At 30.7% G+C, this 71,801-nt stretch overlaps 8 protein-coding genes across 11 annotated transcripts in view; 4 read left to right on the top strand and 4 right to left on the bottom strand.

Annotated features, from left to right (window-relative positions):
* The window catches only part of LOC113868742 (tubby-like F-box protein 5), a 3,073-nt gene extending 2,017 nt beyond the window's left edge, over nt 1-1,056 (top strand). The window contains exon 5 of the mRNA XM_027504590.1: nt 95-1,056. Coding sequence (XP_027360391.1) covers nt 95-767 — 673 coding nt within the window. The 3' untranslated portion in view covers nt 768-1,056. The remainder of the gene's footprint in view (nt 1-94) is intronic.
* Nucleotides 1,057-2,790: 1,734 nt separating this feature from the next.
* Nucleotides 2,791-9,755, bottom strand: LOC113868405 (U-box domain-containing protein 5-like). Of its 3 annotated transcripts, XR_003505366.1 has the most exons (8): nt 9,152-9,643; nt 7,655-7,727; nt 7,393-7,578; nt 7,055-7,162; nt 5,593-6,761; nt 3,984-4,872; nt 3,229-3,324; nt 2,791-2,996 (listed from the first exon to the last, which is right to left on the bottom strand). XR_003505366.1 is itself a non-coding variant. In XM_027503947.1 (7 exons), the coding sequence occupies exons 3-7, from the start codon at nt 7,709-7,711 to the stop codon at nt 4,122-4,124; spliced, it is 2,271 nt and encodes a 756-aa protein (XP_027359748.1). In that variant the 5' UTR covers nt 7,712-7,727; nt 9,152-9,453; nt 9,618-9,755; the 3' UTR covers nt 3,576-4,121. The 3 variants fall into 3 exon arrangements, 2 of the variants coding, with proteins under 2 accessions (XP_027359748.1, XP_027359749.1); XM_027503947.1 differs by lacking the exons at nt 2,791-2,996; nt 3,229-3,324 and having other exon boundaries at nt 3,576-4,872; nt 9,152-9,453; nt 9,618-9,755; XM_027503948.1 differs by lacking the exons at nt 2,791-2,996; nt 3,229-3,324 and having other exon boundaries at nt 3,659-4,872; nt 7,124-7,162; nt 9,152-9,701.
* A 20,255-nt stretch (nt 9,756-30,010) lies between these two features.
* Nucleotides 30,011-35,805, top strand: LOC113868916 (ATPase family AAA domain-containing protein 3C). The gene is made up of 8 exons (XM_027504913.1): nt 30,011-30,429; nt 30,523-30,618; nt 31,180-31,290; nt 31,790-32,099; nt 32,640-32,730; nt 33,602-33,944; nt 34,265-34,413; nt 34,842-35,805. The coding sequence occupies exons 1-8, from the start codon at nt 30,151-30,153 to the stop codon at nt 35,362-35,364; spliced, it is 1,902 nt and encodes a 633-aa protein (XP_027360714.1). The 5' UTR covers nt 30,011-30,150; the 3' UTR covers nt 35,365-35,805.
* Nucleotides 35,806-36,860: 1,055 nt separating this feature from the next.
* Nucleotides 36,861-39,028, top strand: LOC113869866. Its single transcript, XM_027506368.1, has 6 exons — nt 36,861-37,057; nt 37,446-37,546; nt 37,647-37,708; nt 37,757-37,888; nt 38,489-38,755; nt 38,807-39,028. Exons 1-6 carry the CDS (start codon nt 36,861-36,863, stop codon nt 39,026-39,028), a joined length of 981 nt encoding a protein of 326 aa, XP_027362169.1.
* A 2,478-nt stretch (nt 39,029-41,506) lies between these two features.
* On the bottom strand, nt 41,507-44,760 carry LOC113868803 (zinc-finger homeodomain protein 6-like). 2 transcript variants are annotated; one of them, XR_003505425.1, is made up of 3 exons: nt 42,753-44,687; nt 41,845-41,934; nt 41,527-41,765 (listed from the first exon to the last, which is right to left on the bottom strand). XR_003505425.1 is itself a non-coding variant. In XM_027504708.1 (2 exons), the coding sequence occupies exon 1, from the start codon at nt 43,715-43,717 to the stop codon at nt 42,749-42,751; it is 969 nt and encodes a 322-aa protein (XP_027360509.1). In that variant the 5' UTR covers nt 43,718-44,760; the 3' UTR covers nt 41,507-41,934; nt 42,748. The 2 variants fall into 2 exon arrangements, 1 of the variants encoding a protein (XP_027360509.1); XM_027504708.1 differs by having other exon boundaries at nt 41,507-41,934; nt 42,748-44,760.
* Nucleotides 44,761-57,523: 12,763 nt separating this feature from the next.
* Nucleotides 57,524-58,204, bottom strand: LOC113870292 (DNA-3-methyladenine glycosylase 1; the record flags this gene model as incomplete). Its single annotated transcript, XM_027506882.1, has 1 exon — nt 57,524-58,204. A coding segment is annotated over one exon (681 nt), but the record flags the coding sequence as incomplete, so codon positions are not given.
* Nucleotides 58,205-61,264: 3,060 nt separating this feature from the next.
* On the top strand, nt 61,265-66,864 carry LOC113869818 (sugar transporter ERD6-like 6). The gene is made up of 19 exons (XM_027506310.1): nt 61,265-61,450; nt 61,558-61,620; nt 61,702-61,779; nt 62,935-62,994; nt 63,095-63,160; nt 63,256-63,321; nt 63,433-63,508; nt 63,686-63,733; nt 64,559-64,575; nt 64,719-64,811; nt 64,954-65,034; nt 65,160-65,244; nt 65,666-65,712; nt 65,803-65,865; nt 65,977-66,036; nt 66,117-66,182; nt 66,270-66,329; nt 66,553-66,667; nt 66,752-66,864. The coding sequence occupies exons 1-19, from the start codon at nt 61,265-61,267 to the stop codon at nt 66,862-66,864; spliced, it is 1,443 nt and encodes a 480-aa protein (XP_027362111.1).
* A 3,029-nt stretch (nt 66,865-69,893) lies between these two features.
* LOC113870291 (GATA transcription factor 19-like) lies at nt 69,894-70,745 on the bottom strand. The gene is made up of 2 exons (XM_027506881.1): nt 70,329-70,745; nt 69,894-70,193 (listed from the first exon to the last, which is right to left on the bottom strand). Exons 1-2 carry the CDS (start codon nt 70,743-70,745, stop codon nt 69,894-69,896), a joined length of 717 nt encoding a protein of 238 aa, XP_027362682.1.
* Between the last annotated feature and the right edge of the window lie 1,056 nt (nt 70,746-71,801).

Raw genomic sequence — 71,801 nt, 5'->3', positions numbered from 1 at the left:
GCAAGTTTTGGTGGACAGAAACTTTACTTGCTTTCTTTTCAAATTTTCACCTTGCTCCTTACCATATCTGTAACTTGATGACAAACTTTTACAGGTCTAATTTTTTGGGTACCAAGTTCACTATTTATGACAGCCAACCTCCACATGATGCTGGAATTCAACCAAATAGTCGGTCTAGTAGGAGATTTCATTCCAAACAGGTATCTCCTAGAGTTCCAGCATGTAACTATGTTGTTAGCACCATTGCCTATGAGTTGAATGTTCTCCGCACGAGAGGGCCAAGGAGAATGCACTGCACCATGAACTCCATACCTGTCTCAGCCATTCAGGAAGGGGGCAATGCTCCAACTCCTTCTTCTTTTCCTCAAATAATTGATGAGCAATTTTCACCCTCACCAGCTCTGAAAGGAAAAGGCCCAATTAGAGATTTAAGCAATGCAAACCTACCGGAGCTACCAGCACCGAGCCAAGGTTCAGCTGAGCCTCTGGTACTCAAAAACAAGGCTCCTAGGTGGCATGAGCAGCTGCAATGCTGGTGCCTAAACTTCAAGGGTCGTGTGACAGTGGCTTCTGTTAAAAACTTTCAACTTGTTGCTGCTGTTGATCCATCTCATAATGTTTCTGCTGCAGAGCAAGAAAAGGTAATCTTGCAGTTTGGAAAGATTGGAAAAGACATATTTACTATGGATTACCGGTATCCGCTCTCTGCCTTCCAAGCTTTTGCCATATGTTTGAGCAGCTTTGATACCAAACCAGCCTGTGAATGAGACCTGCGTCACTGGATCAGCATCTGCGGGTTTGTCTCATATATATATATATACCGTGCTACCCAAAGTTCATCAAGCATGGTGGGCATGCAGCTGCTGACAATCTTCGCTATGCAGTCATTAGTATTTTCCCCTTATGCTAGTTGTTGATTCTGGAATTTAACTTTATGCTGTTTCATAGCCCTGCAACTAAAAGTAAGGTTTAGTGAATCTTCAATTTTATATAAAGTCGCTTGCTATTCCTCGCCAATAATTCTTCTTTTCTTTCTTAATATTGAATTTTTAGTTGTATATATTATTTTCTTATTATTGTTGTTCTTCCTTCGATGATCATTGGTTGTCATCCAATCATGCTGGTGACTTTATATACACGCGTTTTGCAAGAGCTCAATAACAATTTTTATTAATTTTTCAATCGGTATTTCCCTGTTAGACATCACTAATCAATTGAATCCTGGGATGGTTTTTGGTCCTGCCTCTGTATTTTGTGTTTTTGTTACGAGCATATCTCGGACGGTATGTCCATGGGCTTATAAACGATAATCAAGATGAAGGGCAACTGAATAAAAACATTTTCCCAGAGTGGAGGAAGTAAATGGTAATGCCCGTTTCATCCATTGAAACATGAGTCTTTACTTCGGTATTAAAAGAAATGTTTTTAGTTATATTAGTGCAAAATTTATAAATTTACCCAGTTGACATTTACCCAACAGCTGCTGCTAATCGGTTCCTCGCTAAATTTTTATTTTTGTTTTAAAAATTATGTGACTCATTTTAATTTTTGACTTCATAAAATTTTCACTTAATTTTAATTTAGTAAAATTTCTGTTATTCATTTTTTTTTTTTGTGTATTAAAAGACAGTAAAATTTAAAAACACAAAAATCATTGTAAAATTAAAGATTAAAGTAATAATTTTATAAAATCATTTGTCTAGAATGAAACACAATTTTAATTCGTCTAAGATTTGATGTTGATCACAATAATTCTTGAAAGATAAAATCACTATTTTCAAATAAGATAGATGAAATATTGATCAATCAAATTTTTTATATTAAATTGATAAAAAAAAAGATTAAATTAATCACTTTTTCTTTTCTTTTTTGAGACAAAATCACGATTTTCAACTTGTAAGAATTAATATGACCAATTTTCAGGATCAACATGACGTTTTCTTCTATGTAATACTTTGTGCTAGAGTTCGCTCCTAAAAGTATTTCAGGAAATCTTAGGAAGTGAATCTTCTTTTTGCACTCTTAACTTAGAGAGTTAATTTTCGTATTCTTATAGTATTTATTTCACAATGGTTATCTCTTTTAGTTTGTCAGTTTTTTATTTAAAAAATTAAATTTAAAGAAAAATAATTTTGCATATCAATCAATTCTACTGCGGTGATAGTTGCCACATTGGAGGGATTTCACCACCAGAGCGAAAATCAGGGATGCTACTTAGATCTTCACTTGGTTCATGCAGATAATTTTTACTTAAATACTCGATTTTTATGGGATTAGATAGTCAAATTTTGTCTCATTCATTTCATTAGATAGTTTTAAATACTGACATCGTTTTAACATTAATTTTGAGGCTCCATTTTGTTTTTTAAGTTCCAATTGGATTTCCTACATTTACCGATTCGGTATCCACTCACAGGCATCATTTGCGAGCAAGGAATCAGCACAGCACGCCCGTGGTTTTAACAACAGATTAACAAAACCACTTGATATGACCAATCAAAAACAATTTATTCCCTAAATTTGCAAAAGCATGATTAGATTTACCAAATTTATCCAAGATCATAAGTCAACGAGGTTTTTTAAAAAATTATTTTTTTTCTAAAGTTAGAAATTATAAGATTGACATACAATAATATTTTAATACAAAATCTTCTACTAAATAGATTTGTTGAATTTTTTAAAGAATATTAGGTAAGAAGCTTTATAATGCTGAATTTTTTTTAGAGTATTAAGTAGAAAATCTTATAATAAACAGAACATCATAATACAACTCTAAAACTTTAAAATAATAAATATACGTTTCCATCTCTTTATAAATTCTTAATTTACTCATATACCATTTGACGTGTGGCTCACTTTACACTTTATTCCAATGATTAACCATTCAACTTCAATATAACAAATATAAATTCATAACTATTCACTGTACAAATAAGTCATGAAAGACATCTGGGGGCACGGAGACAGACCTTGCATGGTGTTAACTCTCATCAAGCCTGAAATCCACATGAAAATAATCAACAGTAACAAAGCTAAAAATAAATTCACCAAGTCAGTATATTAACGCACGTAGCAAGTTGAGTTTTTTTTTTTTTTTTGGAATGTCCACACTTGAAGCTTATAAACTTCTAAAATTAATGGTAACAAAATGAGGTTGAGCTCCTTGAGTTCTGAAATCAATGGCAGTGACTGAGTCAATGGATGAGAGAAAGAAGGAATGGAACTTACTGCCAATAGGTTCCATTGTCAGTCATGCAAAAGCTGAGGAATTGGGTTCGCCCTATGAGACCCCTCTTCAACGTCTCATGATTCTGACACTAGTCTCTGATTGGCATAAGCAGTAAGCAGAGATGGTATTACACTCACAATAGCTATATGCTTAATTTCACTGCTACTAACATCAATTTTTCTCAACTTTTGATGACAAATAGCAGACATGTACCCAAAAAGAAAAACAAATCCCCGGCTTTATACATGGATTTTCATTGAACAATTTTTTAAGGTATTCACAGCACAAGCACATATAATAAAAATTTATAAATAATTTTAATTAAAAAATAATATTTAATATTATTAATGTATTGTATTTTATAAACAAATCTATACGATTGCGCAATCATTAAATATGTAATAGTACTCACAAATTTTTTTAAAAAAAAGTTTAAAATATTGTCAAGCACCTTCGTTACACTGATATCTATCTATATTACATTCAGTACTCAAAATATTGAAGTGTTAAATATACATTTACAATAGGAATAAACAAAAAATGTGTAATTGCTAACTGGTCTCTAGTATGTATAGGGAAAAGAGAAATAAAAAACTATTAACTATCAAATGTCAAAATAAAAAGTCCTAAGCACAACTATATACATCATCACACAGCCTGCTGTTACAGTGCAAAATTAAGCAGCAGATGCATTGTGAATGAATATTTAAAGCTAAAAATGCCGCAATTAAGTGCTGGAAAAGGCAAGACCCACATATGACATAACCACAAAGATTAAGGCTCCATCTACAGAACTTTCCTGCTATCCAGCAATTCAAAATGGCTCTTATCAGGCACGTGATCAATTGTCCCCGTAATAAGATCACAAGGATAATGTGGGCTTAAATCATTTTCATCTTTTGGTAGTGGACTTTGAGAAAGGTGATAATTTCTTCAGAAATGATGACATCTTTGATGATTTATTTTCTTCATGGTGACTATTAGAATCTTGAGAAGTGTTGTTGATACTTGGTTCAGGGGAACCTTGATTCTCAACATACTTAGCATCTCTCAAAAGATTGAGCAGTTCCAATGCACTTTCCTTTGCTTTATCATTACCATTCTGGGAGATATAGAAAAGAGGAGTGATGATAACCTCATCCATTACCAACTTACAATGATCCACACGTTGAGAGCATAAAGAGACTAGAACATCTAGTGCATGTTCTTGTTCCTCATTATTGCCTGTTTCAAGTATTTCAGCAACAGTAGATATGCATCCCTTTGTTTCAGTAACAGAATTCCTACCCTCTTCAGTTTCACAAAGATTTTTCAATATATATATACAGTATCTCAAAAGGGTCCTATCTTGAAAAAATGGCAACAATTTTTGGATGCACTTGAGAGATATCAAGCGGGGACAAACTTCAACACTGAAGGACAAATTGAACATTATTCTAATAGCTTGTTGTTGGAAACCTTTGTTATCGGAATCAAGTATATTTAAAACAGAAATGAGAGCACTGGATGCTGCAATTTTAGCTTTACTAAACCCATATCCAGAGAGTTCTTCCATTATGGTTAGAGTTTCTCCTATCACATCTGAATCAAGAAAACTTGCTAACATAATGAACGTATCTTCATTCAAATTAGTCTTGCCATTTCTGCAAGAAAATCACCAGAAAAAAAAATTAATAACAGAAGCAGATGATCAAACAAACAATTATAAGGTAGGAAGGAAAAAAGAAAAAGGTTGAAGGATACAGAGTCACTAAATATGATCCAGATATCTATAGTCCGGTGAAAATAAGCAGGGTTAAGCTAAAAATTGAAATCTTAGGTCAACTACAAATATAATTACAGTAGAGCTTATAAATGATTAGGTGCTTCTCATTTTATGAATTAACTTTTAAGATCGCATAAGGCCTAAACCAAAACTCAAGACTAAGTTTTGCGATCGGAGCTTAACCTTTTTCTCGTATCTAAAGTCTAAGTATAGCCTGTTTATCTTATATAGGCCTTTTTTCGAAGTCTGGCATTACCTTTTTAAAAACTTGTCACGATCTAAAAACTTATTTTAAAATCTATAAATAAAAAGCTTTTTAAGTAGGTTAAAAATCTATCTCTAAATATAATAATGGATCTGTAGCCCCAGTGATGTGACCTAAAAAGTATAACAATATATTGGATAGAGAACCAAAAAGAGTTTTGTTTTGAACATGAAAAAGACTACACAAGTGAAATTGTTTTGAAAGGATAGATCATAGATGTCAAATAATTTAGACGAAACTCGCCAGAAAAAAGACATAGAAAAAACGTTAGCAAACCAAAACAACAAGCAATATACAAAGAATGAAATTGAGAAAGGGGAAAAGAAATCATGCCTGCAGTTGTTCACAAATTCCAACAGAAGCTGAGTTCCAGCTATTAGCGCTTTAACATCATGCACATGATATGCATTGCTCAGAAATTTGACCAGTGGTTCAATGAAATTTTCAGGAGACACAGAAACAACAGCTTGGCAATTGCTTTTCAAATGATCTTTAAGATCTTCAATGACCTTGCATTGAGAATCCCATTGAAGATCATGGAGTTTAGGCAAGAGCATCAAATCTGTATCATGTATCTCTGTATGAGCTCGATTTTTGTGAGACTTGTCACTGCTCTTCATCAACTCCAAATTTGAGCCACGATTGGTCCTACCATGTGAGGCATCTGAATCATAACTAGCATCCAGTGATCCAAGTGACATGTTACTTAGATCCACTGGCACATTAAAATCATTGAAGTAACTTCCTAAACTCTTAATGGAAGTGTTAGAAGTTTCCCATGAACGTAAATCTTGTGCTTGTCTACTTGGGTCAGGTATGGAGACCCCATTATTGCTGCACCACTTTGATATTAAATCCTTCATTGCAATGTTTGGAGTTAGTGCCATATGGGGTAGTTTCTTTCTGGTTTTTGGGCATATAACATTACCCTCTTGAAACCACTTTTTAATCCACATCCTTTCATATGTTACTCCCGAAGCAATGATAACAGGATCATACATCAACCTTGATGATATTGGGCACTTATATTCCTCAAGGGGTGCAAGTGTAACTCCACCCAACTCATTGGTGTGAATTCCATTCTGACCATAGTTCAAGCATAGGTCTGACTCAGCATTATGGCTTCTTAGAGAATCGTGACTAGAGTTCTCAGTTGCAACTTTTTCTTCAGAGCGAGAATAGTCATTCTCCACCCGTTCTCCCACCATGAGCTTTCCATGCTTTTTCAGTAGATGCAGAAGATATCTCAGTATCTTTTTTTTTTTCAGGTCATTTGGTCCAATTTTATCTAGTAACTTCTTAATAGATCGTTGCTCTGTTACGATGGCCTTTTGGGTTGTTATATTCAGTCGTGATGCCGCAAATTGAAGGGCTTGAACTTCAGAATCATTGACTGAATCTGAGGTTGAAGTAAGCACCTCTGTCACAACCCTCCCAGCCTCTTCTTCATCAGGGTCCAAAACAAATGTTGCACACTCCAGATCATCAATTATTCTAGAAACCTGCAAGTGACATTTCAGTGCCAACTGGATTATTAAAATGACTTCCATTTGGATATATTACACTGTCTGTTTCAGTGTTTAAGTATATTGCTAGTTATTTTAATAAACAAGCCACCATTTTATTTAACAGCTTGATGATATGCTCCAGTTAAAAAAATCAAATAACTCAATAGCAGCACCAAGAGGACTTCTGATCTTTGAAAAGCACTTGATTCGGGGTGTTGTAATAAACAAATAAATTTAGGCAGGGTATCGAAGAAGGGAAATTGAATAGAGAATATAATTTCACTAACCTCTACAGCCAACATAACTGGAACCATATCCTGCATCTGAATTAAGCTTTTCTCTAATGATCTTGTTACCTTTTGGCATCTAGAGAGTATAGATTCCGCTGTCACAGCCTGAAAATCATATTAAAACCAACCAAACCATCTTCAGTATCATGCATCCTCCTAGTACAATCATATTAAGATCATTTGTATTTTTAGTCCTCCATTTTTTTCCTTATAGTAATAATAAGGTTGATGAACGATAATGGAGCTCCTTTTTCCCTGAATTGTTTTAGACATTATTGATGTACATTACAGAAAGCTATATAATTCGATTGTTTGATAACAAAAGGAATACACACCAGGTAGAGTTTACTGCATTCGGAGCAATGTTGCAGAAGTAGTTTGGCTTTACCAATTGCATTATTCAGCAAACACAGGGACTCGATTCCTGATGAGCATCGTGGCCGTGCTGCCTCTATTTCTGGAAATATCTTTGAGATTCTATCCATTAATTTCATGAGTTCTATGCACATTTTACTATGTACCTGTTAACATGAAAGTATAAGCTCTTAAAAACATCCTCATCGAACCTAATAGTGAAATTCAATGATATTTATGTACCTGAAAGGAGCGGGGATTTGGTAACGTCTCCCTTTCTTCACCAATACCTGTTCTCATTTGGAGTGTTCTAGAGCTACAAATTGGACAGGGAAAGAACATTAATTAATCTAGCAAATACAAAATTGTTCATACTATTCAAAAGAATAAGTGATAGTGTGAAACATCAAGCTCATGCTAATTCATGCTTCGCTCATAATAACTTGAGAACAAATGACTGGCCAAAACTACTCACTGCAAAGCTTATGTCTAACATTACAGTAAAATATATCCAAAGAGAATAGTACAACAGGTAAATGATTTGTATCACTGTATATTGCTAATTTAACGTGTATCTATTTGTGTGAAAATGGATCCTCTCCATTTCCTACAAGAAATGGATATAATTTTGGTCATTGAAAGTTTTGAAAGTATTAATAATTTTAAAACAAAAATTCTATTATAATAATGTTAATGGTTGAATAAAAAAATTGACAAAGAAATGGAGAGAGAAAAATGGAAAGAATATGAACTCTATGCATGTAGTCACATGTCATCTTTATACAATTTAATATATTTCATGAAGCTAAATAGTGGTAGAAAAGATATTTTAAAATTTATGAAGATAAAAATTAAGACAAATAAAAGAACAGAATTAAAGAAAATTATATCTATAATTAATAAAAATTTATATCTAAAATAAGAGAGTAATGTTCATCATCTAAATTGAATGTTAGAAGCGGTGGACTTCCAATAACATTCAAAATACATCGTTGAATAAACCTGCGATATAGCTTGCTCTATTTCTGCCCACTGTTTGGGTCCACCTTGTCCTAAAGCATCGCTATTGTTTAATTTTCCACATGTAAATACAATTCAAAAGGTTCCCAACAAAACTAGAAAGGCTACAAGAAAATTACAAGAGGAAAAAGAGCTTTTAAATAAACACAAAAATCTTCTTGACTCTCATTTCTCAGTAATTATTAAAATTCTAATGAACTTGAGTTAGGAGGTGCCCTGTTTACGACATCAAGAGAGCAACAATTTAATCGACTCTAAGAAATGGAAATTGATCTGATCTTGTTAAATTTTTACATCACGTGAAGATTTTATATTTATGCCCTTTGATAGATATTAAACAAGTCATGTCGAAATCAATAAAATTTATAAATCCATGAAAATTTTAAATTAGTCATGTCAAAATCTGCAAAATTTTATCCACAGAAAAATAAATATAAAATTGTAATGTGAAAAATTAACCCTGGAGACGGTGGTTCCATTCCCGTCCAACACCTATACGGTATACGGTTCGTAGGATATTGAGAACAGAGTTTGAACATATACACTTGCTGATATACATCCAGAGATAAAACGAGGAGACGCAAACATAAAATATATGATACATAATATAATATACTAGAAATAAAATTGTACATGAATATTATTATTGAATTATGAAATATAAGGTTTAAAGTAATTCCAACCACGCCATAACAAAAGCTATATAGGGGAATAAATTACCTCGAATTACGATGATAATTAAGAACCAAATCCTCCTCTGCCAATTCCTTTCCTTTTCCCTTTAGCCAAATCAGATTACTACGGAATCATCAAACATACTAGGTATTGAAAACACATAGGATTATCTTCCGAACCACTACCGAGTGCTAATGAACACCCAGTTCATCAACCAAAGTGAACAAAAAGCAACGGGTAAATGGAATCTTTGTTGTGATAAAAAAAAGTAGCTTGTGTCTTTCCCAGCTCATAATCACTATTATGCAGAATTGACCATCACGAACGGTGTCCCATACCCACAAAAACTAGCACAAGAGAACAACAAAACTGAGACTTGAGAAGAACAAAAGAAAAACTCACGAACCAATAAAAAGGAAAAGATAATCTTTAGTGAACGCAAAGGAAGCATGCCCATGAAAAGGATAATCAATTGTAGTAACACTCATGAAAACAACAACAGAAGTCTTACAACGAAGGAGAGAGAAAGAGAGACCCGTCAACGTTAAATTCCTCGCAGAGAGTTATAAGCATTTGGGTGTTGCATTTTCAATGACCAAGTCGACCATACAGGAAATCTAACAAGCCTACCATTTATGTGGCACAGAAATTAATATGTTTTGGCTTCTTTCACTTTATATCAAATTTTATTTTAGAAAATTAACAGACAAGAGTACAGTAAATAAATAACAAAGAAGCCTAAGACTAAAGAATTTTAAAAAATTAAAAATATCATAAACATAATTTTAATAAAAAATATTTTAAGGAAACTCGTTACAAGACTCAAATAATGCTACTAATACTGTACCCAAAAAATAATAATAATAATAGTAATACAAGCAATACATGTATAATAAATTATATAATTGATGTAATGTATAAACAAATTATCTAGTTGTTTTTAATATTATTTGAATATAAGTCAGTATGTGGAAAAGTGTTTATTGGATGACATGGCTGTGAGGGCTGTGATGTTTATTGGCCATCCATTGTGAAAAACGAGGTGGGTCCCAGTAGGGGTCTAGCAGCGATCAAGGTGGCTGTGACTAAGTTGGGTTAGTCGTTGACTGGGCAAAACGCTGACGTTTGAACCCGCAGACTCCGTTGAATGCCGCAACAGGCATTGCATACGAGTCAGTAATACATATTTGAAGTCAAAAGGCAAATCGTGTATCGTGGAAAAGCACGTTCGTACCAAATAATTTTCGCACTATTTTTTTAGCAGCCTATAACCTATACCTATTCATTTATAATATATACATACATATATATATATATATATATATATATATACAACATTGTATTTTTATTCGCTTAAAATTATGTATAAATATATTTATTTAACAATAGTGTAAATTGATTATTGAAGGAGTCAAGCATGACTTACAAAGAATAAATGACAAACAATCATTTACTCTACAATTCAAATTATGTATAAATATATGTTGGTTATTTTTTTCAATTACTAACATATCAAATGTCATTATCACGGTTAAAAGTTGATATTAATTTTAGAGATAAAATTTTAATTAAAAAATCAATAAAATTATTTAAACTACTATATATAAAATTTATTCTCAAATAATCTCTTTAAAAAATATTAGGAATATAATACTATCATATTTTTTACCAAACTCTTAAATATTAACTTCTCATACTAATTTTTATAACAACATTATTTTAGAAATACATTATTTAAAGTTAATAAATTACTTTTCATGAACTTATTTTAACATGTTTTGATGTAAAGTTTTATTTTGATTTTTTACATAATATATATATATATATATATAGAGAGAGAGAGATAGGATCTTCTTACACTGGTGTAAGTTTAAAAACTTTTACATTCAATCTGAATTTTTTATTTAACTTATATCTAACGGTCAGTGAAATAATAAATTATAATCTGTTAGATGTAAGTTAAATGAAAAATTTAAATTGTGTGTAAAAATTTTCAAACTTACACCAGTGTAAGAAGATCCTTCCCCTTTTATATATATAATGCATTCTTTTTTTTATGTTGATCCTTGTAATATAATTTTAGTTCACATAAAAACTAGAATAAAAAATATATAATGTATAAGGATTGTAATAAAAATGTGTTAGGTATAAAGAAGAAAATAAAGAATATTTAAATATGCAATAAAATTTTTATACGAATATTAATAGCATAAATTATTTTAAAAAAAATATTTAAGAATTTGTTTATAAACTTTTTTTGTTTAGTGACTAAATAAATAAAAAAACTAATATGAGGATCAAAATAGTATTTAAACATTGTCAAATATTTTTTTGCAGTTTTCACTTTTATTTAACTTTTTAATCTTGAACTATGATTGGTTTTAAACTAAAAAAAATGTTTTAAAATTTGTAAAAATTTAACTACAAAATAGAATTATTTTTGTTGAATTGAGATGTTGACGTAGATTAAGACATTATTCTAATTACTTCTTATGAAATATCAAGTGGGCGGGGTTGCATATGTTAATTTTTCCACAAGTTGGCATGCTGATATGTGGCTTTGCGTATGTTTATTTTAAAATATGATTTTTTTGCAAATACCATTTGCATAAAATGAAATTAGCTTTTTGTTAGTTTTATAATTTGCTAACAAATTTTATTTTAATGCAAGAAGTGGTTGAAAAGTATTAAAAATAATAATTTTTAATTAATTAAGCCCAAGCTTTGCATTCTTACGGATTAAGCATGTTACATCATTTTGAATAATTAGGTGTAAATTTTGTTTTATTTGATTTAATCTGATTTTGATTGGGCCACACACTTGAAAGGCTAAAAGTATAACTGAAGATTTTTTATATACACAATAACTTAAACTCAAAAATTTACTTAACAATGCTGAGTCGTTTACCATTCATATCAGAAGTTAGTAATAATTTTTTTTTTAACTTATTAGAACATAAAATATCAAATAAAAGTTAAAGTACTGTATAAAATAAATTCAAACATTAATAATCTTCAATATTCTTAAAAGTGACAGGATTTTTCATGTCTAATAATCAAATTTAAAAGATTTTCTCAAAAATAAAAGATTGCTCAAAATATTAATTTATAAATAAATAAAAACAAAACCTCCTCACTTTCATCAATTAAATGACGGTAAGTATATTATTTTCAGGAAAGTTAAATAATAATGAAACATTTATAAACTCTTTTAAGAATCTTATTATTGAGAATTTCATGCTGAAAAAAGTGGTTCAGTTGAAATGTAAAAAATTGGCAAATTTATTATAATATTGTAAATTAAAAAATAATTTATTATTTTATAGTAAATTTGAAACAATTTCTTAATCTGGGGTTTTTTTGCCATGTGAATCAAATTTTTGCCAAACGACTAGAGAAAGTATTAATTTTTAAATTTTTTAATATTTATTTCGCCACAAAAAATACGAAATATGACTTCTTAGAGCGGTTAAATTAAAACCGCTCTCATAAGTCTATTTTAGAGTGGAACCGCTCTCATTACTCCATTTAAGAGAGCGGTTCCTCTTGAACCGCTTTTAGAAGTACATATTAGAGAGCGATCCTGCGAAAACCGCTCTCTTATGTATAATTCTTTTTAAATATACTAACATATATTCTATACATATTATAACTAAAGATATATAAATTTTTAATTATTCTAAATACAAATCTACATAAATTTTACATACAAATTTTATATAAATACAAAACTCTAATTACTAGCATAAAATTAAATTACATTTTAATTTTTTCATATTTCTAATTTAAATATACATAAATTACATTTAATTTATAATTATATAAATACTATTACATTTTTTAAAGTAAAAAATATTATTATTTACATACAAATTTTATTTAAATACAAAACTCTACTTACTGCCTAAAATTAAATTATATTTTTATTTTTTTATATTTCTAATTTAAATCTACATAAATTTTATATAAATACAATTTTAAAATTTTACTTCAATATAAGTGTAAAAATTATTTATTACAATCAAACTAAGTATAAATTATTATATTTAGTTTTATATAATTATTTTATTTAACTCAATTTTTATTATTCTGTATTTTAATAAATATCTATAATAATTCCTGTAAACAAATTTTATAAATCTTAATTTAACCTATCTTCTTAACAATTAATTATAATTTTATATTTTAATTAACTATATCACATTTCATTTTTTCTAAAAACATATTAATCTATATATAAATAAATAAAAAACTATTTAAATTTTAAATTTTTTTTTACTAATTACCAAATCACTTACATACGGTAGAGACGGAGAAAAGCAAAATGGAAACGAAGGAGGACCGTCACGGAAGAGGAAGAAGGACGTCAGTCAAACACGGTTTCGCTAACTGCAGGGCGAAATAAACTTTTACCAGTAGCAGCACGAATCATCTCAGATGTTGCTACGTGTATCAAAATCTCTCCAGCCGTTCATTTTAAATCTAAGAGAGCGGTTCCTGCAGAACTACTCTCTAAAATTGAGTTAGGAGAGCGGTTCAAAAGGAACTGCTCTCTAAAATAGACTTATGAGAACAGTTTTAATTTAACCGCTCTAAGAAGTCATATTTCGTATTTTTTGTGGCGAAATAGATATTAAAAAATTCAAAAATTCGCCAGTCGTTTGATGAAAATTTGATCCACGTGGCAAAAAAATCCCAGATTGAAAAATTGTTTCAAATTTACTATAAAATAATAAATTGTTTTTTAATTTACAATATTATAATAAATTTGCCTAAAAAATTCCATACCAAACAACACCTAATAGTGGAAAAAATTAGATATTATTTTTCTTTGTTTAATTAAAAAGATTAGCAATAATAATAAAGGAATGGTAACAGGAATTATCCAGTAGCATTGGGGGTAATGTTTTGTTTTATGATGTGAGGCCAGAAATGATCAAAGTTAATAATTGGAGAAGAAGCTAAGAAAATGAGAGGAAAGACTGCGATTAATTGAGTGGAGTTATTTGTAATTGTTGAAGCATTAGGGTTCCCACTTTTGTTGGTATTATTAAAATCATTCTCAGTTGGTTTCTTGGCTGACGCATTGAAAAGAACATCAAAGACCTTCGAAAGAAAATATAAAAATTGAAGTGACTGGTGACTGGTGACTGGTGACTGGTGAGGTCCCCCTCTTACGTTATATTTAATTCCTCATTTCCATATGCTATGCAATAAACATTATGAGAACCTTTTTTATTGCCAAAACCCTCCCTCAAAGTATTTCCCGTTAAAAACATACTATCATATGTCGTTTATTTCTTCGAGGCTTTTAAAAAAAAATTATTTTATTAAAATATAATTTTTTAAAACAATTCTAGAATATCTTTTGCTATCTCGACTCATGTTTTGTCAATGTAACTTACGAAGTTTATTATTATTATTATTATTATTATTTTAAATTGTCATTAATAGTATCACGTCCAAAGAGTTTTGCCAGAATTGTCAGAATTTGAGGCGAAATTGAAAAAATAAATCCATTGGAATTGTCACGTGTTACAATTCGGAGGAAAAAAAATGTTTATAATAATTCAAACATCATTATCTATAATATTTGTGATTTAGATAAAAAATAAAATCTTATTTAGACTAAAATTAATTTAAACTAAATACGTTAAATCTTATTTAGATTTACGTCAACCTAAATATTATTTTACAATGAACCGCACGTAAATATCCCTGATCATAAAGTGTGTTATTAACAAGTTATCATTGCTATGTAATTATATTGTGTTAAGTTAACTCACAAAGATCTCAACTAGTCTGCCCGGGAAAACAAATAAATATAGAAAATATAATTTTTTATTGTTTGATTACTTTATTTTGATTTTAAAAAAATTGTAAAATATTGATGAGAAAGAGAAAAATGATGAAATCATTGACATTTGAAAGTAAGAAAGCACCATATTTGATGTAAGTTTTATTAATTTTGTATTATAAATTTAAGATTTTTTAAATATAAAAAGATCTTTATTATTATTTTTTATAACATATAACTTTATTGTTATTTAACATTTTTAACAAATTAAATCTACGATAGTTTGATAATTGAATGGATTTGGTACGCTTTCTTATATGTAAATTAATATTATCATTAATTTTATGTTATGTTAATAGATAGTGGATTTAATAATTTAATTAAAAAAAATTAATACTTTCTAATCTTTAAAACATTAGATGAATCATAATCTTTGATATAGAAAATGTATAGAATACATTCTCAGTAGCAAACACCTTTTAACAATTACTAAATTTTTTAATTTATTATTTTTCTAAAATATTTTTTTATGTTAAAATTTCTTTTTATATTAGTTTTTTTTGTGTGTATTAAGATTTCAAATATCAAATGATAGTTTTAATTATTTTTTAATTTTTTTACTTAAGAATTTTCTTTTTCATCTCAAATGTTAATTAGTTTTATTTTAAAATTAAATCTTATCATGTTCTACTCAAATTAAAAGAAAACAAGCAAAAAAATCACAGTAATGCACAGGACAAATACAAGCACAGGTTGCAGGCGAAGATTATATACAAATTTATGAAGAAAATTTCTCTGTGGAATTACCTTGCCTGACACGGAATGAAATACAAAACTATGCATTCTCTTTTAGAACAGGTAGGTTGTAACTATCTTAGGGTTTCATAATCAGTGGCTAATAAGTATCTGCCAATTTTTTTGGGTCAAGATAAGTATCTGCCCCTGAACGTGGTTGAGAATGCACCAAATCAAGTGTTGATGCTACGACCCTAAAGTCCAAATGAAATAGCACGTATTTGAAAAATTAGCAATGCAAGAACCATTGCTGAAACTTCCTTATTCCGTCTTGTTGTATCGAAGGGAAGAAACTCGATTACGAAGAAGATATGTCAAAGACTTTAAACCCGGCACGGGGCAATGCACATTAAATCATAACACTGTTTTTCACTTCTTGTCAGCGAAATATAAGGCCTCACAAATCAACGCGGATTCTGCACCCCAAGCTAGGTCCAAAAATAAACCACAAACAGTGGCTAAAACTTTCTATATATGCAGCAACTAAAACAAAATATAGATATGCAGCCACCATTGTTATATGAACTTAAATACAAATAGTCCTTGTGAGAGTTTTGGCCTCTGTCCTAAATTTATAAACTAGTTAAACTAGTCGTGCAAACCATTAAAAAGTTTAATTTTAAAAATTAAAGATATCATTATAATATTGATAGCATGCACAACGTACATATATGAATTTAATTGTAATATATTGTTGATATTAAAACTTAGACACTATTAATTAATTAAATACATTGTAAATATGATTTTTAAATTAAATATTACTAATGTCAATTATGTTTGTAGATATATGATAGATATCACATTTAAATTAAACATTACAATTTTTTATTATTGTTTTGGTCGGTTACTACAAAAAGGATTGTTTAGTTCCTAAGGTAATACACTGCTAATTAAAACGTTGGATCTGTAATCATTCAACTGTTCTAATAATTAGTGAAATAACAGGGTTCAATATGTAATATTGTACTCATATTGTATAGATACATAATCTAGTTTAAATGAAACGAACTATGTTTGTTGGTTAGAATTTGTGGCCTTTCTAAATTCAGATGGTATTAGTAGAGAAAATTTTAAGAACGTGTTTGTAGTTTTTAACTAGCTAGAGAAGGTTGACAATAATGATTAGAACTTGTTAATAACCATGATTAATTTATTTAGTAGTTAAAAATTTTATCTTTACATCAATGATCAATTCTAAGAATCAAAACTAAAATATCTTGACACAAATTTATCTCTATAAAATTTTATCAATTTTGCATTCTTAAAAGTTTTGCCCTTTCTTTCTTTTATTTATTATGACTTTACAAAACTAATTAATACAACGTTAATGTTAATATAAATAACACAAAGATACAAACCTAAATACATCATTTTTATCCATCCTCCGTCATAGAGAAGATAGATGTGCCGCAGCATTTCTCATCCACGGCTAGAATATATTGTTTGTAGGCCTTTTAGAACCATCACATGAATCTGATTACCAGTTTTATCCATAAACAAAATCTATCAAATGAAATGGACATGATTTGATATCGTTGAAACCCAAGATAAGCCTTAGCTATAAGGATCAATGATTTTCTTAGAGTCTGTTAATTTATAATTGACTCCTAATCTGGACAATTTTTTCTACACCTTAGCCCACCGTTCTTTCCTTCACAACAAGGTAACAAAAATATCACCCACAAGAAAAAAAATATATGCAAGACGATTTCTCCAGATAAAACAATAAGTATTTTTTTTATTCTATAATATAATATATTAATCTTATCCCGGATGGAAAAACTATTAAACTTTAAATTTGAATAACTTATTTATCTCAAACTATCTTAGATAATTCGGACTTAAAATTATTTTATTTATATACTTTGTAATTAATTGTTAATTAATGTAAAACTTTTTATTATCTAACGCCTTTTTAAATTCAACTTACTTTGACTTAATTATGACTTGTATTTTAGGGTTTAGGTTTTATGACTTAATTATGACTTAAATTTGAATCTCTGCCTCATGTTTATTATTCTATTTATTTCTACGATGCTACCAAGGTTCTAAAATTGCAATCCCAACCAAGTTGCAGATTTGGCAGCATGTAGATACTAATTTATTTAACAAAGTTTTATATATATATATATATATATATATATATATATATATATAAATAACTACTTATATATTTAACTAAAAGGTTATAATAGTTCTTGTTCAAAGAATTTGCAGACACTTCTTTTCTCAATTTCAATTTTTCAAAAATTCCTTTAAACTTTTTTGTTCCCTTTCTATCAAAATTACCTTCCCCTTATTCCTTTTTAATTTTCTTCCCATCCTCCTGTCCTAAAACATTTTTCTTTACTATACAGAATTTATATTTCATCGTCCTCAAAATTTCCTACGCATAACTCAATGCAACATCCACTTCATTTATACTCGTAAATCTGAATTAAATTAAAAGAATAGTACAATGCAACATTTGATGGGTAGCATTAGCAAAGACAGAGAAATGACGAAAGTATAAAATGAGTGTAAAAAAATAATCAGTTTGTTTTCCCCTCAGTTTCTCCTCAAGGCCTCACCCACTAATTGTATAATTGTATCTCATTTCCCTGTCTCCTTCATGGAATCATCCTCACTGCGCCGCCGAGGAGACAAGTTTTACCACATATATATTATAACTTCGCTCCCTCAATTTCTTGGCTCCTTCTCTTTTTCTCACCTCTCTTGGTTTCCTCACAGTAACCAAATGACCACCTAACTCACTCACGGCCGCCACACCCACCACTCGCCAGTAGCACATGCACAACAGATGTTGACCCTGGATGTGAATTATGTGAGATTGTCAGTTCTAAGAGAATTAGAAAACGAAGTTGGTGGATCCGTTAATTTGTGGAGGTTGTTCCACGGTACATGCAACACCTTTGCATTGTTGCAGCACAACTCCATTCTATTGCACCCATGTTCTATGATTTCCATTCAGATCGTTATTGCAACTGGTTGCAGTTGTAGCGGCAGTCCCAACTATTTCGTAGCAACGACATCATTGATCAGTCATTGAAGATCATAATTGTTAGCCTTGGATGTTAAAAAAAATCTAATGACCTGATTTAATCAACTCCAAATATGATTGGGACTATTTGAATTCATGGCCATCGAAGATATATCTAATATGTTCCAACCAAATCCATTTTCATGCACTTAGTTTGGATTTGATTTCTCCTACAACTCGACCCTACCAGACCCTCAACCAACCTAGCCAAAATTTTATATCGCACCTTAGAACAGAAAAGGTATTGGAATGAATTTTTTAGTTGTTCTAAAATGAGAAGTGTAAACTGAGAAGGTAAATATATATTCATCATTAATTTGAATTTAAATATTTATTACATATAATTAATTTGTAGACTTTGAGGTTTCAAAAAAAAAAAAAAGGTTAGAGTGGTGGGACTTAAAACACTAAAAAGGGAAGAATCTTGGGGAAGACATACAAATTTTTAAATTTATTTCTTTTATTTTTAAAACCTCAAACAGAAAAAAGCTTCTTAGAAGCCTTTTCTCCTTAAATTGAACTTGCTTACGGACAAAGCTTTAAATTGAATAAAAATAAAGACGCACTTTTTTAATTTATACATTTTAACACTTTAGAGAAGTTAAGAATTTACTGTTATCATCTTTAATGCACAGATATGTTAATCTTTCGAACACACATAATTAGAATATATTAGGTGTGGGTACGCAAGGATACACACCGAATACATATTTATTTATTCGATTTTTTTTTCCCAATGGTAGTACGTAATAATATAATCATCCTTGCATCAGTTGCATGTTCTACTTGAAGGCTGTATTGCTCTTCTAATCAAAATTTCTGCCTGTGAGCTCTTGCTCTGTTTCTTTTAATGAGATCAAATCTATTATAATATAATTTGTATTTATTTCTTGAAAAAATTAATATATTAATATTTAATTTTTTATTATAAAATATTATATATATAACATATCTCGTTTCAGATACGGTACCGGGTCCTTACCCGTATCTGTGCGACAACGGTCATTACTTTCTTGGAAGTGGACGGAAAGGGATAAGAATTATTCCATGTCTGGACAGTATTATACAAGAACGTGGGCCACTAAATGCAGATTCCCCACACCACACCACTTCCGAATCTCTCTCACCTACGATATCTATCTCCACCGCCATTCCAACCTCATTATCTGACCCAGAATGCCTGTATGCAGAAACCCCACTTACAAAACCAAGTTGCACGAGTCCAATTACTTTCCCGGTATCTACCATCATAATATCCTTAAACTTTGGGATCCAATGACTAAATATTTCTTACAAGAAATTCAACCTCTAATTTTCCCTTTTTTTTCCTCCTGTTTTTTTTTTTAAAAAGGTCGTTAGTGGAGGAATCAAAAGCATACTGATATAAAGGCGGAGCAAGATTAACTAACGTATTGGTGCCATGATCCTGCAATATTTACCGGCAGCGAAAACCACGGCTACTAAAAGATGGTTCCGTTAGCATCTTAAGTAATCAACATATTAATATGTGAATGTTATACCCAAATTCATTGCTGCTTTTTGTTGAAATCACGAACTTTGTCTGTGGAGGGAATAGGTAAGGCCGAAATAGGATTTTATTAAAATAACGCATCTAGTTAAAAAAGAAAGAAAAAAGAATAATCAAGAACGCATACTTCGAGAATCAATTGTTGGTCTGTCGTGATATATACGGCGAAAAATGTTAACACTGTGGGGGTGGATGCGGATTTCTTATCCACACAGTCAGGAAAAGAAATTATTTAAGAAAATTCATATTCTAGAATTGACCTGTCAGGGCGATGGTTCTAGAAAATTGACATCATCGACTTTGTAATGCAATCTCTAATTTTACTCCGCATATTCCAGGCATCAATCAAGCATGCTTTTAACTTCAGCTGACCGAAACTCTCAGAAGACAATTGAAGTACAATAGATGTATGCTAAACAAATAACTTAAAAAGTTCAGTTTATTACGGAAATTTATAATTCAGAGACACGCTAGTTTTCTGGCAGCTCTGCTGATCAAGTTTTAAAATGTTATCAAAGATTTGGTTAGGAAATAAGAGCAGTTTCCGTATTTTATTTATTGGAAGCATAAAGTTCTGCAAACTCAGGATGCATTCATTTAGTGCACTCTATAGTCTATATCGATCCCACCGGTGTCCTTCCTAAAATCACATCACTAGATATTGGGCAAATAGAAAAGAAAATTCTTTTCTCACCTAAAAGCCAGTTGAGTAAAAAGCAAAAAGATATAAGAAAAAAAAAACCTTGCATAGATGCAAATGGATCTGCATAGCACATGTCTAATGTTTCTTTTGGATTAGCATAATTTTTTTTCAGAACAGGTAATGATCAAGACCTTACTAATTGAAAGAAATCAAACTTTATTCTATAAATAAACAAAACCAAACATAAAGTCAAGAACCTGAAGAAAATGATAATTTAACGAAGTAGTTCCGTGCAAAGATGCATATATGGCGTTTAGTCCAAGCCAAGAAAGTAATTTTTATTTTAGGGTTTAGACACGTCCTCCGACATGCGTTCTGAGCATGTCAAGGTAGTTTTACGGTCAAACACACGGAGGATAGAGAATAGGTGTAAAACAACTTGAAAATAGAGAATGAAACTACTTCCACTTACACAAAATAGCTATGACTTCACAGTTCACACGGTTAAATTATTTTCTTCTTTTGTACCATTCTTATTTCTTAGTGACAAGGGGTCACGCATTGAACATGGTCAAGTATCACATCCCTACAGAAAACAATAATGATGACGCCTTAGGCACTGGTAATGAAATAGACTGGGTATTGCACTTTGCACCACCTTTTTCTTGATACATTCCTTTTTGTACAAAATACGTAATCCATAGAAGCAGCAAGAAAAATGGAAATATATCCTTTCCCTTTTGAAAATGACTTGAATTTGTCCTATACTTGTTGGCCATATCCTGCGCATCTAACTGCTAATCCATGATGCCAATTCTATCCCTTTCCAATTAACTTGTGACTGTCCTATGGTTGCCAGAGTAAATAATTCCCATCTACTGGCGACACAGGAAATCTTAAGGATCAACTACAAAAATGTGAGCCCTTGGTGAGGCTATACCACCATTTCAAGGTCGAGCTCTCCTATAAAGCTGAAACTATTAAAGGCTTATGAATGGTTTTATTGCATCTCTAACAAATATCTAATAAGGATTCAATAATAGATTCTTCCGAAGCTTATATACTACTAGCATAATCATCTAATGTCTACTATTAATATCTGAAGCCTTTGATTTGACTGCATCTATTATTCAGTTCAGGACGCTCTAACCAATCTTCTGAAATTAGAAGTTCAAATATATCACTTGATTGCTAACTTTTATGTGACTGGCAGCCTCTGAATGAACCATAAATCAATCAACGTTGAGTACTAAACAGTTTATCTATAATTCGTTCCAATGCCTAACTTCCATGCGATTACTAGCCTGTTTTTTCTTCTTTCTTTAGCTTTACAATAGAATATTCATGATTTCATGTATTTTCATACTTAATATCCTACGTGAATATTAATTATTTTCCATATATTAATGAATAATTAATATTACTAGCTAGTTACTAATGATGAATTAATTTTGTAACAAAAATATTCGAAGAACTAATGCAGATTAAAGAGGCACCGTAATCGTTAGAGTATCAATTTTGGAGTGTTGACGAAAAACAGAGTCGGAAAATCAGAAAAAGAAAAGTGTATAGCAGCAAAGAGGGGACAAGGCTAGTGGAAGAGCAGTGAGTGATTATGAAGAAGATCGAAACAAAGAAATGACAAACAGAACAAGCATTGATGGCAATAATCAAAGCTTACGTAGCACGGAACACATTTTTCGTAGATTATGCGCATTAAGAAAATGGTGCGGGGAATTAAACGGTTACCTCAGTGATTCTTGATTCTGACGAAGCGTGCGACAAAACCATATGGCGCATCTGAAACCAAAGGCGAATGCTCTTTTAGCTTAAAGGCATTTGAATTTTGAAGGCAAGGAAGTGGTAAAGTTAGAGCAGCTTACATAGAACAAAGCAAATTCGTGGCGGGAAGTTTCAAGGGTGGCATTGAGTTCAAATTTTACGAGAGGAATACGCTATTTTGTACACGATTTTATTGGATCCTCTTACCACTAGGCGTACAGGGAATTTCAATCTTCTCTATCTGCTCTTTAATCGTGCATCGCATCTAATAGTCTAATATTTCTCTAACATAACCATAGATCCATTTGAGTAAAATTTAATTAAACATTGATTCATTAAGCTCTTATTGCATATGAGGTTACTATGAAATTTGTCAACATAAGTTAAATGAAGTTTATAATATTAGTAAGCTCTTTTCACTTTATTTTAATAATTCTTTTATATAACTCAATCAAAATAAACTGTTTGTAACTTATATAATAAATTTTATGATTAAATTTATAACAAGTTATTATTTAAAAAGAATATTTTGAATAACCACTTATTGAGTATATTTTATCAAATTTTCTATTAAATATTAATATACTTTGTTGTATTAATGTTAAGACTTGAGATAAACAAAAATTAAAACAATTAAAGTTTGAAGGAAAAATTAACCTTTTTTAAAAATTACAAAGATAAAAATAAGCACTAAACAATAATAAGGCATGCTATAATAAAGAGATAAACATGACAAAAAAAATGTCTTTGTTTTAAAAACAGAAAAATATATATACAAGAATTCATAATTTCTAACATCATATATACTTTAACACTTAAATCAATTTTGACACTGAGAAAATGATAGCATAAAATAGATTTTTGTATCTCACGAATGACATTAACCAGATATATATATATATAAGGTTAAGGTGCAAGTAATATATAAATATAAAATTACAGCGAGTTCACTTGATATGATCTAATAAATTATTTTTTTTGCCAATTCTAGATCTTTTAGAAGGGTACGTGCTTGAACAAAGGGGAAAATGATGCTCCCAGCAAAGAATATACCAATATCTAATCTCTCTATATGAAAAGAGCTGCACTGCCACAACAAAACGAAAGTCATTGGTGCATGACGATTGAGCATGTTGAAAGCATATTTGACACGAAATATAAGGTTTATTTCCGTTATATGCTGGCAATTATATTAATATTCATAGTATCGTCCATGCGTAGTGCTTTTTCTTTTTCATTGAGGATATCAAAACTTCTATTATTAAAAAGATTCCACCTGTAATAATATACATAGTATAAGCGAAAATTTTAAATATTAAACTATACATCTATCACTAAAACTAAAGATATTTAATTTTAATTAATTTATATAATTTTTGTATAAAAATTAATTTCAAATAAGTTATTCAAATAAATCATTATCACCATGGGTGAATTTGTCATCTTCATTGTCTAGTTTAAATGTTATTAAAGGAAGGTATGCGAATTTGTTAGTAAATATAGCATATAAAAAATTACGACTTAAATAAGAAAACAGTCACTTAATATATATATTATTTTAAAATTAATCTTATAATTTTTTTTTTTTTAAACTTAGTAGTTAACAAAACATTTTTAAATAATAACTAAGTAAAATAGTGCTTTCACAAAAGTTTAAATAAGCAATTACCTTTTAAAAAATATTTTTTTTTTGAAATTGGTCCTCGTTAAATGTTTATTTTAATTTTAATCCTCTAATATTTTAATTTCTCAAAAATAAATTCTATTGTTATTTTTTAAATCAATATATTTTATTTAGTTAACATTTTGTATCTTATTTTTCTCTTAAATTAATACTCAACGAGATAACATTATATGAGACCGTAAGATAATTTTTTTGAGGAAAATTATTGTTTTTATTATATTTTTCGAGTCAATTTTTTATTAATTAAAATAATATAAAAATTCTTCATTGTATGTAAAGTAAAAAACACTTACTCTAATCAAGTTTTATATTGGATAATAGAAATATAGACTTATTTCTTATAATAATAAAAGTAAAAGAATTTAAAAAACTTTAAAACGTTAGATGTTAATTGATTTTAATGTTAAACGTAATGATAGAATTTTTTTTTTAATTTTACTAAACTAAATAATAATCACATAAACTAATTCTAAAAAATGTGCATTTTTATATCACTAAAAAAAATTATCAAGAACTAATCCTAATATATATATATATATATATATATATATTTATTTATTTATTTATTTATATTTAAGAACTAATCACTTTTTAAATTTTATCATAAGCTAAATAATGTAAATTACTTCGTCATCACTTAATAGCTCTGGACTATTTTTAGAAAAAAAAAGGATAAAAAGATCATTATAAAAAAAGTGAACATCAAAAAGCCTTCATCCTACTACACGGCTTCAGCATCCATTTAACACTCTATACCCTTGATGATGGAGGAAACAGTTCTACCAGTAGTGCCATAGAATCACTGCAATCTTCTCTGGCTACTATTTATAACGTTTTTGAATAAGTACTATATAACTAAAAACAGAAATGTGAAATTTCAACTTGCAGTGACATAACGAAAGAGTATCTTTGCATAAAACGATTAAAGGGATTCTCTTCTTCCACTTGCTGTCCATTGTCTTGATCTGCTGTCTTTAGGCTCCAAAGGGTACAATATCTTTTGTCCTTTGAGAAGATATATTCGTCCAACACCCGCAACCCCACCAACACTTTTCTTCCTATTTATAAAGAGCAATCTTGCTTATCTCTTTCCCATACCATCATCCCTTGACTTAGAGTAATCTACCCTCTCTAAAGCACCCATCATTTTCTCTCATTTCCTTTTTGTTGTTCAAATCCACCTAATATTTCGTTTTTCTTGTAATTTTCTCCTAGCCCAAGACCCAAGTCAAGAGTGCTCCCAAATTCCAAGAGAAGTAAAGGTTTTATATTTTAGATGGCATCATCTTGGACTCCAAGGCAAAACAAACTATTTGAAGAGGCCCTTGCTATATATGATAGGGAAACCCCTGACAGGTGGCAGAATGTGGCAAAAGTAGTGGGAAAATCCGTTGAGGAGGTTAAAAGGCACTATGAGATCCTCAAAGAAGATGTCAAGCGCATTGAGCGTGGTCAGGTCCCATTCCCTTATACAGGTATGGCGCCGCCATTTCCAAACTTTGCTTCTTTTGACCCCTTTTATTCAACTAACAAAAAAAAAGAGGGATTCTTTTTTATAACTAATTTTACCCAATTTTTATTGTTTTCTGATTTGTCCCGTTCTACAAATACAATCTTGCAACCGCCATTTCAGAATACATATGCACGTAAAGGAATGTGTTTGCTATCTTTTATTTTAATTTAATAAATCACAAGTAGTTTTGCGCTGCCATTTTCTTGCAGTTTTAAGTTATCTAAACCTTCCAATACCAATCCAATCCGAGAGTTTTTGGTCCATAAAATAATGTGGGAAAAGTGTAAATTGACACCTCTCATCTCAAATGTCATTTTCATGTTACCAAGTGATTTCTTTGCTCAAATGTTATAGGAAAATGTCTTTTTTTTTAAAAAAAAAATCAATGGGTGTGTATGTGTTTTTGGAGATAAAGAGAGATAAGAAGAAAAAGCAACGGATATAATTAATAATGTACTAAAAAAGATCAAAAGAGGGATAACATCATAGATATCAAAGTTGAACGATAAAACTCACTACTGAATCATGTGATCATAACTCATAATTAATTCAATGAGAAACTATTAGATTAACTCTTGAACTTTTTTAAAACCTATTATGCTATTTTCAAAAATATAGTCTAACCTAAAATACTTGTTTAAAGCTCTAACATTTCATGATAAGACTTTATACAAACTATGTTTTGAATTCCATTTTAATCCTTCTATATTAATGAACGTATGATTTTAATCTCTCGATGTTTTTTGAATTGAATTTGGTTTATCAATTTGTTAATTGTTAACAATTATGTTAATCGCTTCTTCTTCTTCCTCTTTACATAACACATCACATTTTTATCTTTTTACTCAAATAATTAGAGTTTTAGAATATATTATTAATTTAAAAAATATTTTAAAAAGTTCATATGACTGAGTACATAATACCTTTTAATATATTGATTTTTGGTAGTACATACTAATTAAGCGAGAGTTTATAATTAGATCCTCTATGAAGGCGCTGCGCTTAGTTAAATTAAATAAAGTTAAAAAAGTGAACTGTATGATGAGAGGAAGACATTACATATTAACGTAGATTTCTCATTAATATCATAATGTTGGCGTTTACGTCTTGGTAGCGAGAGGTATAATGCAAAATAACTATATTATAGTATCATTAAAATTTTCAATTTACTTTTTCAATACAACAAATACTGTTATATTAATTTTTTGCAAAAAAAAATTGAAACAATTGTCGTAATTTTTTTTTTTTTGCATTTATAAAATTTACAATACTTTTAAAATTGATTTCAGCTCATTTATGATATAAATTTAATTATACATATGATTGTTTTTTATTGGTTTATATGAGAAATGTACCAACATCCTTTCAAAATCAAAGGTACTGAAACAATTACCAAAACTGAGTATCATTAACAAAATTTAAGAATTTCTAATATCATGTGAGAAGGAACTCCAATTCGGAGTTAGTCGATTACTAATAAAAAAACTTGTACCCAGGAAATAAAGATATGAAATCAGAATGATGTTTGCTTTTCGCTCTGATAAATAATGTTTGTACAAAAACTTTGCACACATGAATCTCAGCGATCAAACGTGAGTAGCTAGCTAGCTGGGGAGAAAAAGAGTAAAAGAAAAGAAAACTACTGTGATTGAAGTTATGTTGTCTGTGGACAAATCTGAATCGTCCTACTACAGATAAGTTAGAAAGCCGTGCAATGACCTGAAATTTTGTTTTTTCATGCTTGGCAGGTTCTTGATGATCCAGAATCAAATCTAATATCACCAAACTCAGTTGAGTAGCGTGTTCCTAATAAATAAATGTATCACCAGCAGCAGCAAGTCCTAAAGGACTTTGCTTTCTATGTAAAATATGTTTTTCTAGGTTGTATGGTCATATAAGCTTCTGTTTGTCAAGATATAAGGACTTTCCACCGTAAATTAGCACGCTTTTAAAACATATATTGTGAAAGAATTATATTTTAAAAATTAAAAAAATATTATTTTAATTAAACACCAGTAATTTAATATGCCATTCATAAAATTTTGAAAATATACATATATTTATATTTTAAAGTATTTTTACTTTATCATCAAAATAAAATAAACTTTTACAACACAGTTCTACAATATCTTTTAAATATAATTTTTTAAAATTAATTCTTTTAATATCAATTATTTCAAAATTGATCCATTCTATGATATTCAAAAATAATATAACTTAAACCTGCACGCAAGATAAAAATATCTATTTAGACATTTTTAAGATTGTAGTATTATTGAAGATGGGATTGATGATTCTTCAATATGTGTATATTTACACTCCATATTTTTTATTTTTCTAAAAAATATAACCTTATTTAATTATTTTTTAAACAAATGTCGTAAACATTTAAATTCTTTTGTTTATCTCCTAAAACAAATGTTGAAAAGCATGGTTATAGGTGTGGAATGGTTAAAAATGACTAATTGGAGTGTTAATAACTTCACACTGTTATGGAGATGGATTTTAGATATATTTTTATCCTAATATGAAATCTTTTAATTCATATGCAATTTATATATTTTTTAATCCTTAAAAATTATAAATTGTACTTACTTTCTATCTTTAAGACAAAATTACAATTATATTACTTTTTATTGGACGAAAAAATAAAAATAAACAACTTTAAAAAGAACTAAAACAAAACAAAAGATCATATTTTGAGGTGTTACGAATCTTAGATCAAATCATAACACAAACAATTAAGGTTTTAATTTTCTTTTATTAATTCACATTGTTTCCAATGAAAATGCTTGTAAAGATATTTTAATGCTTAAATAACAAATTTTTATATAAGAAAGTATAATTATTTTTTGGTAAAACGAGTAAAAATTACGAGCTTATAACTTTTTTATATGCGAAGTTAACTGCAAAGTTTTGATGGAAATTAATAACTCGATAAATATTTTATAAAATTAAAATTGTTCAACAAATTAATTGTGAAATTAGCTTATTTGTATTAAATGAATTAAAAATAATAATAACATATTAATATAATGTTAAAATTAGTTATTATTTATTTTATTTATTTATGATTAATTAATTAAATAATTATATAAAAATAAAAATTCTTTTCATGTGTATTTAAATATGAAATATTTTAAGACATATTTTTTTAAGATGAAATATATTTGGATGAAAGAAATATAAAGAAATAGAAAAAAAATGAGATTGTTGTGAAGATAAAGAGAATAAAAATAAATATGTACATGAGGTTTTATTTGTGTAACAAGTATATTATCTCTTTTGAAAATAAAGGATAAAAAATTATAATTAAAATATTGATAACTAACTTTTTAAAATTAAACTCTACTTTATATAATTACAAACTCATTTCATTTTTTATTTAGCAAACAATTCTATAAATTTATTGATTAAGTTAATAAATTACAAGCTTCAAAATAAATTACCTATAGCAAATATAGCCTACATTACATCTTTAGTGTAACTTTGTTTTGTTGTACTAAATAGAGATTTACTCGTTAAGTGCTTTTTCAAATTTGTCATCATAAAATTTACCTTTAAAGAAAAAGAAACAAGCATAATCCTTGTGATTCAATTATATTTAAAATTCACAATGAAAATGGGAAATTAAGTTTTAAGGAATAAAGATTAAGAAATATATAAATTTTTTAATTATTTTAAAATTCACCAATATACTTCAAAAGTTACGAAAACTAGTTTATTGACTCAATATAGTACTCGATATAGTATGTTTTATGTACACGAGATAACTTTTAAAATTTAATTTAGCCAACTCCATAATAAATGTTATCACAACTTATAATTTAATAAGTTTTAGAATCAATGGATTGTTTTTTTTTTTGTTGAATCAAATTGATGGATAAATATAACTAAATAAATACCAGAACAAAATTGTGTTTTCCTGCCATGAAAAGGTCGAAATGTCGAATAACACTACCCGAACACAGGGTGGATGTTAATGAAGTGACGCAAGATGGAAGGATCCACTGGGCCAAAAGCCCACCGCCACGCCCTGAAGTCGTTGGATCAGTTTCCGTGTTGGAACAATAAACGGCAGTCGTTTAAGCGTTTGAAGTGCTCTCCACGAAACGGCGCAACGCCATTTCAACTTTTTTCCATTTCCCGTTTAAACCCTAGCTGAGGGTTTAAGCTCGCGCCACGCAGCGAACCCTCGTTTCGTTCCCGAAACAACACTGAACTTGTTCATGATCCATTTCGAAGGCACATTCTAAGCCATGGGAGCAGCTAGGTTAACCTCGTGCGTGGCCGTAACAGCTGCTGCTGTGGCCTCCATGTCCACGCTCTCCGATCGTGCCTACGCCGAGTCTCCCTTTCGCTGGCCTTTCTTCACATCTTCCCCTTCCAATTCGCCTTCGCCGCCGAATCAGGCTTCTGACACCAAGTCGGAGCCTCCGGCGCCCGATGAACCCAATAGGTCGGGTTTCGACCCGGAATCGTTAGAAAGAGGAGCCAAAGCTCTCCGCGAAATCAACAATTCTTCCTATGCCAAACAGGTTAGAATGTTTTTAAACGATAAATAATGTGTGTTCATTGCGTCAGGAAGGATTGTAGTTTTCTGATTTTTTTTTTCTGGTTTTGTTTTGCAGGTGTTTGATTTAATGCGGAAACAGGAACAAACTCGCCTTGCTGAATTAGACGCTGAGAAAGTTCATTATGAGCTGATTCAGTCTCAAGGAGATATTGTAAGTTATCGGTCATAAAGATTATTTCCAAACTTTCATATCGTGTAGCTTTTAAGCTGGCGTTCGTAGGTGGCTCATGGTATTCTTATTGTCATTTCTATTTTTTGCTCTAAATGCTGTGCTTTACACCATGAGAATTTTTTACTAATATTTGTGAATATGATGCTTACTTACTAAATTACTATTACAAGTTAAGGACATATTTTATTTGGGTAAAGTAGGAAAATAGATCAAACCAGCTTCTTAAAGACCTGGTACAGACATCCATAAAGCTTGTCGCCTCAATCAACCAGCAACTGAAACTGGGCTGGCTAGTTCCCACTGGCAACTTTGTCAACATTTTGTTTCCTTTGCAATTTTCCTGTTGTGAACCAAGCCAGCCCGATGTTGCATTATTATAAGTTTTGATCATTGTCATTTTCCCCGCTGTGGCCAAAACTGTCATTTCAATGATTGGAGGGTATTGTAAATCTATCTGCATCCTAGGACCAATCATTATAGGGAATCAATATATTGTACATTTTTTACTTTTTATGTATTGCCGAATAAATTTCATTGCAGGAGAGGCAGCGGAAAATGGCTGAAGAACAACGGAATCTAATACAAGAGCAGGCCCAGAGACAGGCACAGGTGATGCGATATGAAGATGAATTGGCAAGGAAAAGAATGCAGGTGCAGGCTTAATAAAGAACAATATACTCTTCATTTAATTTGTGAATTTTGAATGTTCCCTGCTTATTAAAGTATGCAGGTGCAGGCCATGGTAGCTATTGGCTTTAAAAATTGTGGATGTAATTGGAAAATATATGCAAAACCATGCTAAGCTCGAGATTAAACATATGTTTTTTAAATTCTTTTTTGTACTTTTGGTCCTAAGCACTGGATATGCTTTTGCTAACAACCTATCCTTTTTCAGCCCTTCTAAATATTTTTTAACTTAAATAAAGGCATGACCTTAGCTAATGATTGGCTCAAAAACTTCTGAAAGTTATCCCCCTCCTTATGCTGGTGTTTAAAAGTCTGTAGCAATAGGATTTATGGTGAAAATTCCAGAGTGGTCTAACTTTTGGTGAATATTTGGATTGTCAAAGCCCTATGTCTCCATATTTTAAATTTCATTAGGTTAAAATATTTTAGGTAGAATAGTTATCCATAAGTTTCTGTTTCACAGGCAGATCATGAAGCTCAAAGGCAACATAATGTTGAATTGGTCAAGATGCAAGAGGAGTCTTCTGTAAGAAAGGAGCGGGCAAGACAGGCTACCGAAGAACAGATTCAATCTCAGCAGCGTCAAACTGAGAGAGAAAGAGCTGAAATAGAAAGAGAAACTATTAGAGTTAAGGCAATGGCAGAGGCTGAAGGCCGAGCCCATGAAGCAAAATTGACAGAGGATCATAACCGGAGAATGCTCATAGAACGAATGCAAGGTGAAAGAGATAAATGGCTTGCTGCAATTAACACAGCTTTTAGTCACATTGAAGGTATGCAACTGATAAATGCATATGTTGTCATTAAAATCTACATTTGGCTTTTACACGAGGATGTTCTGCGGGTATTGATTGCTTTGCCTGTATTGTTCTACGTACTCCTATTTTTGGATAAATTTCTATGTGGTTTCATCATGTCAATATCTGTTATCCTATTTGTAAATGTGATTACATGAGATTAATGTTGATTTGAATATACCTAATTTTTGCTGTTATTTTCAGTGCTTGTGTGCAACAGTAGCCATTGTTAGCAAAAGGGTTATTAACTTATAGCTATCGATAAATTTTGCCAAAGTTAAAATCATGCTAAAGAATAAACTGCCATGGTATGTGGAAAACCAAAATGCATATATGTTTATGTGTCTGCACATGTTTTCTGTACATGCTGATGCAGAAAATGGATATCTACTTGTATTAATATTGCATACCTTCTGATGGTATGGGAAAAATCTTGTCAGTAATAATTCCCAGAATTGTTAATCTTATTCCATCTCACTAAATCTACTTTGCCATCTGTCTTCTGACAATGTGCAGGAGGTCTAAGGGTTTTATTGACTGATAGGGACAAATTGCTTATGACTGTTGGAGGAGCTACTGCACTAGCTGCAGGAATATATACAACTAGGTACATGTGCTGTATTTCTTGATGCAGATTTTGAACTGAGTAACATAATTACTGAGTTTTTAAGTCTGTTAATATTTTTTTTCAATGTTTTGCTCAACATTATTATGGTTTTAAGATACAAACTACAATCATTTTATGTATGTTACTATTATGATGTTTGTCAATGTACTTTATCCTACCAAAAACTCTCTGGAAGTTGGAAATTAGTTGTAACCAAAATGCATAATCTAGATGTATAATAGCTGTTTTATGGTGCTACTGAATACTAAGCAGGTGTATGGGGACATATCAGTGAGACGGTAACATCCAGGAATTTAAGAAAGGAAAGGGAACAGTAAAAGAGCTTATTTCTGTATCTTACACCGCAGAAGTGATTGCCACTACTTAGAATTCAACTCTCATCCAATTACCAACCAACCTTTCATTCCCTGCCCTAATAAAATAACAAAATTACTGATAAAATAACGGTTTTTAATGCTATGATGTTTCCTCCTCCCTTTTCAATGATAAACCACTACAAACCTTATTTATGTTTAAATATCGTCTTGATTCTTGCACCACTTCGAAATTCTTATATGCAATCCTGAAAACACCATAATGTAATGAAGTATATCCCCCCCCAAGTTGATCTGCAAGCTGGTGCAGTGGGTTGGGTCAACTTTTGGTGAATTGTGTCTTCAGGGACATGAAGTTTTTAAATTTCATCTAGTCTTTCTCTGGATCATATTTGAACTGGGTTTACAGAGCTTAAAATAAATCTGGACTCAATCCCCTAGTTCTCTAATTCACAATGATTTGAATTCTGCCTATTTTTTTATTTTTTTGTGAAATGATATCTAATTCTATTTTATTTTACCATCTTTTTCTATAGAGAGGGTGCTAAAGTCACATGGGGATATATTAATCGGATTTTGGGGCAGCCATCATTGATCCGGGAATCATCCATGGAAAAGTTTCCAGGGTCAAAGTTCATTTCTCAAGCCAAGCATAAATTTCTAAATTATAGTACTTCAGCCAGGGCAGAAAAGTCTGTCGGTAGTCAAAATGGTCTTGGGAATGTAGTCCTCCATCCATCACTGCAGAGAAGAATAGAGCATCTTGCACGGGCAACATCAAATACCAAGGCCCATCAGGCACCATTTCGTAACATGCTTTTTTATGGGCCTCCTGGCACTGGTAAAACAATGGTTGCAAGGGAAATAGCTCGAAAATCGGTATGATGATTGGTTCTTTTGTACATGGTCCTGATTTATTTATATGATTTGTTTCATTATTTATGTTCTTTTTTTCTGACAGTCTGACAAGTTTCTGGATGTAGAATCAGCAAATATATGAACAAAATGAATTAAAATTAGTTGTCATGCTCAAATTTTGTTTATTTTTATACTACCAGTGGTTTGGTTTATCTTATTACCATTTTGCGTAAGTTAGTCACTGGAAATTTATGGTTCGTTCATTATTTGTGCTTTATTTACAGAAATCGTTTAGAAAGGTGTCTTGAACTACTGTTGACTCTTTCAATTTTGATGTGAAGGGTTTGGATTATGCCATGATGACTGGAGGAGATGTTGCACCTCTGGGCCCACAAGCTGTTACCAAAATTCATGATATATTTGATTGGGCCAAGAAATCTAGAAAAGGCCTATTGCTTTTCATTGATGAGGCAGATGCTTTCCTTTGCGAGTAAGTTTTGGAGTTTAAAATACATTTTGAAGACTATTATAAAATATAACTGTATTTATATTGCTATATATCAGGGTAGCCAGAATTATTTGGTTTATGTAGTTTATCTAAAATGTGAAAAATGTAAATATTGTTCTACGACAGTCTATGGAATATATCTTTATGCTTTTATACAAATGATTGAGGTTTGATTTAAATTGTATTTTTACTAAATTTTAGAATCCTGAAGTTTCTTTAACTTATTCGAAAGATAAAAATGAATCAACAACAGTTTTGTGTATTTGTGTGTACTTTGTTGGTTGTAACTGTAGAAGATTGCAATTTTAACCCCTTATATTGAAGGAACAATTTGTGGGATAAGTTGGGTAAATGATGATCTCTCTTTTTTGTTGCAATTATTTAGTGATTATCTTTTATTCGATGCACAGACGCAACAGCTCGCACATGAGTGAAGCTCAACGAAGTGCTCTAAACGCTTTGCTCTTCAGAACTGGTGATCAGTCTAGAGACATAGTACTTGTCCTTGCGACAAACAGACCAGGTGATCTTGATAGTGCAGTTACTGATCGCATTGACGAAGTGATTGAATTCCCTCTACCAGGAGAGGATGAGCGCCTAAAATTATTGAAGCTCTATTTAAACAAGTATCTGTGTGATGACAATAAAGGCTCCAAAGGGAGCTTCTTGCTGAAGAAGCAGCCCCAAAAGATTACCATAAAAGATTTATCCGAAGATGTGTTGAGAGAGGCTGCCAAGAAAACAGAGGGATTTTCTGGCCGTGAGATAGCCAAACTCATGGCCAGTGTCCAAGCTGCTGTATATGGACGCCCAGACTGCGTCTTGGATTCCCAGTTATTTAAAGAAATTGTAGATTACAAGGTGACGGAACATCATCAACGATTAAAACTTGCAGCTGAAGGCGGCCTGCCTGACCAAATACAACTTGTTTGAGCTTTAATTTGAGTTTTCGTTCTTCATCTTGTTATTATTGTCGGTACATGTGGCTGATGAAGTAGATTTATTGAAAAAAGCTTCACCCATCTGCATTCTGTGAACCAAATTTACAGAATATTTTGTTAGGCGTAGGAGTCTCAGACTTGGGAGCAGCATTACAGCGGAACCTGTTCATGCTGTGGAGCAAGAAGTCTGGTTTTGAGAGCGTAGAAGTCAAGTTACCTTGATTAAATTTATAAAATATCTGATTTGTAATTTAAATTGCATTCTGTTGTGCATTTGATTTACGCGAAAATCTAATAAGATTCTACTGGATGGATGTCACTTTTCGCTATAACAATTTCTTTTTTAATCTTTATAACATCCAAGTGTACAATCCTACCAACTCAGGGTGCATGATCTTATGTAAATTCACACTTATCAAAGCTTCATTTTCTCCACATCTAATTCTCTTTTGGGGGTGGATTTTATTTTCTTTTGGGTTGAAAGTGTGCTGGGTAAAATACTTCTCAATTCTGGACCCAAAAAAGAGGACATTTGCTGGGTAAAATACTTCTCAATTCCTTTACGAGATTCTTAGATGAATTTTAGTATGAAGTAAAATGGCAATAATATTGCCCCGTGCGAGTTTAGTAAGAGTGAGCTACATACATTAAGAATTCCATAATTCAATCTATACACATTCCACATGATCGTTTATTTTAAAATGTTTAATTAATTAAACCTTAAATTTATGTTAAAACATTGTTTCGTTTTACATCTTAAATTTCCTTCCTGTTCCTATTGCCTAAGTCCACACTTCACATTGGCTTGGTCTTTAAAAGAAAATTTTAATTTTTCTTATACCTTTTTTCATATTTATTTTTATCTCTTTTTATTATGATTATTATTATTCATTTTACTCATTTCATACAATTTAAGAAGTGTGAAAAAAAAATACTAAAATAACACTATTTATATATATATATATATATATATATATATATATATATCTCTTTATCATATTACTCTTCTTATTTTTTTTATTTATTCTTTTTATCGTGTCTTACTTCTTAACATAAAGATTATTGCAAAACGTGCTGCTGAAATACTCTAAATACTATTGTTAAAAAGAATGGTGGTAATATTTAATTTTTTGTACCCTAAATCCTAGCACGTTAAAGTAGGAAAGGCGGTGTCCCACAGGGTGGAGCAAAACCCGTTAAAGCCATCAAGATTGGTAGTGATGCGGACCATGCGGGTGCGCCTCAACAGTCAAAAAAACTCCACGATCTTTCACCACGTGTCCACAAGTTGGCAAGTCTTCTCCTTCGTGACCCTCCAAATTTGGCCACGCTTCTCTCAAACACCACGTGGCGTACATGCTGCACTTCATATATCAAAGCACACCCATTAACGGTTCCATTCTCATATAACACCATATATCCGTAAATCCTTTTCGTGGAAGAAGAGAAGAGAAGAGGAGAGACAGAGAAAGAGAAAGAGAGAGGAAAATGCAATGCACAAAGCTTTTATTGTTGATGCTTTTTCTTGCGGCGTGCGTGGGGTCATGCAAGGCTTGGGGTGATGATGTGGTTGAAGATGCCAAAACCAAAGCAGAGGAGACCAAGCAGTTTGCCGCAGCAGCAGAGCATGATGCCGAGGAAAAGACCCACTCTTGGGCCAATAGGGCCCATGACAAGTTCTCCGAGTAATCTTCTCTCACTGTTTTCAATCACACGCAGTTTCCTTTTCCTGCATCTAATGATGCTAATCTTAATAAATTTTAGTTATCCAAGTCCAGCATATGCTACCATGTCCCACTAATATAATTAAAGATAACATATTTTGTAAGTGAGCATTTATATTATTTCCAAGTCATTATTTAAGTGTAAGAGTCTTTAAGCATGTGGTTGATGCCATACCTGTGGATCAGGAGATTGATGGAAAGTTTTAGCAAATATGTTTCCATAAATGCTACTTTCTGATATGTTTGACCCGTGTTTTGCTTTGTCACCAAAGTTGCTATTTCTTTTGCATATTAGGCCAAAACCTTAAATGTTGTCATTTTGTTCATTAGTTTGTTTTTGTTGTGCCAGAAGTTTCGAGGACGAAAGGAATCACGAGATTCAAGACATGAAGTACAGTGCTGAAGATGCTGCCTCAAGGGCCACTGAGACAATGAAATCTGCAGCATCAGGTATTTGTTTATTCTTTGGCACTTTTATTTTAAGTACCTCCAAAGATACAAATTTGGCATCAAATTCAAACAATATAATTCTTTTTCATTTGTTTTCTAGGAGCTTCGGGGTATGCTTCTCAAAAGGCTACCGATGCTAAGGAAGCAATTTCAGGAGCCGTGGCATATGGGAGGGAAAAAATATCTGAGGTTTATGATGGAGATGCTGAGATCATCAGAATGCCAATAGATAGGACCAATGATGCAAAAGATACAATAAGAGGAATCATAGGTCAGGCCAGGGAAAGAATGGCAGATACCTATAATGATGCTAAACAAAAAATTCACACGGCTTCAGACAAGGCTTCAAGTATGGCTCGCAATGCCAAAGATGACATGGCTGAGTCCATCGAATATGGGAGTGAGCAAGCAGCTAATGTCTACGACCAGGGTAAGCAGAAAATAAGCATGGCTTCAGATAAGGCTTCAAGTATGGCACACAATGCCAAAGATAACATGGCTGAGTCCATCGAATATGCGAGTGAGCAAGCAGCTAATATCTACGACCAGGGTAAGCAGAAAAAAAATATGGCTTCAGATAAGGCTTCAACTATGGCACATAATGCCAAAGATAACATGGCTGAGTCCATAGAACATGGGAGAGAGCAAGTAGCCAATGTCTATGACCAGGGTAAGCAGAAACTGAACACGGCTTCAGATAGAGCTACAAGTGTGGCACACAATACCAAAGATAAAATAGCAGAGTCCATTGAATATGGGAGAGAGCAAGCAGCCAATGTCTATGACCAGGGTAAGCAGAAACTAAACACGGCTTCAGATAGGGCTTCAAGTATGGCACACAATGCCAAAGATAACATGGCTGAGTCCATTGAACATGGGAGGGAGCAAGCAGCCAATGTCTATGACCAGGGTAAGCAGAAAAAAAATATGGCTTCAGATAAGGCTTCAAGTATGGCACACAATGCCAAAGATAACATAGCTGAGTCCATTGAATATGGGAGAGAGCAAGCAGCCAATGTCTATGAGCAGGGTAAGCAGAAAATAAACATGGCTGCAGATACTGCATCAGAAAAATTCTCTGATGCCAAGGACAAAGCAAACGACGTTTATGATGAATCTAGGCATAAGATAAATCACATGGTCTCGGATCATGCTAATGATGTCAAAAATAAAGTAAAAGGAGCAGTGGATTGTGGAAGAGATGTGGCCGTTGATGCCTATGATGAAGCTAAGGATCGAATGAATATGGCTGGAGATAAGGCCAATGATGTTAAAGATAAAATGGGTGCGACAATGGGGCATGGAAGGGACAAAGTAGCAGAAACTTTTGACCAGGCGAAACATAAGGTGGGTGAAACATACTTGTCAGCAAAGAATACCATGACTGAAGAGGCCAAAGCTAAGTACGAGGCTGCAAAGGAGAAGGCTTCGGAGGCCACAGGAGATGTTGGAGCTAAGATGAGGAACACCCCAGACTTATGAATATGATATGGTCAGTTTTTTTGCCACGTACTGTTAACTATATAAGAACCTCACCACTCTTTCAGTTAGTTCAAATCTCTTCCGCAAGTTATCATATACATGTTTATGCTTATACAAAAGCACTTGTTAGAAATTATCCTTACGAAAAGGGCAACAAAAATCTATTCTCCATAATGGTAGGATAAAAGCCTGAAAGTCCCATAATGTTGTAGGGTCGTTGCAGCGTGTCGTAGGCTATGTATATAGTTATAACATTTTGCAGTCAGTGTATAAGGAAGTTTGATATAAATTGTTGGGCCCCTTTACTAACTTGCGTAATTTGTTGCTTTTGTTATAAGAAGAGCGTGATCATCTAAAAAGGTGCATGGTTTGATAAAGGTAATTCCCTCTCTTTTAATTAGTAGTATATGCTATGCATTTTGTTAGTGGTCGTCTTAATTTAGTTCGGTGGTCCATACCTTCAAATGCGTGTCCATGAGTCATTACTTAGTAATGTTAGACACGGACCAAATTTTATAAGATAGCAACTTTTGCCGGAACACACATAGTAATCAGAATAACGGGTAAAGTAATATTTAGATTGGAACTTAATTAGGTTTTCTAAATCTCCATGCTAAAAGTTGGAAACTTAAGTATCCTAAGGTCAACTTGCACGAAGCATGGACATGTCCCGACCATAGAATAGTATTATGTCATAAATTCTTGTGTAATCTTAGAGTAAGCACCGAATCACGTGAAGAATTACGTTCAGTGTGTTATGGGAGAGTTTATACACAAATTTATTTAAACTTATGAAATAGTTTATAATTTTTTTTTAGTTTATTTCTATAAGTTTTATCGTCAAATTTATAATATAAATTATTAAATAAAGGTTTAATTTACATGCTTATCTAAACACATCAATTTTGTTAATCAACTAAATCTTAGCCCTTGTTGGAGTTATTAAATGAGAATATATCTCATTAGTGTGGACACAGCTTGTATATGATTATGTAGCATATATTTAGTGTTGAGCGTAGTGTTATATATACGTACTGCTTATATTATGGCCCAGCGCTGCCGTTACATTTATGGATCATCACCCACAAAACTTTGAACACTCTCGAGAAATGGATTGGATATTATATAAGATTAGATATTCATCGGATGACAAAGCCAAGTCATGGTTGATTAATTTAATGGCATTTCTTGTTAAATCACTACGAATATTAAGCTGTCTACAAAATACTTCCCTTCTGTTTTATAAACCTTTAAACTCATAATATTTACATTTTATCCCTGAATATCAATCTTATCGTGGATTTTAGAAGTGATGAGATGGTTAGGGGAACAGAGTTTTAAGAAAATGACATTGATGGGTATAACTTTTTTTACTGGTTGGTCGATCATTGGAAATACCCTCGACGTACCCACCTATTAAATGAGTTGACAAACATACCTACTTATAAGCTTTATTACCAAGTTATACAGCTTCTAAAAGTCTTCACATATTTAAATTTTCTTATAGTTCTACATAATCCTTGTAATTTTCTAATTTCTGGTAACTAATATATTCTTGTAAATTAAGTCTAAATATTTCTAGAATATTTCACTTCAGTTAGTTGAAGCTATTTTCATGGTTCTTGTAGTTTCTTGAAATGTCTAGTATATGAATTCTCAATAAGTTCTTTAAAAATTCATGTTATCATTGGTAGCATTTAATTCCGCAACATTTACCCTTAAATTGGTCGTAATTCCTTTTCTAGTGTTCTTTTTTCTTTTGTTTAATCATCTGTTTAGCCACTTCGTATGTTATCTGACATCTACTTGAGATGGCAGACATAGTGTGTCTAAATCAAACTAAAACAAACTATGAATAAAACATGAGAGCTGTGGAGCGTGGGAGCAAGCATGTATTGGTAGGATTCTTATTAATTTTTGTATCAATACAAGCAGTAAGCAGAAAATGAACTGCGAAATATATTGCTTATTTAATATATTATCGGTATTTAATCAAGTTTGTTTTTAATTTCAATAATTTGATCAATATTTTGAGTCAAGATTAAGATAAATTTGTCTTAACTCGTTTATGAACACCCCTTATGTATGTATCTCTTTCTCTTTTACTCGTGCCATTAGAGGATCAAAGAATCTCTATGCTTTTATGCAAGAAATACAATATATATTTTTTATACCTTTTTTTCTAATCTTTTTTATCCTTCGCACTTCTCTTTTATGATAAAAAGGAAATATAAAATTAAGTGTAACATTTTCTCTTCTCATTCTTACCTTAAAAAGGAAGGGAGAGGGTGATGTAAAAATAGAGCGATAGCTCTCCAGCTCGGAGCAAGGATGTCAAACAAAAATTCTATGGAGTCAATATGCTCAACTAGGGCATTGAGACAACCTTTTATATTAATTTGTACGAAGATCACATTTCACAGGAAGCTTTGTATATTGCTCATTTCTACCAATTTACTTTGGAAGATAATCAGTTGAATTCGTAAACGAAAGGGAGAAAAGAAGCCTTTTCATACTATTTTATTCCGGATCTGAAAATGCTCCTAGTCAATGCACAATACAAATGTTTGTCATAATCTAGTATGTACATTAAATATGGAGATTTTAATATATAGTACATTGTCCTCAAGTTGCATATACCGATTCAGCTTATTACTTCTAAGTTTTGCTCAATAATTGTTGCGACCCTCGCCGCATTTCATATGGCTGGTGAATTTCCCTTTTTCGTACAAAAGAACTTTACTTTCACAATGTACCTAATATCATTAACAAATTAAAAGTACGAATTTATCAAATAAGAGAGGGGGGAAAAACACCTGAAGGCCTGAAGGGTGAAATTATTATCCTCCTCTTCCTCGTTTATTTGTCATCATTTGGGTACATCTTCCAGGTTTGTTCGCGAAGGACTATTGAATACACATTATATAAACATCAAAAAGGCATTTTGAGAAAAGAGCGGGTATTGTCTGCTAATTCATGTGTCGGTCAGTGTCCTATGTATGCAATGACTTATGAGAGGACAAAACTGTGGTTGGGACATGACTCATGAGTGTGGTGGGATCCTATTTTCTCCAAAGCCTTCTACATTGATTAGCCATGAAGTTAATAGGTTCATGAACCATGATTAAATGCAAAAGGTCTTCAAAGAATGTATGTATTTATATATGTGCATGGAATTTTGTTACAGCTAGCCTAAGTAGCTTATGACAAACAACGTACTATTATCCTAGTTCATCTCACAACGACCAAAAGTTGTCGTTATCTCTCTCTCCTTTTCTTCTTTTCCCTATTTTTCTCTCTAGAGTAATTTTGCGTAGGGTGAAAATGGTTATAGTCACGCCCAAAGGGAGAAAAAAGGTGAGAAAGTGAGACTTAATCCTTACATATTTTTCTGCACCAAAAAAAATCAGCGCAAATTTTCGTTCCTGCCTAGCTATGTTCATATGAAGGAGCCCAACATTGTAATTTAAATAAGATAGCATATTGAAATTGAATGATCAAGTATGTTAGTCATACATTTGAGAAAATGAGTGAAATGGGAAGTTATAGCTGCTGTCAATTAATGTATCTAGCTAGAGCTAGCTAGCTAGCTTCCTCTGTTTAAATAATATGCACATTCTAAATCTAGAATTATTCACTGAAAAAATTGATGTCTATTTTTGTTTGTTCTTATTTCTTTTCAAACAACATGGACAAGTCTAGAAAAGATGAAGTCTTGCCTTACATTTGCTGCTTCTTCATTGTTTGCTTGTTATTGTGCATCCAAACCTTGAAAACCTGTCTCTTGACACCCACTTGAGTACAAAATTGTTGTACCTCTTGCTCATTTTGTTTCTGAATCTTCCAACCAATCTTGTCAGCAAACTCCATCATCCTATCTTTCTGCTGCTGCGAGAACTTAGTTCTGAACCGCTTCTTTGACAGTGGTGCCTGCACTGATAACTGTGCTCCAGCGTTTGATTGAAATATGTTGAGATCTTCACTTGATGACTCAGCTGGGCCTCCAAAGGCCATCATCACTGGAGGAACCAAACTTGGTGTAGGGTTAGTGGCGACCACATGGGAAAATCTATGATGGTGATGGAGAGAAGAAGAGGGTGTAGGGTAGTGAAGATGACCGTTGTATTTGTTGGGGTAATAGTTGTGATAATTGTGGACAAGTTGTGGTTGTGGTTGTGGTTGTGATTGTTCTCCTTCAACCTCTTTTCGGTGGAAGTTGCGGTGGCAGTCACAAGCGGCGCATCTTAGTGATTCTTGGGTGCCATCTTCTCCACTTGCCATGAACTCTCCACAACCGTCCATCACGTGGCTTCCCATGCTTGCCGCGTGGTTCCTCAGACATTCTCGGTACCTGATCGATGGGGTAGAGGTTGTTGTTGTCGTATGTGGTGTTGCTGTTCTTGGAGGATTCGATGTGGTACCAAGAGGGGTGCTTAGATCTGGATCTGATGTGGGTCTGTGAGATTGAGCAAGTTGAGTGGGTGCAAGAGGAGGAGGAGGTGGATAAAGATGATGGGGGTGTGAAGATTGAGGTTGGTCGTTGTAGATTAAAGTGTGAGGTTGATCACTACTTCTTTCACCTGTTGGAGAAGAGAGTTTGGATGATGAGGAAGAAGAATCTCTGTTGGGAAGGTTGTAACCTAAAGTGGTTGGTATATCTATTTCCTTATCTTGGCCTCTCATTTCCATTCTGTGAAGGTGTCCAAGATCTAGCTTAGGTTTGATCTCAACCCTCTATACTATAATTATGACTCGGTATAATCTTTCTTAAATCATCATCATCTTCGTGATTTTTTGCTTTAATTATGGTTGTGGATCTTCCTGTAGCCTGCTCAACCCTAATTACTTCATCCCATCTAATCGAAGACCAGACTCAACCAAAGATATAATTACTAGCACACCCACAATTATTCTTTTTACTTTGCTTATTCTGACATTGACGTTCTGGGTGCTAATCCCACCAACCAATTTTCACTAATCAATCCTTTTCTCAGAGGCCTAAGGAAGTAAGTGTGAATGAGTGATTTAACTGTTTATATAGCACCACTATAGCTATGGAAAGAAAAGAATAGTTTAATTATTATTTTTTGGAGAAAAAACAAAGAGAAAAGGATAAAAAAATTGGTAGAAATTTAATGAAATGAGACTGTAAGCGGGGTCCCTAGGAAACCCAAATAAAAAGTATAAGACTCACCTCGGCGGCTAGTTTAGGCTATAGAGATTTGAGTAGAAGAAAGCTTAATTGCACCAGCAACACCTTGGGAGACACAAAGGAAGAGAGAGGAGGGAACTAAAAAAAAAACACGACCACACTCGGAAAGAACTAACATCGATTAAGAAAGACATCTGGGATGTTAATCTTAATCTTGATTTATCAGAAAGTGGTGTGGAAAAGGTGTTAAGAGGGCCTAGAAAGTGTTGTTTCCTACCACCCATCCAGCCCCATAAAAACCAACTAGGAAAGGAACAGAGAAGGTTGTTTTGCACTGAGAATGAGTGGTGAGTAGTACTTGGAAGAATTTGTCTTGGAGAACAACCGACAAGTTCATGTTGGTCCTCTCCCACAATCTGCACCCTGGTCCAGTTTTTAATTATTGCCTTTCTCAGCCACTCTCTGGAACCTTACTGCAATACCCTTCAACTTAATGTGTGTCCCAAACCAGCATAAATGTTCAAAGGGAGAGGGAGAGAGAGAGTAATTAAGGAGAGAAAGTTGCAACCTTTAAGTTTGTAGACTGAGACATGCAAATGATAGTGATAACCCAAATTAAAGAGGTTCTCAAAGGAAGGTCTTATTATTATTAAAGATTTTTCTAATTAATTCAACATTTACGGGATAATGACTTTTTTATTAATTACATAATTTTTAGTAAAAAATTATTATGCATAAATTTTCACAATTCACAGCGTTGTGCTAGACAAATAATATTATTAATCAGCTTAAGATAATGAGTAGTAGAATCCAAGAATAAGAGTAAAGGCCACCTTTCTTTTATAAGGTTGTGAGGAAATTAAAGGGAGTGAATGCTTGCTGGGCCACAACACAGCATTTGTCTTGTTATAATGTGTCAGATTCTCTCTCTCTCTCTTTCTCTTTCTCTTTCTCTCTCTCTCTACTCGAGGCTCTGTGTTGTGTTGTGTTGTGTTGGTGACTTTGTGCGCCTGCTGCTGCATTATCTGCAACCCACTCTTTACTTGGACCAATGACTTGCTTTACCACTTCTTTCACGATGCAATTGATGCTTATTTGCTACCTTTGTTAGCATCTTCTTTCAAATTTCTCTTTCAGGCATCAATCTTGTGATGTTTTGTTTACTTTCTAGTACAGAGTCGAGTTGGCCACTACATAAAAAGAGACTGCCGAACCGGGCAACTCTATTATTTGACCTTTTCCTCGTTGAAACCATGTTTTATTTTATATTTGTTACACCTCAAATCTTGATTTGGAGAGGATAAATTGAGTTTTAGTAACACATATGTTACGTCAAAACCATGGTTAGGTGTTTTTTAACGTGGCTTTGGATTTTAAACCGTAGTTTGAGAAGAAATAAAAAAAAATTCAAAACATAATGAATTTCTGTTTTAAAATTGTAGACAGTTTATGTAAGCTTTAGTTAATCTATCAACCTTGTCAAGATTGTTTTTGTATGATGAATATAGTTGGATTTTAATTGTTTAATAAAATTAACAGTTAAATTGATTGTACTCAAATAGAAGTTTAACGAGCTTATATAATACAACTAATAAAAACTCCAATAGACTACTTTAGCAACACATATATATGAACTTCCAAATTTCAACATGGATGATTTGCCTTTGAACAAATTGAAAATGTTTAACTCTGCAGACTATATGTTCCAAGCATCACTAGAATCAGAATGAATTTAGAATGTGCTGCTGATTTTTGTGATGTTATCAAATTTTGGACATATAGGCTGTAGCTCTACGGATTGGTTTGTGTAACTCAATTCGTGTAGGCATAAACTAAGTTTAGTTTGTATAATTGCGGATCTATATTGGTCAATTTGTAAAATTTATGAGTTAAGTAAGTTTGACTTGTAATACTTGTATATAAGCTCATTTATTTACATAAAATATGAATATCAGTTTTTGTTTTCTTTAAGTTTTAAAATAACCATTTTAGGTCTGTCTATAAATTATTTGGGTCAAACCACAAATCAAGTTTCTTACAAAGAAAGAAAAAATGAAGAAGAGGGTATTAGTCTGCAGATTTATTCATAAACCTATGGGCATATGCAAACCTACTAAATATAGATTCATACAAATGTGTATACTGAAGGTCGATCAACATTCAAATGTGTACATTGATCGCACTTTCGTGAGAAAAGGGGAAAAGAATTAGATTGGTTATGTAAATAATCAAATTTAATTTGTGTTTGTACACATTAAAATAGAGAAACTCAAATAATAAGTTATGTTTGTGAATATACGGTTTATTTAATTTACTCACTCTCATTTATAAGTATCGTTACATCTTGGCATTTTTTAAATAATTCTCACTATATATGGCTTAAAATTATCCGGATATATTTAAAAAATAATTGCAAGCTATTATTAAAAAAAATTACTATATTTTTTAGGTACAAAAATATGATCACTTTTTTTGGTAAAATAAAATAAAATCAATATGTAAAAGTATAAAAAAAAATGAATATAAGGCATTTACAAAACTGTCCATATATCCATTCAACGTGTCAATTATTGCTTGACAAGGAGAAATATATATAAACGTAGTCAGTAATTGAATTATAAGACCCATGAATTATCGCTATCAATGATTCGTAACATAAGGGGAAAATATACGATAATGTCTACTCAGTGAACTGGGGGAAGGCAAGAACAGTTAACTACTTAACTTATTGATTTTCTGAGAGATGTTAGATTTTGAATTACAAAAAAAGTATTTTTTAAGTTTTTTTTTACAGTTTTTTAAACACAAAATAAGTTATAATAAAAAAAATATTAATATAAATATGTACTTTACGAGCAAAAACTTGTGAAAAATTTCTTGCGATTAAAAAAAAAAAACCCAATACTCATACCTACAAAGTCCAGTTTCCAGATAGATTCTCAAATCAACCCACCTCTTAAGATTTTCAAACCTATATTATATATGCTTGTGAACAAAATTTCAAAATCTGACCATTGTACAATTGAAGATAATTAAGCATAATTAAACACCTCTTATAGTCCACATTACACATACTGTCAAGTCCTTCTCATTGCCTCAAATAATATACAATCCTCTTTCTTTTTTTCTCGTAAGTAATTTTTATATCTATCAGAACTACAATTCTTTTTATTGTATCAAGAGTGTGAAAAAATATCTGGAATAACATGATGACAATGCATGCCATAACTTTGCTCATGGAGAAAAGACTACGTGTATTTTATCATTGATTAGAAAGTCACAATAGAAATCTATGGTAGATAACTAAAGGTTTTTTGTTTTTTTTAAATGCAAGGAATGTATCTCCAACCTTTTTCCATACATATATGTAAGCATAAAATGAATATAATATTATGTAACATCAACTCAAACACGTAGGAATCATATCTTATCGTACTTTTTTATATAAAAAGAATCACGGAACTAAAATAATTGTCACTTCCTAAAAAGAGTATCTAACCACTTGTGCAATTAATTGAAAAAACAGTTTTTCTTTTTTCTTACAGGGTATCTTTTTAATCTAGGACGACAATATTGATTATGATTAAAAAAAAAAACTATTATGTAAAAAAGAGCTGGTTGCTTTTATCTAATAATGTGGTGAAGAGTATGAGAATCTTTAAATAAAACTAAGGACTTGTTATACACAGAAAAATTTATAACGGAAAAATACCATATTTTTAAAATTTTAAATATTACACAAAGACATTTTACAAATATGATTAAGGTAAATCTCTAAATATGATTTACTTTTATTTTTTTATAAAAAACATATACATAAAGTTACATAATATATTAAAAGAATGCCCAAATTATTTGCTGGTGATACGATTTTATAACAATAATGTTAAAAATATAAAACGTATTTATTATATTTAATTACTCGAATAATTATTTTAAACAAGTAGGTTGAATATTTGTGAGCACGATTTCAACATCACCCGTTTTAATTACGACTTATAGTAACTATTTAAATAAATAAACGTTATTTTGATAAATTAAAAAAATATATACCATATAATTAAGAGACTGGATTTAAAGATGCATATTGTTAAAATATATATAATTATTATAAGTATTGTATATATATAATTAAACATATAAAATATGGTAATGATATATTTTGTGATGATTTTTATATTAACTGAAATTATTAAAAATTATATAAATAATGAAAGTCTCGTTCATGATTTTTTAATTTAAAATAATTATTTGTGATAAAAAAATATTAAAATTAATATACTATACCTTACTTGATTTGAAAAGAGAGAGAGAGAGAGAGAATAAAAAGAAATAAATATGGAAACGACTAAATTATTATATTATTTGATATATAAAATAATTAATGTTGCCTTCTCAATACTTTTCATACTCTATCCCTTTATTGACTATAAATAGAAAAAAAAAAGTGAATTTTATTGATTTATCTCTCTCTCTCTCTACTATTTAACTCTACTAAGTAAGAAAATAAATATTAAAAAGTGAGTTTTCAATTTTCTTTTATGACAATTTCTTCCACCAGCAATCCTCTCAAATAGTGTTTAACATAAATATAAAATGGAACAAAACATTTTTTTTTTATTTTCTTTAATTTCCCCCCTCTTTAATAAAATTAGAATACAGTATATCCATAATTAATATCATAACGGCTGTCGAACACATATAAATTAATCGGAATGAAATTATTTTAATTTAATTAATAGATTTAAATTTGAGTTCTAAATATATAATCATATTAAATACTCGAAAATAAAATTATTATTTATAATAGTTTTACTGATAAAAAAATCATCATTTTTTACATCTATCATTTAAACCAAAATAAATATCGCGACAAAGTTTTAAATCAACTGGAATACAATTGTTTCCACGTCATTGTAAGGGTAGTTTTGTCCATAAAAATGGGATATTTTCGTTTGACGATAGTATTTCTTAATAATTCTCGATACAGTTGATTTTGTCTAGATGTATAAAATTTTCAATTTTGTTAACTTTAATATTGGTTTTAAGCATTTAAAAATATTTATTTTTATTATATTTTTATATTCTTTTTAATATAGTAAATGTTTTATATTCTAAAAAAAGTAACAAATGGGATTCTTCCGTTTTAAAAAGGGTTATTATTGCGTATTTTTTATTTTACTGAGATTTTTTTAGGTACTTAATTTTTTTAAAATTAGATAAATTTAAAATTATTGTTAATTTTGTTTCGTTAATAGTCTAAAATTATATAATTTATCTAATTTTTTTATAAATTTAATTGTTAAAGGTTATTAAACCTTACTCTACTAAGTTACCAATTAAAACAATAAATTATACTCAAAATAAAAAATTTAAATTTTGTCTTTTTTTAAAAAAATTTATATCCTATATTTTTTTAAAAAAATTTACTAAAATTTCAATTTTTAACCTTTTAAAATTATTTCATATTTTAAACCAATCATAACCACTAAATATTTAAATATAGATTAATAACTTAAGAATTTTAAGTAAAAATAATAACAAAATCAAACTTACTTTTAGAATAGCTGAACTTAATTAATTTTAAAAAATATCAAAATCACACACAATTTAAACTACAAAAAATAAATATATTTTATAACAAAATTAATATATTTTTTATAATTTTGAAAAAACAAACTAGACTTAAGTTAAATTTTTTTTCAACGAATATATTTTCTTTTAAAATTTACAGTTAAATACTAAGCTTTTATGACCACCTCAAACATGGTGTAAGTTATTTGTTTGATGATTTTTAATTAGCATAAATCTAGAAACTAAAAAGAAAATTATTGAACATGTTAGTTTGCATTTTTAAAAATATTTTTTAAATAAAAATAAATAAATTTTTTATTTTAAAAAGAGAAAATAAAATTCAAAAATGCAAACAAACATTCTTTTGTGGGCATCTGAAAGTTTCTATTTTCTAATATTTTATTATAAATAAATGAAAATTTATATTTTAAAAAATAAATTAAGAAAAAAATAAAAATATTATTTATACACTCTCATTATAATTTTAATATATTTTTAGTATAATTTTAAATAAAAATTAGTTAATTAATATCCTAAGAAAATTATTAATGAAACTTCTTTTATAATATCTCATTGATGTTTTTTTTTTTTTATGTAAATGTTAACTAATGCTTTTTGAGTACTAACTAAGGAAACAATACACTTATTTCATAATTTTTAGTGCACCTTTAATATTTTCTAATAATTTTTTTATAAATTTGAAAAATAGTAAATATACATTTTTTACATATTGAAACTTGTATTAATGCACTTATTTTATAAATTTTAATACATCATAACTTTTTTTTAATAAAAGAAATTAATTTATTAACTATTTGTTAGTACTATTGATATATTAATTAACAAGACCCTAATAAGTTTTAAACATTATCCTCCCTTTATTTATTATCAGACAAATTTTGTTACATGGAACTGTTTTTACTTTTTGTTTAGGAAATTTTTAGTCATTAAGAGGGGCCGCTTTTAGTTGTTTCTCTCTCTCTTTAGAATATGTGTATATATAAAATTAAAAAGTATATTAGTATGATGCTAATTTTTAGTGATTTAAATAATAAAACTGAATTTTCATTTAAATTTGAAATGTATATAGTATACCAAGACGCAGTCCTTTGACCACCACTTCTCTTTTTAAGTTGTATACACCTATACGAGCACCATTATGCTGATACATTGAATCCACCTCCATTACAATTTATCTATTTTTTCACACCATCAATTGAATAGGATCGTGTTATTAAATTGCATAGCAAATAATTATTTATAATTTTCTAAGTAAAAGTGGTGGTAAAGATTTGAACCACGTAGTTGATACAAGTGTTCTGATCTAATCTAACCACTGAATCTGACTAGTCCAACATGATATTAAAAATAATTACGTGTTTTTAATATTTTAATAAATAATTAAAAGGTTTCTTACTAACCACGTGCCTATGTTATCTTACAGAGTGAGCTTCGATCTTTCCAAACCAGAATCAAAGGCAAACAAATCTGCATATATGGATTATCGATTCGTGAGTCACATCGCGTATAGAAGGCGTGCAGATACGTGATGCAATGTTTAATAGACTATGCAGAGCCCGAAATCTCACAATATAGAATAAAATCTATTGATCATTGCCTTCCCATGCTTTCTAAGCAATATCATTGGCTAGCCTTGTGGTACTTGTAGTCAATGTATAAACAAAGCTTAATTGAGTCTCTTAAATATACTTTGATGAAAAAACTAGTTAAACCGTATTTTGATGATTTTTATATGCCTTAGAAAAAGTTAGTCTTTAATTGTAAGTTGAAAAATCTAAATAAAAGTAAGCTCAAGATTCCTTGATTAAACTTTATTCATAAATTCTAGTTGTAGCATGATAATTATTTGAATTTCTAATGGTGAAGAAATCAGCTGTTGATTTATATTTTATCTATCTCAATCAATTTTTTTCATAAAGTCAAATTAACCCTAGGGGCGAGTGGAAGAATTTTAGATTAACTTAGGCTGAATATTGAAGTGTATTAGTGATAAGATAACATCTCTTGTATACTAATTATGTTCTTTAGTATTAAAGAATATGTCACCTCTTTTACTTAATTTAAGATAGTACCATGTTCATAAAAGTTTAACAAATTAAATTCAAAATTATTTAAAAATAATAATAAAAGTAAAATATTATTGTATCAAATTTTCGTTAAGTGATGATGACTCACCTTTTCTTTTCATTTTCCATATCATAATTATAATTAATACAACAATAAGGCTATTTTACTTAAATAATACAATTTTTAAACTAAAATTTTTTTAAATTAATTTTTTATATGGTTTTTTTTTTCATTTGAACAGTAGTATTATCTATGTATAAACGATAATAAATTTATTATTATTTTAGTAAGCTATCATTCAAAGATTGTTGATACTATTTAAAAACTGACACGTATTATGTGTATTAAACTTGATAAATTTTATTATTATTTTAAAAAATTATCACATAAAAATTGTCAATACTACGTGTATATTAGACAACTATCATACTCACTTTTACTTGCTAAAGTCATTGCTTTCAACGATGCTTTCCATTTCTGTTAAAAGAAAATAAAATCCAATCATATAGAGTACACAAACTATCCAACCTTATGTGTTTAGATTAGAAAATAAAAGCAAGCAAAAATTCTTTTGGCTTAGATTTGAAGAACCAATATAAACATACATAGCAAAATAAGTTCTTATGTCTTTACCCAGAAGAAGCAAACTTCACTTTTGCAATATTGAGATCTAAAATGAGAAGTGAAAAAGCTTAAATAAAATTTTATTTAAAAATATTTATTGTATTTTTATAACTTTAATATAACAATTGTGTAATTTTTTTTATAAAAAATTTCTATCCTTAAAATAATAATAAAAATATACTATCATCCTATTTCATTTGATAGTATTAAAATAATAATAATAATTTACTATATTTTTATATCATTTTTTTACATATAATATGTGTTAATTTTTTTAATAATATAAGATATATTAGGACGATAGTTTATTAAAATAATAATAAAAATTTATTATCATTCATGTAGACTATACTACTACTGACACATGGTAAAAGAAAAAAAAATATCAGACAAAAATTAGTTTTTTAAAAAATCTTATTTTAAAAATTATTTTTAAAAATATATTATTTAAGTAAAAAGCGCCGTAATAAATAGACATCAGTTTCCGTCTTCGAAAAGTAGAATAAAATCACTTAATAATGGAATGAAGTGATGGCATATAAGAGCTGTGAAACAGAATGCTCATTTTGGCGTTAGCTGGATATATCGATCTGAGTTATTCGAACAAAACATCAGCAGCTACGTTTTTCAATCAACCCTTGATTGTTATATAATATTTCTCTGTATTTTAATATTTTTGTTTTTTTATAATAAACATCTTTGCACTCTTCGTGTCAATATAGGAGAAGAAATGAGAGAAACAATAATAAATAAAATACTAATATAGTTGCTAATTTAAATAATAAATTATTTTAGTTCTTATTTTATTGAGATGTTTACTTTTTAATTCTTACATTCAACAAAATATAAATAGCACTTCATAGAATTATTCGCTTAAGATTATGGGTGAGAATAAATAATTCACGTATCCACAATTCAATCAACCCATGCGTATTTCAATCCAATCTAATTTATCATTCATTTTAGAAAACAAACGTAATAATGAATTAGATTATTTTAATTAGTAAGTGATAATGATCAATCTTTTTTTTTTTCCTCAATCGGGTGGATTTTTAAATTATTAAAAATAGATCAAGTGGTTCTTCTTCTTGTTGCTACTAAAAGCCTATTTCTTTCTTCTTCCAATATTATTACTCCACCCCATGTCATGATACAATGACAATAATGTTGTAATTATTGAAAAAATATATTTTTAAAATATAACATTTTTAATGGATAAATTGAATATCCTTTTAAGAAAATAATGAATAAGTTAGATGATTTTAGTTAAACGGGTCATGAAATGAATGAGTTCATTATTTAAATATATTTTTAGTAAATAAAAATATATTAATAATACCTAAACTGTCATTTACATCTTAAAAGATAAATAAATAAAAATTTACTTAAATTCACCCCCTTTCGTAAAACCTAAAATTTTAATCTCTTTTCCTGTTTGTCCTGAATCTTCAGAACCTATAAAAGGTTATTGAATGATTAGTACTAAAAATAAACCCTAAATTGCGTCCCCAAAACTACAAAGGAAACAAACGTTCGATATACAACAGGTTGCAACACTATCGGAAAGGTGGGGGTAGTTTATGTGTTGTGGTTTGAGAATTAGGGTAAGAATATCTAAAGCAATGGCTAGTCCTAGTTGACCATTCTATGGTTGTCCCAAGTGCATGTTAATTAACGATATTCTATGTTTCTTTAAGTCCTTATTTTTTAACTTAATAAATGTGATTTTGTGCTTTTTATAGAGTACTTAATACTATAGTTTTTTTTGGGTGAACACAAAAGACAATGACGAAGGTCCTGAAGCCACAGAAGATACGGTAGTTATTTATCCTAAGAAAGAATAGACTAAAAATAAATAGTTAGAAGATTAAAAAATCAAAGACTGAAAGTAGGACCTTCAAATGTTTTGTCATTGAGAAGTATATTATAATTTTTGTTATTATTAACATTGAATAATAAACCAGTTTAGAGTAAAGATTTAATACCAGTAATTAAAGGTCACATACAAGACCCATATATGCATCGATGTTCCACTCATTATTTAATATAGAACTTACAAATATATTTTCATCTAAGTTTACTTATAATCAAATGCTATAGGTAATTAAAAGAATTAAAAGTAATTTTTACTATAGAATACACTTCTTCTCATAATTTTAAATACAATTTTTAATTAAAAATATTTTAAAAATTTTAACAATTATCTTAAAATACTAGTTAACAAAAATTTCACTATATATACGAGAATTTTAATAAAATATTTTATTATTAATTAGTTAAATTTTATGAAAAACATAAAATTAAAATTAAAACTCGTTAAAAAAAATAAGACTTACATAATTTCACAAGTTTCAATAAAACTATCAGCTAAAAACAAAGAGTATTTAAAGATATATTTCTATCACTTCTCATTGATATACTCTTCATTTAAGATGAAACCTTGAAACACTAAATAATACAATGATTATCATTCTTTTCTCCATAAAAAATCCACAAGAATATTTTTACAAAATCATTTATTATTATAAGATATATCATAGAATTCATATATTAATTTAAGACTTTACTTAGAAATGTTATTTATCGTTGATGTTTTAGCACTTAACATAATGTTATTATCTCATGAACCGACCATGGAGTCCATTCAAGAACCTTATTCTAATTTGAGTGCTCAATTACCTTTGTGCAGCATTTGTTCGGGGAGGCCATGCTAGCTAGGATTTACGAAATACTTACCCAGTGTTAGCCATCGTTCTGCAGATTGTGATAGAAAAATCGCTAAACAGAGGACCTGTTTGCATTGGAAAGAAAAGGAACAAAACTTTGAGTATGATGCATCGTTTTTGTCGTCTAGTTATTGTCTGGTTGCGAACTGGTCTTATCTAATATGTGGTTCGTACAAAGCGGCTGATGCCATATGATCCTTCCTTTTTTGTCTTTTTATTATCATCTTAAGAGAGGTTCTTTTCTTTTCCTCTTTTGTTTTTTCCTTTTAGTACATGTCACACAATACCATTCACCCTTTTTGTTTTTGTTTTTTCTGCTCAAAAAATAAATTCAAAATACAATTACCTTAGTTCTCTGTAATGTTTTTTTTTTTTCTGGTCTTGAATTGTAATGATTCTTGATTCATACAGCAAAACCAAAGGCTTTCTCGTTTTTGGTCAGCTAAGAAAGAATGTATAACAGGCCCCTCAAAAACGACAGCCATGTACAAAACCCACTGAGCACAACAGAATAACGAAGCTGCGTCAACTAAGGCCCAAGTATATCATAGATGCACCGTTTGAGCAAAAACATAAAAAAAAACTTAACACCTAATGTCGTTCTGATTCCCTGGCATTATATTGACTTTTTTTTTTAACATGAAAAAAAATCAAAATATAATGTTTTGAGAAAAATTATAAAAATATGATAAATTTTTAAGATTTATTATTGATGATTTTTTATGATTTTAAAAAAATTGTTGTTTGTGAGGTTTAGCCTCTTATAATTTTTTAAAGAATTATCATTAATGATTTAAATAATTTATAATTTTTCATTGTTCTATTTTTGAATTTCTATACTTATACTTCATAATTTTTTAATCTCATTTTTTTATAATTTCTTTTAAAAATTACTATATTTTAGTATATATTATTTTTAAAACTCATATTTAAAATAATTAATCTTATATTGTTGCTGCCTATTTCATCCTCAAGTTTTCATATTATTCACTGAGTATCAACACTTTATGTGTTTATTCTATTTTTTTATTTCAAATATCATTTTCCCTTTATCAATTAAACTAATAAATTTTAATAAAAAAATAATATGTTTGGATGAGTTATATTAAGTGAGTAGTTATATTTTGAAAGAATTTATAACTCGATGATTTAAATTTAATGTTCAGATATTTAATTTTAAATAATTTAAAATTTTAAGAATTTTAGTGAGAATTTTTAATAGACTAAAATTAAATAATTCTAAATTCTAACAAAAGAATAAAAATTTAGAATTATTATTTTTATTTATTATATGTTCTATTCATATTTCATTTAGTTGTGATTAGTTACATAATTTAAAGTTCATATTTTTTTATTAATTTTGTTAAATATAGTGATAATTTTTTTTTTTTGAGAATGTAAGTAATTTAATTAATTTATCCAAAGAAAAATATTTAATTATTTTATCATAACAAAAATATTTTAAAATAACAAAAATTTAATTACCTCACCTAAATGCAACCTTAAGATGTTATAAGAGTACTTAATAAGAGAAATAATATATATATATATATATATATATATATATATATATATATATATATATATATAATAGAGTACAACATGTAAATATTAAAATTTAACAGACTTGTTTCTTTTATTCAGTATTTTCATTTTGAATTCTGAATAGGAATCCTATTTAAAATTGCTTAAAAATTTATATAAAATAGTAGAGGACTTCTCTCATCTACAAATGTGGTTGCAGTGACAAGCTTTGGAGGATACATCTAATATTTCGGGCATGTCTGGTTGCGCATTTAGAGTCATATATTCACGCTCAGATTCATAAGCTACCCTGTGCCCTGTTACAAATACGGATCCGAAAGCAAACATACTTCACCAATACTCTTCTCGAACCCCCAAATGAGCATCCTTTTGGCATAAACATTGTTCCTTATGAAAGTATCGATAGATTGCATTAAAGTTATAACAGTACGAATACAATGATAACGACAAGACGAAAGTTACGACGCCACCAAGAGAGCAAAAGAGAAGTTCATAACAAACTCCGACAGTTTTATAAATGGGCAGAAAACCAAAGCAATGAATGTTATTCCATAAGAATAATAACACACCAGAACAAAAGCTCACGATTAACAACATAAACACCCCAAGGACTGAGATTACCTTCTGAAACCAAACAATTCATGTGGTAGCCTATCCATTCATTCAAATTCTAAAACGTACACGCATAGCCAGAGTAAGTTAATAAATGTTAGAAAATAAGGACTAAGAGCTACAAAGCTCTGATATCAAATAAACCATAGTTAAAGGTTAAACATACATAATTAGCTATTGCTGATTCAGAGTGGGGGTGGGAAAGACCCCTTTAGCTTCCACAAGCTTGTACATATACCAAGACCCAACCGACCTATAAGGCTTCCATTTCTCGCACAAGCGTTCCATTTGGGAAGGTGTGGGCAAAGCCTTGAGTCCATACAAGCGTTCCACGCCTCTCCGAACGACGAGGTCTCCAACAGGGAGAACGTCGGGGCGGTGAAGAGTGAAGATCATGAACATGTGAACGGACCAAGGCCCAATCCCCTTAACAGAAATGAGCTTGTCGCGGAGCGTGTCATCGTCCATTTCAAGCACAGAAGAATCGGACAGAACCCCATCGGCGAATTTGGAAGCGAGGTCGTGGAGGTAAGAGGCTTTGGGTCCGGAAATGCCGACGAGGCGGAGCTGTTGAGGGGAGAGGGACAAAACGACGTCGGGGAGGACGGAGTGGCGGCCGCCGCAGAGGGTGACGAAACGGGCTTCGATGGCATCGGCGGCTTTGTTGGAAAGTTGTTGGGAGATTATGCTTTTGGTGAGAGCGAAGAAGGGTGCGCGATCGGTTAAGAACTGTGGAGGGTTGAAGGAATCGATGCAAGGGGCTAAAAGGGGATCTGCGTTGCGTAGATGATTAAGGGCTATGTCGATTTCGCCTTTGAGAGTTAACGGGTTGGCAATGGTTGGAGGTGTTGAGGGTTAGTCTTGGGATTTTTCGAGCGCGGAAGGTGATTGCTGAAGAGGAAAGCGAATCATCGGCGATTGAATTGGCTTTGGTTTGAGATCGAGTTCGCCTCATCGCTGTGAAGATTGGGGTAAGGGATGAAAAAACACCCAAACTAAACTCCAGGCTTTCTCTGTAGCTCCTGCTCCGCCGTCAACACCCCTCTTCTTTGTTCCCTTCTTACTTTCTAGGATGGGTTTAAATGTTGATGAGTTAAAGTAAACAAACGAAAATAAAAAAGAGATTAAATTGAAATAAATATATATACGAAAATAAATTTTTAAAATTTTTACACATATTAAATTATAAATTTGGGTGAAGTATAGGAACGAATGATTGTCATTTTTTTTTTCTATTAATCTCATTCTCTCTTTTCTTTAATAAAAATTAGCATTCTTTTCTTTTCTTTCGACCTCACATCTACCGTGTAATATAACTAACTCTAAACAACTTTTATCAAATCTCTCTTTTTTCTTTTTTTCAACTACTTTATTACTCTTAATTTCACTAACATTTTCTTTTTTTATTTATTTTTAATTTTATTATCCCTATTTTTTTTTCTTTCTTTACGTAAATTTCAATAGAAATTATAACTTTTTTATTTTTTAGTTTTTCATCTCAAAATTCAATTAACTTTTAATAATTTTTATTGATTTTTTTTTCAACCACTTCAACATCTTTGCCTTCAATCTCATCCACATTCACATTAATCTATTACAAACCTTAATCACTAGTTAAAACCTTCTCTATTCTCGAATATATCTTTATTAGTGTGGTTAATAACATAATTACTAACACATTCATTTATACCTCTAACAACATCATCAAACTCAAGATACAAATCAAAGGTGTCCATAAATTTACAAAAATACTTTTAACTAAGATTTGTAAATTAGTTCTTATATATGAAAATTTGTAAATTAACTCTTACATGTAAAAAGTTTGTAAATCAGTCTTCACATCTATATTTATTCTCAATTTAGTTCTTTATTTATTTAAGTCATTTACTTAAAATTTAACAAAAAAAAACTAAATCAAGAATAAAGATACATGCCAAACTAATTTATAAAATTTTTATATATAAAAACTAACTTACAAATTTAGTCAAGTACAAGGACTAAAATATCATTTAAACTTTTAGGATATAATAAATATTTTATCATTAATTATTTTCGTCATTTTTTTATAAAAAAATAAATGTGTAATTAAATTTAATATATTAAAGTAAATAAATATGAATAATAAGTTAATAATTTATTAACACAAATCTTATAGTAAATTAAGATGTAAAAAAAAATTTAAATAAGTTTTTTTTATATATTTAAGATAAAAAATTGATAGTTTTTTGTTATAAAAAAATAAATTTATTTTAAAAAAACTATAATTAAAAGGTTTAGTTGTTTTATTAAAATTGTTTAATAAATTTTAATTTATTCATTATTTATGAAACTTATTTTTCTATTGAATTATTAATTAATATAAATATTTTTATTATATTATAAAATTATATCAACAAACAAATATTAATAAAAAAATTAATAATTTAAAGTTATTTTAATTTTTACCTACATAAATAAATAAAAATATTTATAAAAACATATATTCTTAATCATCTAATTTATTTATATATTTTTTCCTAACCTGAGCAGTTGCAGTATGAACAAAATGAATGCACTGTTTGTATCTACACTTATTTTATATTCCTTTTATTTTTCACTTTCCTTATTAATCACATTATGTAAGACGATTCTGAACAGTATGAAATAAAAATTTAGGAAACTTATTTCAATGGCCCAAAAAAATTTGTGAAATTTGTTTTTCAAATTTTATTAGTTTAATATGATAAAACTACGTCACATTCATCGTAATTTTATACAAAACTCTCTATAATATATCGACAAGTAAAATTGCATTATTTTTCATCTTTCTTACTATATTAGAGTCCCAAATAATCTTTTTACCATAGGTTAATTTTTCTCTCATGCTTTTCTTTCGAATTTTTTTTAGACTGAAATTATTTGTTCATTATTTTAAAACTAGTTCTTCATTTAATATTCATTGTGCATCTACCATTTGCTTTCAAATATCTCTGGATCAAGCAAGCCTACAAAAAATGTTTGTCCTCATTACACATAAGTTTTATTTTGTGTGTACAGCTCAATGCCTTTTTATTTGATTGAACAGCTCATTTTTTGGTTTGATATGCACAGCTCAATTTTATATCACAACTAAATTGCATTTTGATAATAGAAATGACTTTGTCATAAAATACTGGATATGTTTCTTTATGATGAGATCAGGAGATGGGGCATTGAATAATTAGTGTGTTTTAATTAAAAAAAAATACATATATTTTTCCCGGAAAAAAGGACAGAGCAATTGAAGTATCATGTCTCATATTTTATAAGATATAATTTCAACAGTTTTAATTTATCTTATATCATTTATTATTATAAGAATCATTTTTTGTCTCTTAATATTCTTACCAAATCAAAAGAAAGAAAAATTTATAACAACAAAATAATTTCAACAAATATGTATTTTAAATTAAAAATATTTAATAAATTTCCTAGATCTTGTGTAAAACTTTGAATCACAATTATTTTAAAATAGAAATATTCATTGAACGCTGAAAAAAAAAAAAACTACACTCATCATGACATCGAGTTAAATTATATAAATATATGACCCTCGACAGTTTATAATGTAATTCGATGACGTTATTTTAAAATTTCGAGGGTTGGGGTTAAATTATTCGTCCTGCCATTTCAAGTAAGAGCAACAATCATGAAGGAAAAATATTATTATCCATTGTCATAAGTTGATGACTAAAGGAAACAGAGATGGTTGAGATAGGCTTTGCTTCTCTCAACAATAATAGTGAAAGACTTGGATGACATAATCCATGTGTGGTGTATATATAAGATTAACACCTCATGATGAATGTGTTCCAACGAACAAATCTTCAATATTGTATTGGAATCTTACAACTCCAAAAGCTACAGTAGCAGTGAGCATCTTGTTGGAGGCTCCCAATGAGTTTGAGGGAAGAATGTGAAGATCTTAGGAAGAGCTTCCTCAACACTGGGAGCTGGTACAAAATGGGTTCGAGGCAATCAAGCATCATGGCCTCTTCTCACCATGTCATGCGTGATGCCTCTGTTTCTGTCCTCTTTTGTGTCCTCATCGTTGCATTGGGTCCTATTCAATTCGGCTTCACGGTTATACTCTCTAATCCCATTGCTTCAAAATTTAAAACTCTCAAACATCATTAACCTTTTTGTTGTTAACTAGTTTTCTTTGTTCTGTTTTGATTGCTTTTACACAGTGTGGCTATTCTTCTCCGACGCAAGAGAGTATAATAAGCGATCTAAAGCTCTCACTTTCGGAGGTTTGACTGTGTTCATTAGCACTTAGATTGAGTTTTAAATCATTGTGCTTAGTTTTTATGAGTGCTTTGTGTTGGGGTTAGTTCTCGCTATTTGGATCTTTATCCAATGTGGGAGCCATAACCAGTGGTCAAATGGCAGAATACACCGGACGCAAAGGGGTATTATAACTTTTGTCTCTCTTTACTCTTTAATTTTTATTTTTAAACATCTAAAAATTCATAATAATTGTAATATAAAAAGATATTTTTTTTCTCATTTTAAATCTACAAAAAAATTGTTAATTTTTTTAATTATCTGATGTTTTATACAATAATTAAGAAAGTCATTAAATATTTTTAAATTTAAAAAAAGTTCAATTAGTTATTGACATTTTCTAATTAATGTCTTCAGTTATTAGTTAAGAAATTAAAATAGATTTTTATTTAAAAAATATTATGAATATACTCTTTCTATAATTTTTAATAAAAAATATTTTTAAATTTCTTTATCAATATTCTTTAGATATTCTTAGCTGAGAGCCTTAATTACATTATCCTTTCATAACATTAATGGCCTTCCATTCTATTAATCAGAAGTATTAAAATATTCTTCAGAAACGCTTGTCTCAAACGATTTTTTAACCTTAAGAATTAAATAATTAATAGTAATATTTTTAATAAAAATATTTATCATATTATATTTTTAATAAAATATTATTATTAATTGCCTCAAATTAACCTTGAGCATTGAAGTTTATATTTTTGTATTTTAAAAAAGGAATATTTAATAGCTTTCACAATTTTTGTGCAAAATCAATATTATCATATTATATCATACATTTATTATATTTTATTTAATTATTAAATAAAATATGAATTTATAGTAATTAAAAAATTATAATATCAAACAAAACAATTAAAATTTGGAGACTAAAGTTACGTATAAGTTAAAATATGAGAAAGAAAAGTCTAATTAAGCAAATAAAACATTGCTTTTGTTTCTATTTATCTATTAAAAGAGAGAAATAATTTATCCCTAATTATTTGTACTCATAGAAGTTCAAGATAATATTAATTATTATTTTTTCACTAATATCATTTTATATATATATAGAAATTATTATATAATAAATGATGTATCTATACTAATTGTTGAGTAACTCAGAGATAAAAAAAGAATTCTACTAATAAAGGGTATATTAGAAAATTTATTGAATAATTATAGCAAAATTAAATTTCATGACACCTACAACTATTTTTTTTTCTTTGAAGAAATAAATGAAGTTAGTATCTAAAAGATGTTATGAGTGACGCTTTTGGCATGTTGGATTGCAGGCATTGATGATTGCCGCAATCCCCAATATATTAGGATGGCTCGCCATTTCTTTTGCCGATGTAAGGGTCACAAATTAATATGGGTAGTTAGTTATCGTTATCAGTTATTGCTGTTGTACCTATGTTTATTAACTCATATGGTGTATTGTTGCATTAATAGGACTCATCGTTTTTATTTATGGGGAGGTTTTTGGAAGGCTTTGGCGTTGGGATAATCTCTTACGTGGTAATCTTGATTGTCCTTTTATCTTTTACAACTTGTTTGTTGGAACTATCAAGAATGCTGGGTGAAAGTAGTTTATTGTTTTTTCTTCTGCTTAGGTGCCTGTTTATATAGCTGAGATATCACCTCAAAACATGCGAGGTACCCTTGGATCGGTGAACCAGGTTGGCAAGTGTTTCTGAATGAGAAATCTCATCATCATTTTCTACGTTTTCGTTCTTTATATATTTGACATCATTATACATTGTTCATGTCTACACGTACTTTGGGCTCAGCTCTCAATCACAATTGGAATAATGCTTGCTTATCTGTTGGGCCTTTTTGTCAACTGGAGAGTACTTGCAGTTCTAGGTAAATTCCCAGTGGTTTAGTTACTTGGTTCAGTTAGTTGACCTTTGGTGAATGGACAAATGAAAGTATGAAACTCTTAAATCTTAATAATATCATTCGAAGCATTATGTTGGATCATAGCATTGCTTAGATTCTGCCACCAAACACTAACAAAAAAACATGTTTGTTCTATTGCAGGAATTTTTCCTTGTACAATATTAATACCTGGATTATTTTTCATACCAGAATCTTGTTGGGTTGGACTCCCAACGATGTGTCGAAAAAGTCCAAATTTTCAAGCTCATTTTCTACACTTAATTGAGGGGAGTGAGAAGTCAGTGGAGTGGGTGAGGGAAGTCCATTTTCTCGCAGCCTAGTGTAAGTATTTTCGGTGAGAGGCATCAAAAAGAGAGAAGGGAAGTGAGGGAAGAAAAGAAGCTCCAGACCAGTTACTCCATTTCTTTGATATCCAATTCGTTCACCGTTGGATCGGGCTGAAAATTTTAACGGTGCTCTTCGTTCTAACCGTTCGGATGGTCGATTGGAGGTCTGAAGTTGGAGATATTGTCTTCGCACAGAAGCCCTGTTTTTGGTGACTCTGCACAGACCAGCTGCTGAGAAATCGTTATTTCTCCTTATTTAACCGTTGGATTGAGCTGAAACTTTGACAGTAGTTCCCAGAGGCTGGGATCGTCGATTGGAAGTTTTGACTGAGAGAAATTGTATCTAAACAGTAGTCCTATTTTGTGAGATATTCTCTCTTTGATCCTTCATTGTAGGCTTTATTGCTCTGTTGATTTTGGCTGGCTGTTTGCACGAATTTGTGCACTTGATTGAACACTCTTGTACTCCTTATTTGATTATAGCGGAGCTTGATTGACTGGCTTGAGCCCGTGGGTTTTTACTTCTCATATTGAGAAGGTTTTCCCACGTAAATAATTCTCTGTGTCGTTGTATTTGTTGCTGCCATTTGTTATTGTTGTTGCTCCTCACATGTTTTTGCAAGTTTGGGGAATTGTTTCCGCTGCTTACTTTAGATAATTGTGTTCTTGTGTTTGGTTTTCCCCAACAAATCTCCCAGGTGGTTGGTATGGATCACGTGTCGTGATTTATAATACTAACAGAATTTTGTACCTTTAATCTTTTCTGATTTACACATCCCTTACAGAAAAAGAAATATGTGTGTAATTTTTTTTCCCTCCTTGATTGGTGGGGAATTGGGGAAATCTAGGCCAAGATGGGGATGACAGAAGAGTTTGAGACTTCTTTGCAAGTGTTACGAGGATTTGACACAGATATATCACTTGAAGTACATGAAATTAAGGTATTTAGGTTACTATTCCGTGGGGTTTATTGATTTTTCAACCAAGTCATACGCATGATAGTAAGAGTAAGCATAAACTAGATGTAGTTATAGTATAATTCTCGAGTACCATAAACAGATAATTATTTTGCCTTTCGTGTAGAGATCTGTGGCATCAACGGGAAAAAGTGTTACAATTCAGTTTGCAGATCTCAAGATGAAAAGATATTGGTTTCCTTTAATGGTAGGCTTCGATTCCTTTTTGGTCTGGTCTCTCCCCCCCCCCCCCCCCAAGGTTTTCCTGTTGTTTGTTTTGTCTTTGTTAGAAAATTCTGAAACCTCTTTTTCTTTTCCACTGATTGCCTGCAGGTAGGAATTGGATTGCTTGTACTTCAGCAATTGAGTGGTGCCAATGGAGTTCTGTTCTATTCAAGTACCATATTTGCAAATGCAGGTTAGAGCTGCCTATCAGCAGTTAATTGTGAGTTATTTTTATGATAATCTTTTTGAGGGGGTAGGGGGATTGGTATTAAGTAAGCTGTAGGGATGTAGGGGTGAAGGGGATTTAAAACCTTTAGATACTCAAATGCCCAAGTTTGACATGATTCAACAGGTTTGGGATATATGATATATGTTGTTGGACATTGTAGTCTTTAAAAGACATGATTTTCCATGATCTCAGAACTTGCCTTATTAACTTGTGATGCAAGGAACATAAAGATGGCTAATTCCCTTTTCATTTTCGTAATTTTTTTACTAACACCAGATTCGACATTTAACAAAGGAAACAAATATGAATTCTAGATGATAGCTGTAATTGCTCCAATATTTTACATTTCATCCTGTTTTGGTTTTTGACTTCCGTTCTGTAACAGGAATTTCATCCAGCAATACTGCTACAGTTGGACTTGGAGCTATACAGGTTGGATTATAAGTCAAGATTACATATCAGGTTTCTTCATGTAATGTCAAAATAGGGAACTCGGTTCTCGTAATCTGCTTTCTTTTTCAGGTCATAATGACTGGAATCACTACTTGGTTGGTGGACAAAAGTGGCCGGAGGCTGCTTCTAATAGTAAGTACTAAGCAAAACCCATCCTTCCATGAACACTTTCTAACTGGATACTAGAAGACGAATGAAGATTTTTTAAAAAAAATAATCTAAAATATGTTATCATTTCTGCAGATATCCGCATCTATAATGTCAGTTAGCCTTCTCCTTGTTTCTATAGCATTCTATCTAGAGGTTGGGAGGCAATGATACAAGCGTGGTTCAATTTCAAGAGCTTAGCTATGTTATTAACTGATTGATTGCGTTGATACCAGGGAGTCACATCAGAGGATTCTTGTCTATACGGCATTTTGGGAATACTTTCTGTTGCTGGGCTTGTGGTATGTTTAGTGGGGTAGGTTGAACATCTATTTAACTATTTTTCATTTATTCATATGATACTTACTTGATCATATTTCTTTTTGTAGGCTATGGTAATTGGCTACTCTCTAGGACTTGGACCAATCCCTTGGCTTATAATGTCTGAGGTACGCAGGAGAACTTGCTTTCTGTAATCAAACAAATAAGTTCAACCAGCGATCAAGTAATTAATGCATTATTTGGGCCTATGCAACGCTTATTACCATGTAACTTTGGTTCTGAAGGTCCCTTGCCTTCTTTTTTACATAGAATTATGGTTGGAGGACTTGAGTTAAATTGTTTGATGAACTTAGGATTAACCTCTCACTTATTATTAATCTTGCTTTTCAGATACTTCCAGTGAATATAAAGGGCCTAGCTGGCAGCATAGCCACCTTGACTAATTGGATGACTTCCTGGATCATCACAATGACTGCAAACTTGCTTTTGACTTGGAGCAGTGGAGGTATGTACATGTATGTGTATCAAGTACATTCATGTTTGCTCTTATATGCTGTCAATATAATGCTAATGTTTGGGGTGTCAACAGGGACATTCTTAATCTACACTGCGGTAGCTGCCTTTACTGTTGCTTTTGCGGCAATATGGGTCCCTGAGACCAAGGGAAGAACATTGGAAGAAATTCAGTTTTCCTTTAGATAGATATTTATGGGAAATCACATGGGTAGTCTCTCTTGTTTCAGTTTAAAATGGTATATCCCAAGTAAATGTTTTTTCAGTTCGATTTCATCATTGATGAGGGGGGGAATCTGTACGTGTGAGAAAAGAAACCTACCTTTGAATAAAACTGCTGCTGTTTAAATTACTAGTTGCAGAGCGCCTTTATGAATACACATTTTGACTGATTTTCCTAGTTGCCCTTGCCTGTTATCAAATTAAGAAGGGCTTCTAATGGAATCAGATGATTAAGTTTTAAAAGAAAACAACGATATGTTTTCAATTGTTAAATAACATGAATTTCACTCTTTTTAAACTCTTAATTTAATGGTTTTTTTTCGCAATTTTATAATTTTAAATAAATTTTAACCAATAATTTAAAATATATTAACTAGCCTATTTTTACTCCTCTTTATTCTTTGGATACTTACCACAACATTTAAACCAAATATTGCTTTCTATAAAATATAAGTTCTGCTTGCTCAAATTTATAATAATAAAATTATTATTATTTTATTTAAATTTTGAAAAATAAATTATTTTTAATTTAGGAAAAAAAATTAATTTAATTTTATAAGAATTTCTTTATACATTTCAACTAAATAGGCCGTATTAAATGAGAAAGCGTTAGTGGCAAGTAAATAAGAAAATTAAATATTGAAATGAAATAATAGAATATATCGGAAGTGATTATTTCATAAATATTGAAATGATGGTATAAGATATATTAAATGAGAAACCTTTATTTACGAGAAAGTGGAATCAGAGAACCTTGTCAAATTAATTAATTTGGGATTAAATCAGTGAAAGGAGACATCCATTTTAAATATTTGATTATGTCTATCTCTATTATTAAAGCAAATCATTTTTATAAGGCCATTAAACACGACAGAGAAAATGATTGAAACTCATAATTGAATTAATTATCTGTGATTGGAATATTTGCAAAAACACTTTGACGTCTAAATTAGTCTGAGAATAAGGAAATTGTATGTAAAAAGAGAAGATAATGAGGTACTCTAATGCGTGTTTGTATATATTATTGAAAGAGAACCCCCATTATTTGTTCATTGTAACTACGTGGAAGGTTGAGTAAAAACACCTACATGCATTCTACATAGGTTATTAATATTAATTAAGCATATAAAAGTTAAATTTGACTTATTTAAGTAATGAATATAATTCACTAATTAAAGAATTGAATACAAATAAAAAAATAATATAAATAATATTACAAATGTATAATGATTTTTTATTTATGACTGACTTCTTTAATCACGATTAGTAAAATTGAAATAAAAATACAATACTATCCCTGTTAGTAAATTAATCGTGAATGTGAAAAATGCACTGCTGCGTATTTGTTCCATGCTTGTCATAACTTTGATATATATGTTCACACAAGCTCGTGTTTGCTCGTTGAAATCTGACGATGACAAAGCGAATACTTTAGGGTGCATGTGTCCCTTTAAACTGATGAAGATACTTTGACCTTTAAAAATAATAATGATCTAATCCACCAAGATTATATATACATGCGATCCTTCTATTTAATGAACATAAATATTCCCTCGATTCTTTTTTAAAAAAAAGCAAACCACTACTCCATCGAGATTAATAAAAAAAAATTATATATCACAAATTTATAACAAATTTTAAAAACATTTACAGTAATTAAATAATATTCATAATAATATGCAATCATTCATATATTAATTAAATAAATATATTTATTTATATGACTGAGTACTTTATTAATATAAAAATTATAACAAGTAAAAATATAAAAAATTATCATGTTAGGTTTACGATGAAAAAGTTTCCTTAGTTCCCAGCCTGTGAAACCCAAACTTCATTGGACCATTAGGTAGGCCGGAATCCCTTATTCTAAAAGGATAATAATCATTTCAGTAACGTTATTTATATAATAAAATTTTAAAAAATAATTATAATACATATATATAAGATATAAATACTTAATACACTGATTAAATTTTTAAAAATAAAAAATTTAATGTATCTTTTTTCATAATTTTTAATATATTTTGACAATTTCTAAATATTTTTATTTAATATCCTTAAAATATTAGTAAAATAATTTTAATATTTTTAAGAAAAAAATAATAAATAAGATAAATAATATATTGAAAAGATTTTTAAAAAATAGTTAACATTTAGAAATTATTATAGAAATTTGTCTTATGAATAATATATATTACTTTAAACATTTCACACCTCTCTAAAGAGTGAAGAAAAGAATGTGAATAGATATAAAAATTAAGGCGTAAAATAATTGTATGATAAAAAGACATTTCAGTTCCACTGTTCTGAACGGCCCACTTGGTTCAGAGAGTACAGTGATCCAACATTGACGCATTGGACCGTCAGATTTGCTTCAACCGAATTAAATGCACCTACGTCTCTCTCTCGCACATTACTGTTTCTCTATATGTGTCCGTGTATGAATGTCTGTGCTTAGGATATCAGAACAACGAAAGCAACCACTATGAACTTTCAGACTCTGTTTAAGCACACAAACTAGCAGATAGTAGTAGTTCATAGGATAAGAAGCAATGGTCACCAACTCATAACATCTGCAAAACCGCTAGTTATAAAGCTTTTGCAATCAAATGATCCATAACATGGTCAACATCAACTATGTATGATAATAATAATAACTAACATACGAGGAAAGTGAAGCAACAAAAAAGTAGGTTTATATGTAACTGAAAGAGAAAGTTAAAGAAAGAAGTCCAAAGAAAAAGCAAACTAAGAATATAGAATTATCCCATTCTCACTCCATCTTATGCAAGACGGAGAAAAGGAAGCAAACAAAATGGAAAAGGTCAAAAGTGAAAAATAAAATAAAAAACATAATATTGACGAGACCATAACCATCGCAATCAAAAGCATCGTAAAACGTTGACGTATAACTGCTCGTGCTTGGTTTTGACCGTTCAGGTAGGTAACTAAGCTAGCTCCTTTTGTAATCTTATGTTATTATTATACGATCACTATTTTTTCAACGTCAAGTCGTGAACAAGGCCCATTCCTTCCGTCACGTTCAGTCTCCAAGAGAGAAAGGGAATGCCGTTATCGGAGTCTCGATCGCCGTCGTCCACGAATCGGAACTCGTTCGCCATCGCCGGCGAGAAGCACTGCATCTTCTGGCTCTGCGAGTGCGCGTACCATGAACTGTTATACATCTGCGCCGACTCCATTACAACGCCAGAAGCCGCGGTGGGTGCGGCGGCGGCAGCACTCGCTCTTCTCTCTTCTTTCTTGAATCGAATCCCACACGCATTGCACAGTGACTGCAATTGGATCAATCCACATACAAAGTTACAACCTATTTCTTTTAAGAAAAAAAATTGAAAACAGCGAAAGCATATATTGTATAAGTGTATCTAAGTTTCTGGTATATTAATGTTATATATTTATTTATTTACCTTTGGACCTCGAGGCCCGTTTCTCCAGAGTGGAGTTGAAGTAGTGTCGCAATTGGCGCAGCGACGAGCGAGGAGAGGGTCGTTGGTGGAGGCAGTGTTGATGGGTGGGGTGGGCTGGGATTGGGATTGAAGTAAATCCCAGCAGAAGTTAGAAACGGAGCGACGTTGGAGGTGGCGGGTTCGTTTTTCTTCATCTTGGGTGAAACGGGTTGATGGGGTTCCGAGGGAGAGGGTGCAATCGACGGAAGAGGAAGGGGGTGAGAAGGAATAGTCATACATGTTGGAATGATCGTCGTAGGGTGGTTTGTGGTTGGGCATGGAGAATAGCATGGAGAAGGAATTGGTTTGGCTATGAAACATACCACATGTACAGGGTCCCATCACGTGCCCCTGGGAGCCACTGCAACAACGATGCATCCTTGGCGTTTTCTTATGAAGTATGTTTCGATCAGTTCCCCCTCTTTCTTCGTCCAAGGGATGTGAAAGGTTGAAGTTGAAGGGTGATGAATTAATAGAGTGAGTGTGAGAGAGAGTTGTGGATTTAAGTTTAAAAGGAGAGAAGTACAATGGGAAATGCAATAATAAAACGGAGGAATTGGAAGAAAGAGATGGGTGAATGGTACGGAGTGAGGAGGGAGAAGTGAGAAGAGGGTGTTGTCTGTTAGCTTTGGGAGCTAATAAAATGTTGAAATACCAGTCAGCAGGTGCAGTCCACGTTGTCGTTAATTGGAAATGGAGGGATATATATAGTGGATGGTTTCAGGAGAGAGAGAGGTAATAAAGAGGGGAACAGATAGAGGGACCCATTTGGGGTGTGTTATGGGAGAGAGAGAGTGCAGCGAGGGTGAGGGAGTGAGTGTAAGGGTATAAGTATGTGTGGCACTGTTTGTGACTTTATGTGAGATTTCCCTTTGCGTAGTCTGAATTTATAGGAGTGTGTGGGTGGAATGGAATGGGTTTAGATTAAGAGAGTGAAGAGAATCATTGGGTAATGGGTAGTCAAAAGAGCCCACGTGACTAGGGGGAACAGTCTTCCATGGATCTGCCTTTTCCGATCACGAGGTTTTAGTGTCTCAAACCCAATATCCGTATCTCTGCCTCTCTCTGCCTCTGCCACTGCCACCCTCCCCACCAAAATGGAATAGTTTCTCTCACGCTCCTCTCCCTTCCCTCTTCATCCACGCTCCAATCCCAACCATCTCCCTGCACACTTCCTCTTCTAATCCTATTTTTTAATTCCCAACTCTCATTTTCATTTCCATGTGAACCATCCGCTTGTATTCTATATATTACAACTCTCTCACCCAGCAAACTCTCATATTGCATTGTTATTCTACTGTTATACCTCTTTTAGTCTTTTTACAACACTTCATTCAATAAACTTCTATGATTTTTATTAGTATCAGATGTTTATATTTTTTATAAAATGATTGCTTTTATTTATCTTTCACAAATAAACATCATAAACAAAAA

This window comes from Abrus precatorius, unplaced genomic scaffold, assembly GCF_003935025.1.
Source record: "Abrus precatorius isolate BTA unplaced genomic scaffold, Abrus_2018 Scaffold6, whole genome shotgun sequence".
Taxonomy (NCBI): domain Eukaryota; kingdom Viridiplantae; phylum Streptophyta; class Magnoliopsida; order Fabales; family Fabaceae; genus Abrus; species Abrus precatorius.
The sequence above is the reverse complement of the archived record's forward strand: the minus strand, read 5'-3'. Positions and strand labels throughout refer to the sequence as shown.

Bases quoted from the DNA above. Each gene is read 5' to 3' on its own strand.
- LOC113868916 (XM_027504913.1), top strand. From the start codon at position 30,151: ATGGGAGCAGCTAGGTTAACCTCGTGCGTGGCCGTAACAGCTGCTGCT. The intron at 30,430-30,522 runs GTTAGAATGTTT...TTTGTTTTGCAG, and splicing joins ATTCTTCCTATGCCAAACAG to GTGTTTGATTTAATGCGGAA. The intron at 34,414-34,841 runs GTAAGTTTTGGA...TTCGATGCACAG, and splicing joins GCAGATGCTTTCCTTTGCGA to ACGCAACAGCTCGCACATGA.
- LOC113868803 (XM_027504708.1), bottom strand. From the start codon at position 43,717: ATGGAAATGAGAGGCCAAGATAAGGAAATAGATATACCAACCACTTTA.
- LOC113869818 (XM_027506310.1), top strand. From the start codon at position 61,265: ATGAGTTTGAGGGAAGAATGTGAAGATCTTAGGAAGAGCTTCCTCAAC. The intron at 63,509-63,685 runs GTAAATTCCCAG...GTTCTATTGCAG, and splicing joins GAGAGTACTTGCAGTTCTAG to GAATTTTTCCTTGTACAATA. The intron at 66,183-66,269 runs GTATGTTTAGTG...TTCTTTTTGTAG, and splicing joins TTTCTGTTGCTGGGCTTGTG to GCTATGGTAATTGGCTACTC.
- LOC113870291 (XM_027506881.1), bottom strand. From the start codon at position 70,745: ATGCATCGTTGTTGCAGTGGCTCCCAGGGGCACGTGATGGGACCCTGT. The intron at 70,194-70,328 runs GTAAATAAATAA...ATCCAATTGCAG, and splicing joins ACGGGCCTCGAGGTCCAAAG to TCACTGTGCAATGCGTGTGG.
- LOC113869866 (XM_027506368.1), top strand. From the start codon at position 36,861: ATGCAATGCACAAAGCTTTTATTGTTGATGCTTTTTCTTGCGGCGTGC. The intron at 37,889-38,488 runs GCTTCAAGTATG...GCTTCAGATAAG, and splicing joins TTCACACGGCTTCAGACAAG to GCTTCAAGTATGGCACACAA. The intron at 38,756-38,806 runs GTTGATGCCTAT...GCTGGAGATAAG, and splicing joins ATTGTGGAAGAGATGTGGCC to GCCAATGATGTTAAAGATAA.
- LOC113868405 (XM_027503947.1), bottom strand. From the start codon at position 7,711: ATGAGAACAGGTATTGGTGAAGAAAGGGAGACGTTACCAAATCCCCGC. The intron at 7,163-7,392 runs GTGTGTATTCCT...TATGATTTTCAG, and splicing joins AATGCAGTAAACTCTACCTG to GCTGTGACAGCGGAATCTAT. The intron at 6,762-7,054 runs GTTAGTGAAATT...TGTCACTTGCAG, and splicing joins CAGTTATGTTGGCTGTAGAG to GTTTCTAGAATAATTGATGA.